A 72,089-nucleotide genomic window follows, 5' to 3' on the forward strand; every position below is an offset into this window, starting at 1 on the left:
TCACTTTTGGTTTCATTTGACCATAGAACCCGATCCCATTTGAAGTTCCAGTAGTGTCTGGCAAACTGAAGACGCTCGAGTTTGTTTTTGGATGAGAGTAGAGGTTTATTTTTGAAACCCTTTCAAACAACTTGTGGTAATGTAGGTGACTTCGGATTGTATTTCTGGACACTTTCTGACCGCAAGACACAACTAACTTTTGCAATTCTCCAGCTGTGATCCTTGGAGATGTTTTGGCCACACAATCATCCTCTTCACAGTGCGTTGAGACAACAGAGACACATCCAATTCCAGGTTGATTCATAACATTTCCAGTTTACTGTAACTTCTTAATTATTGCCCTGATGGTGGAAATGGACAATTTCAATGCTTGTGCTATTTTCTTTTAGCCACTTCTGATTTTGTGAAACTCAACAACCTTTTGCCGCACATCACAGCTATATTCTTTGGTCTTTGGTCTTACCCATTGTTATGAATGACTAAAGGAATTTGGCCTATGTGTTACTTCATATTTATGCCCGTGTGAAACAGGAAGTCATGGTTGAACAAGTTCCTGTTCCTAGTCACCCAAATGTACTAAAAATAATAAAATATCAATTGGAATATATTTCAAATATATTTTTCTCATATAAAATCATAGGGGTGCCAATAATTCTTGCACACCTATACTTAACAAAGATTTTTTTAGATACCTGTGTTGTGTTTGCAATTGTTTATATACATGAGAACAGAGTATTTTTGTGAATTATTAAAAAAAACAATCAAAAGGTTAAACAATAAAGACAATTTTTAACAGCCTTCTGGGATTTATAGTGACATTGACTTTGTTTACTTTTGACACATGTGTTTTGTTATGGTTTATGTCCTGTCTTTGCCCCTGTCTTGTCAGGTTATTTCCGTTATGTGCCATCATTGTTCTCAGCTGTTTTCTGTTTCACCCCGATTACGTTTGGTATTTAAGCCTCTGGTGTATCTATATACTTCGTGAAATATTACATCTGCTTTCTGCATACCAAGCCTTTGTTCCTTGTTTCATGAGTCATAGTTTTGATCTTGTTCTTGCCCTCTTTATTCAATTCTTGTTTAGCCTAGTTAGTCTAGCCTAGTTTAGTCATTTGCTGATCAGCTGACCTTTTGCCTGTTCCTGAGTTATTGATTCACGTTTTGGATTGGTCTGCCTGCCTCTCTTCAATAAATTTATTATCTGCACTTGCATCCATCTCAGCCTCCATTACGTGACAGTATAGTTTGCTGCACCATGGATGCAGCAGGATGACATAGGAGATGTCACATTAGGGAAACCAAGGAAACTGTACCAGCTTTAGATTCGATCCAGTTTCCTCAACTGATTGCCATGGAGCTCCAAGATCCTTATGATGGAATTTTTGGCTATCCTGAATATTTTCTTGTGGACTGCCAGTTATAGTTTGCGGGCCTAGCAGACCCTAAGCCCGATGAGAAGCAATGGCTCAAGTTCATGTGGTCTTGGTTCTTCGGCCCAGCCCACCAGTGGGCGCAGCTCCTAGTAACCAAGAGATCCAGGGACTTGAGAACATAACTCGGTTTGTGGGACTATTTGTGATGGCGTTTTTGGAGTCTAGGATCCAAGGCCGACCTGGAACATCTTTTCGGGGGGATCAGTCTGGCAGAAAAACCGGCCCTGCCGTTCACCACCTATTATGAGCAGGCAAACAGGGCGCCCACCACACCAGAGCTCCAGTCTGAGATCCACGAGGTGGTCTCGCCTGCAGAGCTCCATCCGGAGCTCAACATGGTGACCTTGGCTCCACAGCTCCAGCCTGAGACCCACGAGGTGGTCTCCCCTGGAGAGCTCCAGCTGGAGATCAACGTGGTGGCCTCCTCTCCAGCGCTCCAGCATGAGGTCAACGAGGCGTTCTCCCACATCAAGTTTCAGTCGAAGGCCAAAGAGGCAGCCTCCCAAGTTATGTTCCTGTCCAAGGACGACAAGGTGGCCTCACAAGCCATGTTCCTGTCCGAGGTCGACGAGACCACCTCACAAGCCATATTCCTGTCTGAGGTTGAAGTTCTGAGTAGACCGAGTCTACAGACATGGGCAACCAAGTTCTGCTCATTACTGAGTCTGCTGACACAACCAACCAAGTTATGCTCATGCTTGAGACTGACAACATGACCGACCAAGCTCTGCTTTCACTTGAGTCTGCTGACACAGCCAACCAAGTTTGGCCTGCAGAGTCGATGGAGAACAACACTCAGTCTTCCTGCTGGACTGAGGACACTGCTCAGCATCCCTATCCAGTTGAATATGCCATTCAGCCTCCCTGTTCAGCTGAGGACATTTCTTTGCCTCCTGTTGTGGCCAAGAGCTCTGCTTTGCTTCCCTACTTGACCTCGGCCATCACTACACCAGGCTTCTCTACAGACGTCGCTCCACATTCCCACACTGCTGAAGACATTGCTCTGCCATCTTGTCCCGCTGAGGACGTCACTCTGCCTTCCTGTTCTGACGAAGCTGACGATCAGGCTTCCCACGCCTGGGTGCTGCTTAGGGACCCCGGAGAACCTGCCCCAGCCTCATGCCTGCTCCTTGGCGCCTTGAGGACAATGCCTGACTTGGGACCTGAGTGGCTGTGAAGACATTTTGCCTGCCAGGGGAGTGTTTTCTGGTACTCTAGGAGTAGCGCCGTTTTTTTTTTTTTTTTTGGGGGGGGGGGGGGGGGGGGGGGGTGTATATAATAAAAAATAAAAACTGGTAGTTTTGCAATGCCAATATATAGAGGTAATCACTCAAAACACATGTAGGAGAGAAACCTGCATTGGACCACTTGAGATGGAATGTCCCCATAGTTTCTTCCTCCATCCTTCCAAAACAGACCTGGTAAGTACAGAGATTTTCTCCATGGAGCTAATATGGCTACATGGCCTCAAAAGTATATTTGCAAAATTTTAATTCAGTGACTCTAGAAATAGCACCTACCAATATACAGAAACCTGTATTTTCTGGTATTATTTTGGTCAACCATCTGCTGTATGTCTCTGTATACAGTAAAGTTGCAGAAGTCAAAATGTCTTTAATGGTTTGCTTTGGGCTCATCTCAGAATGTAAATCTCAGAATGTACATCTCATCTCAGAAACATCTATATTATTGCTTGTTTGCTCTTTCATATCTAATTTATTCTGAGGCAAATATGTGATCTGATTAAGTCTTCAAAAATCAATAGATGGCCTAAGGCCTCCTCTCTTCTTGTCAATAAAAAGGATGCCAGCAGATGCTGGAGACATGGAGGATCTGTTATAGTACTTGTGAGATGTACTCCAGCATGGGCTCCTGGGAGGAGTGTGGTTCCTGGCAGGAGATCAGTGGCACAAGGATGGTGAGGAGTTAGAACACTGGCTTTTACTTTGCTGAATATTTATTGAAACTCTGTATTCCAGAGGGATTGGAACTGGGTGAGATGACTCTGCAGTTTCCATGAAAGTAGATGTGGTCAAGACTGCAGGGGCTTGAAGATATGACTTGAGAAAGTAAGATAAGATATGGGACTTGAGCTTCTGCATCCAGGGGAAACCAAAGTTGATGAAAACATCATAGGAGGAAATGCTTCCACACTGCAGTTGCCCAGGTCAGTCTCTTAAGAGGTTAATGGGCCACTTTATGTTGTTTGGAAATTCAATTTATTCAAAGAAATATAGAGAGCTCTGAAGTAGAAAGCCTTTACACTGAATAATTGTTCAGATGAGTGATGAGCAGGGGAGTTGGGTGAGAGGGGTGGTTGTCACCATAGTTGGGATAGGTGCATAGTGGACAGTTGTGTGATTTTCACGTTGAGCATAGCTGTCTGATGTTGTTGTTGTTGCCCCACTAGTTGGGCTTGCGCTGCTATCGGCTGTTGCCAAACATTCCCATTGCCTCCATGTTGACGGCAAAGTCAGGCAGTAAAGACGGAAACAGTTGCAGAGAATACTTTTTATTAAAAGAACTGGCAACAACAAACAAATCCAAATCGCAAAGCAGAGGTCAAGGTCAAAAGGCAGGCAAGAGATCAGGCGATGTGCAAATAGATTATCCAAGAGCAAGGTAAGAATCACAAAACAATTAAACAATCAAGGGTCAAATCTAGAATCAGCAAACATGAACAGAAGGTTTGGTACATCAGGTGTAAACACAGAAATGAATGAACACTTTGTTGTGTTAATGGCGTGAATGAGCATGCTTAAATATAGTGGTGATTAAGTCCAGGTGTATGCAGTCAGTAATCAGGTGACTATGATCGTGACATTGAATGTGGCGTGTGGGTGCTGTAGTCCAAGGTGTCCATGTTTGTAATCAGATGTGCATTATGGGAATCAGAGTTTGTCATCAATTCTGTGATTTGACGTGACAAATCTTATATTTGCTTTATTGTAATCTTATAATAGGACATACTACCTAAATTTTACTATGTTCAAGGTATTTCCATTTGCTAAGATGTCATTTTTTGCAGCTTAATCGATCTTGAGAACAGTGTGTTATTGGTGTGTTTTTTTGTGATGTTCCCACAAATGTCCTGTTCACTGGCACAAAACTATGCATTTTAGTTTTGGAATAGACCAGCCCAAAACATCTTACATGGGTTTGTGAAGTTAGGATTAGTTTTTTGTGTGTTTTACCCTAAGTATCTGTCAGCTCTGCATGAACAGGTGAAAATTGGTTCTGGTGAACTCCTGGTGAATGTTGTCAATGAGTGTGTCTGAGTTGGCAGTTCTCTCAGCAGAAACACATGATGGCTGAGAGAAAGAGCTGTGCTCAGGTGTATATGTGAAGGTGAATGAGCTTCTGTAGATCATCCCATCCAATCGTATCAGAGACAAAGGGACCGTGATGGGCTGCCGGTACCACCGCCACTCTTCACCGAACACTGAAATATCAGGTACGACACACAGCAAAGACCTTGGACTCCTGGCAGGAAGAGAGAAGAGTGGTGATGGTATGTTATTTTATATACAGTACTGTGCAAAACTCTTAGGCACCCTTTTTTGTTTTAGAACAATATTTCTTCTCTGAAATGCTTTTGTGATGTAATGTTACCCACATCAGGGACAGTGATATTTATTTATTTATTTATTAAAACAAATCCAAACATTGGTCATGTTTTTAAGCTCCAAAATAAGCTCTAAATAAAAGTATTTTAGATCACATTGTGTTTCACTTGACTTATTTTTACATATGCGACCTTGAAATAATCCAAAAATAACCATTAAATTACTTTCATATTGTGATACTTGGATTACGTGACATTTTTCTATGAAGTAATTCATAATTGTAATGGAATACATTTTTAAAGTAACCCTCCCAACCCTGTTTATATCATGCATTATCCTATTGTGCAGTGACACCTGCACAAATATGCCTTTCATGGAAGAGTCATCAGAAGAAAACCTTTCCTATATCCTCACCACAAAATTCACTGTCAGAAGTTTGCAAATGAACATCTGAATAAGCCTGATGGATTTTGGAAACAAGATCTGTGGATTGATGAAGTGAAAAGATTGGCCACAATGACCAAAGGTGTGTTTAGAGAAAATAAAGGGTGCAGAATTTCATGAAAAGAACACCTCTCCAACTTTTAAGCATGGGGGGCGATAGATCGTTCTTTGGGCTTGTGTTACAGCCAGTGGTGTAGGGAATATTTCAGTGGTAGAGGGAAGAATGAATAGAATACCAGCAAAGAATGAAAAGAATACCAGCAAATTCTGGAAGCAAAGATCACACCATCTGTACAAAAGCTGAAGATAAAAAGAGGATGACTTTTACAACAGTATAATGATCCTAAACACACCTCAAAATCCACAATGGACTACCTCAAGAGGCACAAGATGAAGGTTTTAGCATGGCCCTCACAGTTCCCTGACCTTAAACATTATCTAAAATCTGTGGATAGACATTAAAAGAGCAGTGCATGCAAGATGGCCCGAGAATCTCACAGAACTAGCACCCTTTTGGAAGCCTTTTTCTCCATGGAGCTCTAACATGGCCACATGGCCTCAAAAGTATATCTGCAAAATTTTAATTCAGTGACTCTAGAACTAGCACCTACCAATATACAGAGACCTGTGAAAAAACTACTCAAAAATTTTATGGTATTATTTTGGCCAACCATCTGCTATATATCTCTGAATGTAGCACAAGTCAAAGTTTCACAAGTCAAAATGCCTTTAATGGTTTGCTGTGAGTCCTTACCTGAACATAGTTTCAGACTCCATGTTTCCAAACCAGACCTTTAGGTAAGGACTGAAGTTTTCTCCATGGAGCTCTAACATGGCCACATGGCCTCCTCCGTTTAGCTACAACACAGAATTAGTCAAACATGAATCCAAGAAAATGGAGGAGGAACAATATAAGGTGGTATAAAAAGTAGAATGTTATGTAATAATGAAATGTAATAAAATAATAAAATTATGTGCAGTTTGTATTTTGATATGAAATACTTGTGTGCATCACAACTGCCCTACCTTGCTCAAAGTATTTAATGCGATTACTTTGTCAAAAGTATTTAAAGCTATTTAACATTTTCTTTTTGCTTTTCCTCATGTCTTGGCAGTGTCTAAACAAATAGCCATTTGCAGTACATGAGAAAAGATTATATAGTAATAGCAGATCTGTTTTAAAAAGCACTTGACATTGGCTGCAATTACAATATAGTTAAACTTTCACAGAAATTTCCTTCAAAATAGAACAGTGGCTCTAAAATCGTAGCTATTGTATTCATTCTTACATTAAGTATATCAAGTTCTTATATTTATTACCCTATTTGATTGGCCACTTAAATGGGTTTAATCCAAACCCCAGTAAAACCAAGTAGGCCAAAGATCAACTTCGACATTATGTGTCCGGTGAAAAGTTCAGGAATATAAACACTCAGCAGCACTAATAAATAGGCAGAACATTGTGTGTTTAAGCAGTGGTGGAAAGAGTGCAAAACACACTGACTTGAGTAAAGGTACTGCTACTGTAGTAATAAAATTACTGAATAAAGTAATCTGGTGAACTACTTGAGTAATTACTTTACAAATGACTTTTTATATGTTCACAATAAAACCAGTTTTTCATAACATCAATTCATTGGATTTAGTCAGTTTGTCTGCTTCCTTGCTTCCACTTGTTGATGTAGTTGAAATGGATTTAGTGAAAAAGTTAGTGGCTAATTATAGCTAACTGGTTAATGTCTAGAGTAAGAAGTGTTGGGCTAACATTAAGTTCTTGCTGATTACTATTAGCTATCACAAGCAGCCTGCTGATTTAAAAAATATTCACCCCTCAGGTGATCAAAATGTCAATCCTCTACAGTTCTTTTCAGAACTATAGCAACTCAGATGATCATAACCAATGAAGAAATTCTTTTCCTGATCTCAAACCTTTCACCTTGCTAAGGAACATAATTGTCATCATCAGGAAAATGAAAGACATGCAAAACAGATCGGCAAACAGATTTAACTAAGGCAAAACGAGAATCAAAAGTATACAAAAATGGATGTAGTTCATACAGAATAGCAATCAGGGAATAAAAGCACTAAATCACTTCTAGTGTTTTGTTAGGAGTGAATACTGATCGCATAAAAAGTCCGGCATTTAATGGGAGCATGTGATTACAAACAGGTATGCTGAGTTAGTAATTGGGTGAATATGATCTGTGAAGTGGGTCATGTGGGAAGTAGATATTTGGTAATTGCATAGAATTCTAGGAGTTTGAGTTCATAGGGAAAGTGGGTGACATGACAATCATTTTATAAGGATCAATAAGGAAATACCTATTTTGGGGCTTTGTCAACATTAGAACTTTACTATATATAGCTAGTTAATTAGTTAACTAGTGTTACAGTGCATTGACATTTATTACTGTATTTATTTGGTATTATTGTCTTAAGTTATTTATATGTGCAATTGTTGTTACGCCACGGCCAGCAGAGGGCACTGCGGTACGGCCGCTGACTGGTCACGTGACTCTTTTGTTTTCGTTCACTTCCCGCTTGGACATTGAGTTAAGTTTGTCTCTGATTTGCCACAGGTGCACATGTTTTGAGTTAATTAGGTTTGTTAGTTAACCCCCACCCCCGTGATTGCGCACATCGCGCAGTATTATAGTTGGTTTAGTTCGCCAAGTGAAGGAAGTATACCAGTATGTGCTAATGTGTAGCATGCTAGCGGTCGTAGCTAGGGGACCAGAGTGTGTAGAGTCAGTAGAGACTGCGCTCCCTGTGTTTGTTTATTTGTTTCTGGTTTAAGTAATAAAGACTGTGACCTGCACCTGCATCCGCCTCCAGTCTGTTTCGTAACAGTTGTTTAATAATGTGTTTATAATAGTTATTTTTCTTAACTCAATTTTTTATACATATTTTATTTCAAATTAATGAATTAATTGCACTAAACTTTTGTCTTTTGGTGATATAGTAACCCCAAACAATTGAACAAAATAAATGGACAAATATTTAAAAAGGCCATTTAATAGTTCTGTAATTATTACAAGGGTATGAGAACATTTATTATTATTGATTATATCTTACCTCCAGTCCATTAATGACAGGGATGGGGCTGATGACAGTTGGGCTACTGGTCAGACTCTCACTGAAGGTATACTCAACAACCTCTGTACCAGTGATGGTCCAACATGAACCATCATTCAACACCTCTCGACTGCTCTCCTTTGGACATGGAGAAGCCTGAAGAAGAATGCCCATAAAAGAATCACTGCATCACTTACCATATATACAGTATACAAAAAAGCTTATATATGTACAGTATATACAAGAGGAGCAGGCAAATTTTCGGTGCAATACTACAATTGAAATGTCTTAGTAGAAGTTAGTTAAAATATGTATTTTCTGTGAACAACAATATTTATAGCAAATAGCTAATGATATTCTGTTTTCACACATACTTCTTACGGGGATGCTCTCCATTTTAGAAATTTGCTGTAATTTTATGGGTTAGGTACTATAAGATTAACAAACACCAAAAGCAGCAGATGTTAACTTGTGCTATAGTAACACATTAAGAAATATGTCAGAGTTGTAAATTTTTTTTAATCTAATGCTAAAGTTTAATTAAAATTTACCAGAGCAGTCCAGTACATTTAGTTTAGTAGTTCTATTTCACCCTTGTTAACATATGAATCCTGAGATCTGTAATATCATGAATTGACACATGATCGAACTTTCCCTTTCTTCATCTGGCTTCATGGATATTTGGAACAAAATCTATACCATTCTGCCTCTGTGATGTAATTTTATTCATTCCTAGCTCCCTTTTTTCATAGATCATCTTCAACATCTAGCTGACTAGAAAATCTATGGATTTGTGCTGCTAGCAGGGTTGAGTGTTCATGCTAGCATCTATGTGCTCATGGCCTGGGAATTAAACATCTACAAAAGACAGTGGCTGACTCTGGCATCTTGCTGAACTGTAGTCACACAGCAATGTTGATGCCAAGAGGGAGGGTTTTGCTGCCAGACCCTGATTCACAGTCCAATCTGATAAAACCTGCAGCCTAAATGCTCACTGTTTGAAAGTGCCCATGTCCAGTATCAACTGATATGCATAAGAATGAGCCCTGAGAGCAGTCTGACTGGATTTCTAGGGGAATTGATAACTTGGTGGCAGATGTGATTCAGCTGAAATAATAGATTCAGGAGCTGAGGCTCATTCAACCATTCAACAGATCTCTCCCAGTGCCTAGTCATCCTCCTCTTGGGAGAGAAAAGGAAGCTATATCTATAGCCATGCCTCAGTAATCCAAGCTGATAATGACCTACCAAGCGAACTGTGGCAGCAACCCAATTTGGATTAGATGGTGCTAGGTAACAGACAACACTTGGTCCACTCCCATAATGTTGGTTGTGACAGCCTCACTGCAAGGATTTTATTACACCTTTTAATGGGGTAAGAACTTGCATGCCCTGGCGATATGTCATCTGTCGTACTGTTAGCATTGGAGGAGTCCTGTCATGGATTCCTCTGTGAGGGAGCAAACACCTCACTCCCAGCATTGGACTGGTGACATGATACTTTACAGCTAAAAAGATCACCCAGCTGTCACCTACTACATCAGTGGGTCCTGATGACAAGGTCACAGTAGTACAAATTGCAGTTTTACCACAGGTCCTCAACCTTTTTGGGGGTCAGTACCTTGTTGATCTCAGACCCAAAATCATTGCTCAGATTCAAGAAATTAGATTTTTTTCTAGATAGAAGCGCAAAAAGATAGGCCCAGTAATTCACAACTATGGTTCAAAACCAAGTACACAATGTACTTCCTTGTTCAAAACGGCAGATATTTTCACCCAAACCTAGATTTGAGATGGTTAAACTGCTTAGACAATTTGTTTTTGTATGTTAATGTTGTCAGATGTAGGTAAAGCTGTGTAACCACAGGACTGTTTAACAGTGGATTTATTTTATTTATTTTCATCTCCCCATCCCCGCAGAACACCATAGCTTTCCAAAGGCAGGCAATCCTTTTCAAAGTACTACTTTTTACCCTCTCTGTAGCTACACAGGTAGTTTTGAGCTTCACACAAGCCATCTTGTCTCCCCTCATGGCGAATGGCATCATACTGATATAGTACAGTATGTCTGACTCCTATATGCCCCCACCAAGGAGCAGGCAATTCAGGTCATATCCACTCTCCTTTGCATGAACTCAGATAAATGTCCCTATCACTGAAGCAGGCCACACAAGCAGACTAGATTCACTAAGAATACTAGCCATTCTGTCATCTTAAAGTGTGGCAGACATTACAAGGTTTGCCAGTCAGATTCAGGCAGGCTGCCATGTGCAGTACTGGCTTCTGTTGAGAATGCTAGTACTGATAATGGTGGTCACAGTGATTATTCTCCTACGCTTGCTGGTACAATCTTTCCAGACCCCGGTTGCCACAAATTCCTGAATTCAGCAATGTATGGCCCCAAGACCAGTTCCGTTCTGCTTTTGCTGGTGGTTGAAACACCCTGGCAGCTTGCTCCATGAGCAGATCTGTGCTCTCAAATTGAAGGAGAGATTTAACACCCTCTGCCAGGTCACCTGGCAGAGGGTGTTTTTGGAGGGTTTCGACCCCCCAGAATGAATCACCAACTGAGCAAACACTACTGAAGGCAGGACCCAACAGTACACTGATCTTGTATGGCTTTTGGAGAAAGCTGTTCTGAAATGGTGTGCAAATGTTAAATATATACATGTAAATTGATTATACATTGATATATTTTATTTATCTGTTAAAGGTCTATGTAGGTATCTAGGTGATTCTCATCATACCTTACAGTTATTTGTGGTTCATCACAGTTACATATTTAACTAGTGATTCTAATTCATTAAAATAAGATAATTACATGTGCATTTTTTAAATTAGATGTGCCTTTACTCTTGTGCATTCTGAGTGTATTTTCACCTGGTACTGGAAGATTTCTTCATTGCAGAGGCAGAGGTACATGTGCTTGCTGTTTCTGAGCTGAAATGCACATTTATGAAGCTGGGACACTGGCTCATCTATATCCAGGCATGCATGCTGCTTATTCACTTTACGAATCACCTTATAAAGAGGAAAAATAGTACACTTTATTCACAATTTTCATTACCTCATACTTATGGATTAAGTACATCACCTCATAATTATGGAGTTTGATTCACTATATGGCTAAAGGTTTGTGGATATCTGACCATAACACTTATATGTGGGACTTCCCCAAACTGTTGCCACAAAGTTAGAAGCAAACAATTGTATAGGATGTCTTAATATGCTGTAGCATTACACTTTCTTGTCACCGGAACTAAGTGCCTTACCCTAAACATGTTCCAGCATGACAATGCCCCTGTGTACAAAGCAAGGTCCATGAAGACATATGTAGTTTGCCAAGGTTGGAGTGGAGAAACTTGAATGGCATGCAGAAATCCCTGACCACAACCCCACTGAAGACCTACTTCAACTGTGCCCTAGGCCTCCTTGCCTGACATCAGTGCTGACCTCATTAATGCTCTTGTGGCTGAATGGGCAAACCCCCACAGCCACATTTTTAAAAATCTAGTGGAAAGCCTTCCCCAAAGAGAGGTGGTTATTATAATGGCAAAGGGGGGACAAACTCTGGAATGGGATTTTCAAAAAGCACATATGGGTGTGATGGGCCAGTGTCCACATACTTTTGCCCATGTTGTGTATATAGCTTTGAGAAAGCTGAATTTGAAGTCCCAGACCACCGATGGTAAGTCATTTCACAAGGTTTGATCATTAATGGTCCCTGTTCAAAGTGATAGGATGTAACTTGGTGGCTGTGGCTCAGGTGGTAGAGCAGGTTATCCATTACTATATCATAGGGTTGGTGGTTCGATTCCTGGCCCACATGACTCCACATGCTGAAATGTCCTTGGGGAAGACATTGAACCCCAAGTTGCTCCCGAAGGCAAGCTAGCACCTTGCATGGGAGCTCTGCTACCATTGGTGTGTGTGAATGGGTGAATGAGACACAGTGTAAAGCACATTGGAACCACTAAGGTTAACAAAGCAGACCATTTACCATTTACCAGACCAAGAAATTTGGGGTTGAGATCAAAAGATAAAGGAGTTTGCTATTAAAAAAAAATATATGTTCTTGCATGCCACTTGAAGAATTCACTGATTCTGTTTCATCCCTCATGACTGTGCTGTTTAACACCTGGATACCCTCTTGAGCTACGATTGCCTCACATCTACTACACTCAGAGAATAAGCACCCAATGCAGGTATATTGATGACATTCGTATGAGGTCTTACAACATTGCCTTACACAAGGCATGCACAGGGAATACGCTAGCGATTTTTTCTGCATGAACCTTCTGAACGCTCTGTGATGGAACTGATCACAACTGCACTTTTGGCAGTTTGACACTTAAGCCAAGATGCAGGGCAGCTCTGTGCTAATATACTTCTCAGCAGTGGTTACCACAATCCAAGCCATGTCCTCACACCTCTAGCAGGCATCTTACCCTGGGGGTCAGCAATACAGGAAATGCCCACTAACTGCTAAAGAGCCCTGTGCAGCCCATCCATGAGGGATGGCATCTTACTGGTGGTTCAAAAATTGTCACAGCCTTTCTGAAAGGATCAGGGCACCTTTCCTCACCATGCATCACCAAAAGCACAGCTTGTGATCTCATTTTTATGTTGGGGTAGCTTAAGAATTTTACTTATGATCCATACAGGATGCCAAACAGAAATGGGTCTCTACAAAGTCTTTTTGCTAACGATCATGATAGCATGCCTTAGCTGTATGTCCTCCTGCAAGCATCATTGAACAGATGACTTTGGTGTGACCTTGTAGCTTATCCCCAGGGTTTGAGCCTAAATTCATTTAACCTACACTATATTCAATGTATAACATTCCAAGTAGTGGTGGTAATTTTGATTCATCCCGCTGACTCAAATCTTTTGATTCCATTCACCACAAAGATTTATTCAGATTCGCTCACCAATTCGTTCAGTGACCTTTTCTGTAAGTTACATCATGAATGATGATACGAATGTAATTTGAAAAAATGTACATTTTTACATACGTGTTTGAAGTAGTTTTCAATGAAACAATAATTTTAAAAAATAGCCATCCGTCATTTTTACACGTTCACATTTGTGTATAGCGGATTATGCTAAGAACACATTTGTGTATAGCGGATTATGCTAAGAACACATTTGTGTATAGCGGATTATGCTAAGAACACATTTGTGTATAGTGGATTATGCTAAGAACACATTTGTGTATAGCGGATTATGCTATGAACACCACAACAAAAACACATAAGGCTTGTCTTAGTGCTACACACTGTTCAAATGCGCTCTTCTGCCCTCTTTGTCATTTTTTTTGAAAGGGTGGTAAACTGAATGAACGACATGTATATATCAGCCGAGCCGACATCAGTAAGTCAGCAGATCCTCGTTCGTTCACCTAGTTCATTCATTTCTTTCATGAATGACAATTACCAGTTCATTCATTTCATTCATGACTGACAAGTCCCAGTTCAAACATATCATTCACAAACTAGTTCCTTCAGTTCGTATTGAACCAAAAGCATTTCACTGCAAAAATGACATTTTAGCAAGTGGAAATACCTAGTCAAATTGATCTAGTATTTCTTATTATAAGCCAAAATTATTTTTAATTATTATTAAAAAATAATATTATTTATAATAAATATAATAATTATAATAATAAAATTATTATAATTATTTTCTTAAAATAAACCAAATACAAGATTATTAAACCTATTTCAAGCCATTTGTGCTCATTTCATGCTTGAAATAGTCTTGTTCTGTTGGCAGATAATTTTGCTAATTTTAAAAATGTATCTGCTAATGGAATAAGAAAACTATAAGCTTCAAATGAGAAATAATGTCCAGAAATAGGTTTAATGATCTTATATTTGGTTTATGGTAATCTTATAATAAGAAATACTGGATAAATTTGATAATTCAATATACATTCAGAGACAACAAGTAAGTTCAGTAAGAGATGTGTTCTTTCAATAGGTCTGTGACACTCTCCCTCAGTTCCGGCAAATAATGAGGAAGCTGGAGGCAGGCTTGGAACAACTGAAAAGGCACTTTATTCTTTATCTATTACTTTCGCTTTTCAGTGGTTTTATTTTATATATACACACACACACAGTGCTATGCTGGTTGGCATGATGACACCACAAATCTCAATAGCAAAGGGATCACCAGATGCTAGATATGAGACGGGTATAAATCAGACAGGTTCCACCTGCACTCCCTAAGCAGGTTCTAATCACTGGCACCCAAGCTTGAACATCTGATTCTAATTTTATAGATTTGGAGGCGTGATAGATGTAGGAGTGCACTTTCTTTGTCCATGTGACTGATCTTTTTTTTTTTTTTTTTTTTTTTTTTTAAATTGTGAACATTACAACAAAATTTCAATTCTGTCATTTGACAGAGTGTATCAGCTTTAATAATAGGCACTATTTCAAAGAGGATCAAATGTTTGCTTGTCCAAATATGTACCAAAAAAAAAAAAAGCCAACAATTTTCATGGCGTGTACTTATTTTTTCACATGACTATATTGTTTTTTTTACTCCCATAGTGTACCCCATTTGGTAGTGTACATACAATGTACCCTAGCAGCCACAAAATATCAGTAATGTGCTATGTTGTTTGGTTTGATGCATGTGCAGCTTCACTGAGGATTGCAGCAATGGCCCTTAAGATGTCTTAGAAATATAATGAGTGATTAGTTGTTTTTAAGAAACCATTTTTGTGGTCACATGTGTTCAGTTTATAGGCAGTTACTCTATTGTCTTAGGTGTTATTCAGGTCTAATTACAAACAATGAAGCAAACTAAAGTGCATACCATGGGTGGCAGTGCAACTCCTGAAATGGTGCATACCAGCTGAACCACACAGCCATAACAGATATAACTCTCACACATAGAGTAATCACTGCAGTCTGTCTGCTGATCCTCCACTTTAGAGAAAGAGACAAAGAAAGAAAAATGGATGATCAGTGTTGGCTTGCAGACCACTGCAATATTTTGCAAAATTCATCACTTTTTCTACGTACTAGCAACATATGTACATGCTCACAATAAATAAATAAATAAATAAATAAATAAATAAATAAATATAATATAATATAATATAATATAATATATAAAATAAACAACTCAGATGAATTTCTATTTTCCTAAACAGATTTTTTTTTTCTGCAAGATGAGCTTCTTTCATGCTGTTTTTCCAAACATCTTGCTATTTTGGAGGTTGAGTCTAATAGATGATTTTGAAACTCATCCACACTAGAAATGAGATATTTTCGTTGCACTTTAGGTTTTAGAAGTCCACTATGGTCATGTGTCCTGGAAATATTTGCAGACTTTTGAAGCTTTTAAAAAGAGAAAATCTTTCAGACCTCGAATGACAGTAAAAGCAGTCCATTGTCTGGCACTAGCCACAAAAGCTTCACCCTCCACTGCAAGGTAACGTGTACTGACTGTCTGAGACCTCAGGCGATTAAACAATGACACTCTTGAACCAGATGAGATACACACTGAAAACACATATAAAGACAAAAGCAAAGTTAAACATACTGACACACAGACACATGCCAACAGCAATGACTGACATAGAATAGCCAAAACCAGCCTGCTGTTTTATTGGTCACACAATCATCTCATTGTGTCTCTTTCTCTCCAGAGGGTGAGGAATTCAACATCACTTTGCCATCACTGAGCCATTTACAGCACTTCTTTGTTTTTCGTGAGACCTTCTTGGAGGACCTTGCCCTTAACCGTATGTTTTAGGATCAAATGGACAAAGGTCAAACGCTTCACTTCTTTGGGTGCTGAATAGGGTTCTACAGTGGCTCTTTATTGAACATGGTCCTAGGACTAGGAGTTGCAGTAATATTCACATAGTATATAGACAAGTAAGCATTATGTAGATAGGAATAAATAAGATAAGACAAGCGTTCATGGGCGGTAATAATTAAACAGTGTGTGGGCAAAACACCAATCACTCACTCACTCACTTTCATAACCACTTTATCCTTATCAGGGTTGTGGTGGATCTGGAGCCTTGGATAAGATGCCAGTTCATCGCGGGGAAAAACACCAATTATTACATAAATATTTAAGTTCCAAAAAAGTTATACTTTATGGAGCTGCCAGGCTCAATCAGTTGTAAGAGTATTTGAAATAGTAAAATGTTTTGCTTAGGTTATGAAATTAATGAACTAATGATAAAATCTGCTGGTCATTTTAACTTAAGTTATTTACTGTTAATTATCAGAAAGATATATCCTTCTCCAGTAACAGTGAGGTTGAAATTATTGCTTTTTGGAAATGTAAACAATGTAAACAAATGTGAGAAAATACGATATTAATAGGCAGGCCAGGCCTGCTATGATGGTAGTCCTGAAATCCCAGTTAAAGTGTTCATTCAACCAGTTGTTATCAATGGCAGAGAAGAAAATCTCTAAACTGAAAAATCTAAACGAATATAATTTGGTAGATTCAATTAAGAGCATGCCGATGAATAAAACAATTAATCCATTAAAATGTCATTTTCTATCTTCCTGCAAAAAACCTTTCCAATAAGTAGTAGCAATTTCCCATTAATTATGTGAATCGTTGTATTTGAAACTTTCTTAGATTCCAACTGTTCTCAATTCCACACCATTGTAGATGTTGTCTGAGTCTAATCTCAGTCACCATTTGAAACAATCTAGCACACACTCACAAACTGACTCACAATCTGCGTTCTTCATGGATTGTCTTTTCTGTGATGGTTTGGAGATTACTTTAATAAGTCCACTTTGGAAAGAGCCGATCTCCTGCCCTCCACTGTGAAACAGATGAAGTAGCAAACGGAAGTGTTTCCGCTTATCTGTATCCGAGATATACAGGGTTTTGGCACAGGCAAACATCTAAAAATATAATTTAAGAAAAAAAAAAAAGAGAAAATTTTATTGAGGAAAACATCAGCTAAGCAATATACATTTCCTTCAAGTAAATTAATTAGTTCATTCATTCATTAAAATATAACAGGCCTATGCAGGGTAGTCCTGGAATAGTGAACTGAATATTTACTAAAATAGAAAGGATATATTTTTCACTAGCATTATGAATCAAGGCACCATACAATCAGAATAATGCCATAACCCTAAATAATAAGGCATATTGAGAATGGAGACACAGTTAGACAGGAACAAGCACAGAACAAAAATGGAGTCTCTATTTGAATCGCAATCCCAATTTGTTTCAGGAAACACAAGTTAAATATTAGTCGAACCTTTCCTGATTTCCTAGATGGTTTGGCACTGTACACTCAGTAAATGGTAAATATTTTACTCTTCTGAGGGATATGGTATTTGAAAAAGGTCAAATATGGTAAAATATGATGAAGAATAGGTTGGTACACAAAAACTAGATGCCTAAAATTATGAGACAGAAAGTGAATCTTCATTGAAGCAAAGTATAATTAACACATTGGCAGAGTGCATCATCAGTCAATAAAAGTAAATGGGTTGCCTTTAGGAGCTGTTTGGTTAAATATTGGATAAACATTTCAATTAACAGCTATGAAGGAACATCAGTGAAATGCAAACACAATAAAAAGTTAAAGAAATGGATTTAAAGAGGTGAACTAGTTCGAACTAGTTCCTTCAATATAGCTGTTCCTTTATTGCAGGTACAACGGATATAAAAAGTCTACACATCCCTGTTAAAATGGCAGGTTTTTGTGATGTAAAAAATGAAACCGAGACAAATCATATCAGAACTTTTTCTACCCTCACTGTGAAATTAAAATGTATAAAAATTAAGTGAAAAACAATCAGAAACATTTTTAGGGGAAAAGTGGAATAGTATATTTTAAAAAAAAGTTACAATAACCTGGTTGCATAAGTCTACACGCCCTTTTATAATTGGGGATTTGGCTGTGTTCAGAATGAATCAATTAATTAAATCTCATGTTCAAAAGTAATTATCATACATGTCATCAATTAAATTATTCTGAATAACCACAAATGAAGACCAGCTGTTTCTGTAGGATACTCCTTAGTTTCATCTGACTCCTGAAACCATGGTCCACAAAGAGATTACAAAGCATGTACGGGATCTCTCTGTAAAAAGGTATCAATCAGAAAAGGGGTATAAAATAATTTCCAAAACATTTCCATATTTTCCGTATACCATGGAACACTGTGAAGGCCATCATCAACATGTGGAGAAAAAGGGGTACTGTACCACGATGACATCAACAAGAACAGGAGGTCCCTCCAAAACATACAAAAGGACAAGACAAAAAAAAATGACCAGGGAGGCTGCCAAAAGACCTACCGCTACATGTAAGGAGATGCAGAAATATACTACTGAAAGTATTGAATACTCTCTGCATATTATAACAATCTTTCATATTCTTCACATTTCAGGGCTGTGGGGTAGGGTGGCTAGACAGAAGCCCTTTTTCACAAAAAACATCCAAGCTCAATTAAATCACCCCAAAGCATCTGGCAAAATGTGTTGTGTTTAAAAAAAAAAAAAAAAAAAAAAGCACACCACCAAGAGAAAACCATACCCAAGGTGAAGTATGGAGGTGGCATCATGCACCATGCTTTAGGGCTGCTTTTCTTCAACCAGAACTGGGGCTTTTATCAAGCTGGAGGGAATCATGAATAGATACAAATATCAGTCAGTTTTAGTGCAAAACCTTCAGGCGTATGATTAGCATGACAGTGACCCAAAGCATACATCCATGTCAACAAAGGAATGGCCTAACCAAAAGAAGCTCAATGATTTTGAGTGACCTAGCCAGAGCCCAAACCTGAATCCAACTAAAACCTGGGGTAACCTGAAGTGGGATGGAGGTGCTCTTACAATTTGATGGATCTAGAACGTTTTTTCAAGAAAGAATGGGAAAATATTGCCAAGACATGATGTGCTGCCCTGATAGACTCTTACACCAAAAGTATGAATGGTGTAATAAAATCAAAAGGTGCTTCAACAAAGTATTAGTTTATGGTCTGCACACTTATGCAACTAATTTATTGCAAGTTTTCTACTTATTTATTTAGTTATTTATTTATTACTTTTTTCCCTGAAAAGTTTCTGATTGTTTTCAATTCATTTGTATACTTTGCAATTTCACATTAAATGTGGGAAAAGATCTGACATGATTTATCTTATTCTTTTACTTCACAAAAGAATTTCATTATTTTACTTCACAAAAAGCTGCCATTTTAACAGGGGTGTGTAGACTTTTATATCCACTGTATTTTCCTAGCTGGAGTTCCAGTTCAATGTATGTCAATTTATATCTTTCGACTTGGGTCTGAAGTATTGTTGTACCCTTCTTTCTGTTTGTTCTTCAAAGCTCAGCTTGAAGTTGTCTGCTTGTGTCCCAGGGGAGCCATCCAGACCCATATACCCCCACACACGACAACTAGACTCACCAAGACCTGATGTTTGTGAGAAAGGTCAGAGTTATGTAATCATGTACAATCATTCTAGGGCTTATAATACAGTTTTTCTCAAGGTATTTCAGTCACGATCTAAGTATTAATAAAGTAATGATGATTAAACCAAAGAAATGACTGACTCACAAACCTTCAAAATGTTCTTGTCTGAGATTCCATCCAGCTCCACAGAGGTACACACAAGGAGGAGGACAGAAAAATCTGTTTGCCCAGACACAAAATTGCTAAACACCAAAATTATATACTTTCTTGGACTTAAAAATATGCATACATTGCAATAAAAATGACATCTTAGCAAGTGCAAATATCAGATTTATCTAGTATTTCCTTCTATTTTATTATTTTACTCTTTTCAAGCTTGGAATGGTCTTGTTTTATTGCCAGATAATTGTGCTTCTTTCTAGAAATAAATGCTTACAATTAGCTAAATTATCTGCCAATAGAATGAAACGATTTCAAGCTTGAAATGAGTAAAATGTCTAGAAATAGATTTTAGTAATCTTATATTTGGTTTGTTGTAATCTTGTAATAGGAAATACTAGATAAAAATGTGACAGTGTTTTCTTCAGATTCCGGGTTTCTTCACAAGTGTTACACTCTGTATTTGTAATAAGTAAGCTGGAGGCATGCTTGGAACAACTCAAAAGGGAGCTTTATTCTCTCTTTCACGTTCAGCTTATTGTACACACACACACACCCACACACACACACACACACACACACACACACACACACACACACACACACACACACACACACACACACACACACACACACACACACACACACACACACAGTAAAACCATATAAATTAATTTAACTCAAAAAAATGTGAGGAAACTAATTACCTCAAAATTTTAAAGTTGATCAATCAATGTCTTTAAGCCAAATACAAAATAACAAAAATTTATTTACAAAGTTTGAGTTACATTTTGTTATATTTACGTGTATTTGGCTTAAAGAAACTAAATTAGTTTCATGAAATTTTTTAGTTAAATGAACTTATCCAGTTTTACAGTGCACACACACACACACACACACACACGCGCACACATATGGCTTGCTGCTGGATGCTCTCTCTCTCTCTCTCTCTCTCTCTCTCTCTCTCTCTCTCTCTCTCTCTCTCTGTCTTTGTGCTTGTCTCTCTCCTTTTTATGCACACATCTCCTCACCGCAACACTGAGCAAGGTGTACATTCCTTACCACTCTCCGGCTCCGCCCTCCATTCTCAAACCATCGTTCGAGAATGCCCCCACTTCCACAGGGACTATATTCAAGATGTTTTCATTTGCTAAGATATCATCTTTTGCAGTGTACCTTACATGAATGTTTATCTTTTTTTGCTTTCCTTTACTTTGGTTACTACTCACTAAAACCTAATCCTATACAATGTTACATGCCATCTAGTAAATGAGGTGTTTAAGAATGAATCCTGACTTGTAATATTTAACTGAGAGTTCACACTAAATGTAAATATTACTCTGAGGATATCACATATAAAACTCCACTGAAAAATAAAGTAGCATCATAAAATCTAAGCTAGACAGCCAATTTAGGTCTCTAGGTCCATAATGAAATTTTACACAGTTAAAATTGGGAGAACTGAATGAAGCATGTCTTATTCTTCATTGTCTTATATAAGACATTCTTACCGTTTCTCATTTCCATAGGACTTCTGAGCAACTCTGGCATGGAGAATGAGCACTGATTGATCAGGTCTGTATCGAAGGTACTGTGTCACCGAGTCTCTGCTTATTCTTGGCATTAAAGCAAAACTCTGATCCACCCTATGGATGTAGACAATTTTCGTAAATTGTAGTAAACTGTTCTGGTCTAAGCATATTTATAATACTATCTATAAAATATGGAATGTGCTGCAGTAAATATTTAACAAAAGAGCTAAACTAAGCATGTTTTTTGAGTTCACGTGTTTTTTAAATCGCATTATACTTTTATCGTATAGTCAAATATTGACATTATATTATCTCACTGACATCATATATAACAATGACATTATAAACTCACTGAAGAGTTGGTCCAATAAGGCTGCAAGACTTGCACCTGAGTGTCCATATAGTACCAACATTAATAATATGGACAGCAAATTGAAGTGGTTAAAAGTGGAAGATACCATGCATCATGGCCATTGGAACGTCATTTCCGTATTCCAAGAGCAATATTAACTACCTAGAAATACCATCTGCAGGGCATTGATTGCACCCAGTGATCTTTGAGTGCACACACACACACACACACACACACACACAAACACACACACTCACACTCACACACACACACACACACACACAATTAGCCAGTAAGTTACTGACTGTTGGTTAGCTTTTATTTGCGGTCATAAAAGGGGAGCACTTTTCTGTCACTAATCATATGATCTAGAGATACACATGGATCACATCTAAGGATAGTAGCTTATTACAGTGTTAGTGAGCTACCCTTAATTATAATAATTTCTATTTGCTAGCTCACAGTTTTGGGCCAATTTTGTTTAAAGATTTTGTGTACTATTTGTGATTTCAATAATTTATTTTAGTTTTAGAAATAAAATAACACATAGAACTCTGCTGCCAACAAGTATAGTCCTTCTGGTAACAAAAGCCCTATTCAGACTGGATTAGTTTTCAGGACATATGGCTGTAAATTAATTGTTACTACAGATGTCTGTGATATTTATCATCAATTCGTATGGGAAAATCGATTTCTGTAAAAATTGCAGAGATGGGCTTGTTTTGGTCATTTACATGCTGACAATCCATCACAGCAGCCCCGCACGTTATCCCTAACATGGTGCTGCACCTCAGTGTTCACTAATATGATATGGCACCAACAAAGCAAAAGAAATGCTGCAACTGGACAAGAGCTAAAATTTTATTTTTAGTTTCAGTTTAGGGAGAATGACATTATCAAACTGTGTTTGAAGAAATGGTACATAATCATTCCATTTGTGGTATTGGGAAGATTCCAATGGGAAGATTTTTCGGGAAGTTCGCAGTGTTTGATGACTGGACTCAAGAACGAATCAACTACCTAAAAAATACAGAGTGCACTCACACAGGATTAGTTTAACATGGGGGTAATTAATGACTGTCAGAAGTCTGGAACCCATGGACATCACCAAATGCTGAATCTTTACCAACCACAGCAGCACTGCCAAAGCTAAAATCAGCAATAAGAAGCTTTCTCCACATATTAATCTAACCACCTGCAAATTACAGAATATACACAACGAAAAAATGACATCTTAGCAAATGAAAATATCTTGAATATAGTTAGAATTATCTAGTATTTCCTATAATAAGCTTTCAGTTAAACAAATATAACATTATTAATCCTATTTATAGACTATTTTTATTCATTTCAAACTTTGCATTTTCTTGGTCTATTGGCAGATTATTTAGCTTTTTTCTAGAAATAAATGCTTAAAATTAGCAAAAATGATCTGCCAATAGAACAAGATTATTTCAAGCCTGGAATTAGTACAACTGTTTAAAAATACATTTTAGGATTCTTACATTTGGTTTGTTGTAATCTTGTAATAGGAAATACTAGATACACTTGACAGTTTAAGATATTTTGCTACAATATCATTTTTTTTTTTTTTTTGCAACATACTGTGCTGTATACCACAGGCTAGCCATCTTCTCAAATCTCAGCAAGACTGACAAAAAGAGAACATAGTTCTGGTAATTGTGGTGGCCTGGGAAAACTGTGAAATTTTTAACATCTGAAAAAATAAATGTTTCCAAAGTTACAGCATTTGTAAAAATAGGGTTAATCCCAAATGTGAAAAAAAGGGGGGGGGGGGGGGGGGTGTCGTTAAAATTTAATTCAAGCTCCGGTGAACCACCATAGTTAATTTCATTTGAGAAATTTGAGATTTTGAGAATGCTACATTTATTTATTTATTTATTTATTTTATTGATTATTTATTTATTTATTTTTTATATATTTGTACATTTGTTCACCTTATTTGAATTCAGCTACAGCAACATCCAAAGGGTTTCCAATAATCTTCAATAATAGTTTTCAATAATCTTCAAGTTTGCACATTTTCTGAATTTGTTGTCGAAGAGTTTTTGAAATCTTCAGCAACAAATTCAGAAAATGTCCAAAATCAGAACAGCTCAAAAACCTTTACAACCGCAAACACAGAGACACTGTGGACCAAATATATGCATGTCCATGACCAATAAACAAAAATTGAAAAATCAATTTCAAAATCTGTGAAACTATAATGTGAGAAATATTGAAAGTCATTAAATAAAACAAAGAAATAATGTGTTTCAGTACAAAATGCCAATATATGAAATTCCTGAATCCAAACAACAACAAACATTAACCAGTGAAATATATTAGAACAAATATCAGTAAATAACAACCTAACTGAGATGGACACACTGATAATACCTGCCATATAGAAACTAAAGACCAAATAAAAATACAAATCTGTGCTAGAAGGTTAGTAGTCTGTAATATAATTATGTGGAGAATTTAATCAAAAATACACACAAAATACAAAACACAAAGAAATAAATCAAACTCAAATTTCCTTCTTACAGAACCACAGAACAACAGAACATCTGTTCACTCTTCAAACCATATTAAAAACAGACTCATAAAAAACACTGAGAGAAAATCAATAATTGATTTTTGAACATTAAAAGGCATTGACTTTAAGGCACAGTGTAATCGCACTTTGAATCACCAAAAGATGAATCACCAAAATGAATCACCAAAAGATTCTATTAATACAAGAAACTTGCTGTAATGATTGGAACTTTAAAATAAATGTGAACAAAGCAATATAGATTTTTTTTTTTTTGAATAAACACAGACTATAGGCAATGCCCTAATAACCACAACACCAGTTACATACAATATATTTATCTTAAAAGATAATCTCAGCCAAAACGTTTAAATTTTTAAATCATCATTGGCTAGTGAGATTTGGATCAACAGCTCCCTGAAAAAGAAGTAGAGACTTCAATGTCACGAATTTTGGAGAGCGTTCTGGATGCGGTTCTCTGTATAGTTATATTGTTTGCACTTTGTAGTGGAAATTACTTACTTGTTTAGTTAGTATATTAGTTCATAATGAATATTTGAGGTTTGGGTAGTCTCATATGACTATTTTTCTCTAAGATGAGATCTCAGGAATGGCACACAGTGGCAGCGGTGTCATCAATGTCCTCCTCCTCCTCCTCAGCTGGACACTTGAGCTGCCATTCCAAATCTCACTAGCCAATGAGAGTAAATCGCTGTTAAGCCCGCCCAAATGTGAGATTGGTGCCAGAATGGTGAACATAAAATTGCACAGCATGAACAAAAAGTTTGTAAGAATAAATGAAAACTCTGGCAGTGCATTCATAAACCATGATTAGCACAAATGAAGATAAAGAAAACTGTTAACAAAGAATTCTGTTTACTGAAAGACCATTTAAAAATTTTGCCACCGAGATGGGTGCAAGATGGGTACTGTTCTGACCTGAAATTTAGTTTTCTTCTTGCAGTTTAAAAACATAGAAAGTATTAATGCTTTTTCTCATCAGTCTGGGTCTTTTTCCCCCACTTTGTGTTGTTTTTTTTTTTTATTGAAAATTGCTCATTGATATTAAACCTGGTCAGTCATGTGTTGTTTGTATAATAGTACATTTTGGTGTTGCTGAGCATGCCAGTGCATTTCTTCTTTTCAGGAATGTACCAAATTGTTCATTTGGCCACACCTAAAGTTTCTGCTACTTTTGGGCAGTGGTAGCTCAGTGGACATTGGATGTGTGATTGGAAGGTTGTGAGTTCAAATCCCCTCACCACCAAGCTGTCACTGCTGGGTCCATTAGCCCTAACCCTCATCTGCTCAGTTGTATAAAACAAAATAGATAAATGTAAGTTGCTCTGAATAAGGGTGTCTGCGAAATGCCGTATTTTTTTTTTTAATGCTATTAAATTAACACAGACCTTTATATAATTTAAAATACCAGATTCAAGTGCATTTCCAGTTTACTTATATATATATATATATATATATATATATATATATATATATATATATATATATATATATATATATATATATATATATATATATTTGCATTTTATTATATTTTACATTTATTAGTAGACATCCTTATGATGACTCTGTGGCTCTCTCTCTCTCTCAACACACACACACACACACACACACACACACACACACACACACACACACACACAGTCCTAACGCTTTAAATATTTGCATATTATTTCTGAAAGACTGGTATTGATTTTTGGTAGCTTGCTAATGTTTTAATTCCATTTTAATAAACAACATAAACATTAATAAAGAAATGAAAGCTATTGCTATTAAATAACATTAATAATCCTTAGTATTCTTAGTAGCTGGTGAATGTTAGTTTAACAGTGTGGATTAATTAAGACCTTTTCAGATTGCCCTTATATTTCTTTCTGTCTGTTTGTTAGTTTGTGTATTCAATTTCTTCTTATGACGTTTTCAACTAAAACTAAGATAAACAATCTGTATTGCTTTGTTCAGACTGTTGGTTTATAGACACTGCCCCCTTTAGCTGATGATAAAATTGCCGGTATGTTTTACGTTTAAGTTTCAGAGGGGGTGGGTCCACATAACCTGCTCCACACATTTAATCCCAAATCAATGTCTTGCAAATTCATTCTGTGTCTTTGTTACAGATCATAACTGCACTCTAAATACTAGTATAGCTTAATGAGAAGTCTCTTAATTGTTTCCAGTCATTGTTCGGTTCATTTTGGAGAAGAGGGAAAACTATCCGGTCGCCTTAGGACCCTGAGAGAGAGAGAGAGAGAGAGAGAGAGAGAGAGAGAGAGAGAGAGAGAGAGAGAGAGAGGTTAGTCTACCTGTCCCTTCTGGCCGGCTCATCTCTTCCCAGTACTTCGCCAAGGTGAGTAAGGGCTGATGCTTCAGCTCTGTACACGTGAGAGGAGACCACAGAATGCTCATTCTGCAGGCCTGAAAATGAACATTTTTATTTTATTTTTGTATAAGGTATTAATGTATAATGTATTATGTACATTATAATAAACAAGTGAATGTTGGGAGGGGATTTTTGTAAATCAACAAGTTTTGTAAATCGGTTAATCTTTTGGCTCGTTTGTAATCGTCGCTAATATTTAAAACCAAATTAAACCCAAATTGTAAACATTTTATAATGTTGTATGAATCATGTAGAACGGCCGCGAATTCTGCTCTTCCCTCGCGCCCACAGCACGCTAGCATTGGATTAAATCAGTTAACAGCATATGAGACATTCCACCGAATGGGAGACATTTGCCTGTATTAACGCTTTAAAATTTAATTAAATTTATGTATTTTTTTTATATATATATTTAATTTATATTTTTTCAACACCGAACCTAATAACACATATTTCACTGTTCAAAATGTATATTGGTCAATCTCATGTAAATTTCTTTCTTTATTATTTTTTTTTATTTTATTTTATTTTATTTTATTTATTTTTTTTACACAAGGTTTCAAAGCGGGAGATGGATGCATTTTTACTCAGTTCTGTTACCAAAAATCTCGTGTCCTTTTACATGACATGGTCGCTGCTCTTGGAACGCGTTTTATGAAATATTTCAGAATATTTTTTTTTATTTAAATGTTATATTTTATCGTACTTAAAATACTACCATAGTCGAAGACTGACACTTATACTGACTGAGAAGCTGAAAGGAATTGTCTAAGTGAAACATTATGTACCTGAGGTTACATGTAAAAAGGTTGTTTTGTTCAAACGTAGTGAAAGTCACACACGGAAAAACAGGGACTGTTTCTTCTGAGAGTCTGCTTAAGCTAATATATGTCAGTAACAGTAGCAGAGTCCCACATCTGCTTCCAATTACCCTCTAACAAGAAGTTGCTGTTCCTTAACCCAGGGATATTATGAAGCTGTCAGTCAACCCTAAGTAATAGAAGCACTGCTCTCTAATTCTCTGTTGAGACCCTCTTCGGTGGTGAGATCCCCTTTTCTTTTGACAGTGCCCCAAGTTGAGCTGAGCAGAATGTGTGTGTTTCTCTTTTAGAGATTCCTCATGGCTTGATGTACACATGGTCATACATATAGAAAGAGTACTTTCACTTAGTTCTGTGAATTAATATTCATTCATTTTAATCTCCTTCACTTCATACAATTGTTTATTAACAGTGAAAAGCCCCTTCAACTTGGTCTTGTATGAAAAGTTCTGAACAGTTTAGAGTTAAGAGCAGGGTTATGTGTTCATAACTTTCCTTAGAACTTCACTAGTATGAAATTCAACAAAAGTAATTTTGTTTATTAGAAGTCCTGAAAGTTATGTTGGTGTATGTTGAGAATATCAGTAAACAGGAAGTTAAATCCAGGTTCTCTGGACAAGTATTAGTGGTTATTTTGGGCTTTTTTTGTTAGAAAAAGGAGTAGGTGTATAAACTGTAAAATACTGGCTAAAGTTTACAAACATAATAGTATTAATATTGATAAAATAATAATAATAATTAAAAATGTTTTACACCCTAATCTCATAAGAAATATGTTGGAATTGTAGCAAGTAAAAGCAATAAGTTGTATTTCTTAGTAAGTCATAAGAAAACTTGAGACTGCTTACTTTGTCCCCCACCTTAACCATAACCATTTATAATTTATAATCTGAGTTTGATCATGCATTTTAATATGAATTTAACACCAAAACAAAACATTTTCAAAATTATACTTTTTTTCTATATTAAAATGGCTTTGACCCTTTTGGGAAATTCATGCCTATATAAAGAGTGAATTTTCTGTGAAAGATAGCAGCGCAGCCGTGGAATGCTGTCACTCACCAACTTCTCTCTGAGCTTCATTTTGTTCCTGCATGTCTTTCAGTCCTTCCTGTATCTTCTAGTGTTCTTTTGCCCTGCGTTATACTCCACTGTTCACAATTCTGCACTTAATTGCACCCATTTTTCTGATCTATCTGCAGTGCGTAGATGGTAAACTTATCAGACCTCTACTATAAGTGTCTTCATTGCCTGCTGTTGTGGCATTGGTGTTGAACTCCCAGTGGTGTGTGTCAACCCCTGTGTACATTTGTTTTGTGAGATAACAACCTGCACTCAGATGTGTAGTTCTCATGCCCCCAATTTGCTTTGCAAATAGTAGCTGAAACAAGTAAATACATAGACTGAGATCCATAGAGTATAATCATGGATATCATCTGAATAAAGAATTATTTTGCTTTGAGTTTATTTATATATTAAGCTATAAATTTGGGTTTTATTAGTAAGACATAACTTTCCAAGTAGAGGGAAAGGAAAAATGAAGTAGCAGACTTATCACAAATAAGTATTTTCATATTCATAATAATTGTAACAAACACCTTTCTTAGAGAAGGTGTACAAATGAACTCTAATTTAACTCTGCATGAAATATAACATTGAAGTAGAAGTTATGTAATCACTTTTATTCCCAAAGGAGTAGAATGGGTTGACTTGGGCCATTACTTTTCCTTTTCCTTTTGTTGTGAGTTTCTTAACCTGCATCTTCTAAGATGCGCAGATGGAAATTTTGTTTCTATACGAGCACCTGTGTTGTTTTTATATGGCTGTTTTAACTATACACTCTGTTAGAACAATGTTGATTTATAGGATATAAGTACATTCAGGGATGTGTTGTTATTAATTTTATTCAGCCTGACCAGGGCAGGAGTTAATAAAACTCCATTCAGGGACGTGTTGTTATTAATTTTATTCAGCCTGACCAGGGCAGGAGTTAATAAAACTACACATCTCTCAAGACTTCTATGGATAATTCAAAGTTTTTTTTTTTATTAGCTTCCTAAAGAGGTCTACATGAAACAATAAGGGTTACCCCAGCAGGACCAACATATTTTAGATCTTGTGACTGCAAAATGCAAATCTGATTGAAATGTAATTACACTTCCACTTCCAATATTCTAACACTATCTAACTAACTAACTATAAACTGTGCAAGAAATTTATGTAAATGTATGCAATTAGGACTGAAACATGTATGTCTTGTGACACTGCATAGAAAATTCTAGCAAGATTTTCCAGAGAAACGATGAACCAGGAAGTGGTTATACTGAAACTGATTCGTGTTAGGGAAGGTAAAGCTGCAAATTATGGCTGCTCATAAAAAGCACTGTAGTGTGGTATTACTCTCTTTGTAATATCCTAATGAAAAAGAGGGGAAAAAACAGACAGCAAAATCTGTCAAGATCCATCGGCACTTTCAATTTAGATCATCTATTTAGTATCATAAGATAAAACTGAAAGAAATTTTGACATTAATATATAAAAAAAATTCCTGCATGGTTACATGATATTCCAACAGTAATCCAACTGCACCTTAGTAATCTTTCAATATTTAATAATAATAACTACAACTTCATTATAATATGTGGTATTATGAGTAGAATGTCTGAGAGTGCCTCAGTAACTCTTTAAAAGAATAGTTCACCCAAAAATTAAAATTCTGTCATAAATTTCTCACTCTCATGTTGTTCCAAACCCATAAGACTTTCCTTAATTTTTGGAGCATAAATGAAGACATTTTTAATGAAACCTGGGAGATTTCTGTCTCTCCATTTACAGTCCAAGTATCCAAAACTTTCAAGCTCCAAAAAGTTCATAAAGGCATTGTAAAAGTAATCCATGTGACTCAAGTGGTTTAATCCCAATTTTATGAAGCGATACGAATGCTTTGTGTGCAGAAAAAAAACTAAAATTAATTGTGTATTCACAAAATATGTTCACTTTTGCATATATCTCCGACACGCATTCATGAGAGAACATTGTGTTGCACGTTGTGTTGACGTGACAGTGGACAAAAAAATGTCTGGAGGAAGATGGATTTCTTTTCCGATGTCTTTATGAACTTTTTGGAGCTTGAAAGTTTTGGTTACCTGGACTGTAGAAGGAGAGACATAAATCTCCCAGGTTTCATTAAAAATGTCTTAATTTATGCTCTGAAGTTGAATGAAAGTCTTATGGGTTTGGAATGACATGAGGATGAGTAATTGATAACAGAATTTTCATTTTTGAGAGAACTATTGTTTTAACTACTCATGGATGATATCTAGACATGAAGTGCACACACATGCACTCACACACACGCATGCACACACACGCTCGCACACACGCACACGCGCACACACACACACACACACACACACAGAGGCTCTTTGTATCAGTCAGACATAATGGAAAAAGGTCTGGTGATGCTGAAAAAAAACCCCACTGTGGTTCAGTCGAGTCCTAAAGGGAGCGCAAATCAAACAGTTACACAACATTTTACCTCAGAACTCTGTTTATATAAAGTAGGAGAAAGAGCACGGCAGAAGGTCCCAAGGACTGTAAATGACTGATGTAGAGTGCTTGACAAGTTTAAATGTACATTTCACACTTACTTTCTACTTCTAGTTTGAGTCATCTGCTGATGAGGAGTATATTCACAGCTTTGCTTTAGCCTTTAATGTTTCCCATTAATAGCCTCCTATATGATAATTGTACAAAGAATGCCATGCTTCACAGTGATGTCCCTTCCCAGACCCTCCAAAAAGAACCATGTTTGTAGTCTCATATTACATGCAGCATGCCTTTTACAAGCTCAGCTGTGCAGATATTGTAATTTTCCTGTAATTACCTTGCACCGTATTTGAACCAACACCCTGTAAACATGCAAGTTTGAATGAGTTGAATAATTTCTGTGTTACCAACATCTGGTTGGAACTTCTACATGTTGCTGCAGGCAATCTGTTTGTCCAGGTTGGAATGAGCAGCTGTTCCTAAAATATATGCCTTGTGCTCTGACCTAGAACTCTCACTTTCTTTCTCTTGACCCCTTACAGACATCAGGGCAGATTGAATACACAGCAAGCCTGAGCATCAAGTGTCTAGAATGAAACATTTGTTTGTTTGTGTTGGTACACTGCTGGCTTTAGTGAACATCATGGAAGCGAGGCCAAAAGCAGGTAATTCTAAATAAAATACATCAAAACTCTAAGATCTAATTTATTTAAAATGCATAAAGTTTTATACAATATAGTTTGTGACACTGGTAAGCACTTTAACAGAAATCTGGATAAAGCTTGACTGGGGCTGTTGGGCTATCTACACATACTGCTAATAGGTTCTTTATTGCTGGAAGTAATTAGATAATATTTATTTTCCATGTTAAAACTCCTATATTGTTTCTAGTTTCGTCTAGTGGACATTACTTAAAGGTTATACATGACAGTTAATTTGTTTATGTTTAGCCAGGTCAACATTGTTTGCAACTTCCACTGTCTACTGTTTATTTCTGCCTCATGTTTGTCTAAATATGCTGTGCATGTCTCTTTTTGTTTCTTTGTATACCTCCCTGATCATACTTTTCTGGTTATACAGCAGAAAAAGAAAAGTGTAAGTCTGGCCCGGTTGACCTTGTCTTCATAATTGATGGCTCACGCAGTGTTCGGCCACACGAATTTGAGATGATGCGCAAGTTTATGATCGACATTATCAATGAGATGGACATCAGCCCCAATGTCACCCGTGTGGGTGTTGTTCAGTACTCTAGTCAAGTGCAGAATGTCTTTTCCCTGAAACAGTTAATTACTCATGAGGAAAAGATCAAAGCCATCAAAGAGATCATTCCATTGGCACAGGGTACCATGACTGGCCTGGCTATCCGTTATGCCATGAATGTGGCATTCTCTGCTGAGGAGGGGGCTCGGCCCAATGTGCCTCATGTAGCGCTGATTGTCACTGATGGGCGGCCTCAGGACCGTGTTGCTGAGGTAGCTGCGGCTGCTCGAGAGTCTGGGATCGAGATCTATGCTGTGGGAGTAGCCAGAGCTGACCTGACATCCCTGAGAGCAATGGCATCACCACCTTTTGAAGACCATATTTTCCTAGTGGAGACCTTCGATCTCATTCACCAGTTTGGGCTCCAGTTCCAAGACAAGCTTTGCAGTAAATTAATTTTTCTCATACTTCTGCTACAGTAAACACATACTGAATCTCCTCTAGCGCAGGGGTGTCACTCACAAATTCTGCCAGGACCACCTTGGCATTTTTGTGAGCACTTGAAGGGCCATAAACTATGCTATTCATTTTGTAACATTCTATCAATTAATACCAATAACTTATGCTCTGAAATTAGAATACAACACAGTACGTTTCTAGGGAAAAGAAGGGCTAAGACAAACTGTACTAGTGTATGTACTATGAGGGCTATGTGATACCATTAATTAATCTGATTAAAGGTATTTAAATTAGGGATGCACTGAAATGAAAATTCTTGGCCGAAGCCGAAACTAAATATAATGAAAAGCTTGGCCGAAAGATGAAAGGCCAAAACCGAACACCTTTTTTTGGTGGGGGGTTTCCATTTATTTTGCCATTTTTTTCACCATTGCATAAATTAAATAGTCAAAATGTGCTTTTTACTATTTTGTCTTGCTTTTCAAAGAAAAAAATCAATTACAAAAACTACAATTTCAAAATATTTATTTAAAACTGAACATTTTTTTTTCATTCCAGCAGGCATAGGCTTCCAACATAACTTTAAATAAATAAATGAATAAAATAAAAATATTTTGATGTGGTTAGCTTTGAGCCCCCCTTGAATAGCCGATGTTAGGTCTATAACTGACTGCTGAAAGAATGGAACACACTGTAGCCTACAACAAAAAGTGCATTAAAATGTGCACTGACGAGTGCAAAAAATGGTTCTGTTCGGTTCTATACGTCTGATTATATTGGGGATATATACCGCTCGCATCCCTGTACACTTTGCGGAGTATTATAGTAGATATAGGATAGTTAGATACGTTGTTAATGTCATGTTCCCTTAAATAAATACGTCTTTACCTGCTTCCGTACTCTACTCCCTTACGTCTCGCAACTTGACAGAATACTCCGGAACAGAAACAAAACAAACGCACGTGTCCACAGTAGACAATGTCACGGTTGTCAACATCTGTAGAGCATGCGCGTGCCTGCTCATCGTTCCAAGCGCATTGCGGAAGTGGAGGTCGTGAAATTCACGCGTCTCACTTGTCATTGTTTGGTCAGAATTATTCTTTTCACTTATTTGATCGAACACCGAAAGTGCTTTTTTTGCTATTTTCGGCCGAATAATTTCGGTTGCCAAACATTCAGCGCATCCCTAATTTAAATATATATCATTTTTTCCAAATATCACATATATAACATTAAAGTAGACATATAAAAAGAACTGCTTATCTGTGCTAAGCACATACTTACATGTCCTTACTATCCCATATTTCTTGTCTTCACATTTCATAAAAAAATTCCCAACATTTTTTCTAGGTCTCTACACTTTGTGATTAATTTTGGGATTTGGCGTCAATCACTGAATCACACTAAAGACCTGCATTTCTGAATCTTTTCTTGCACCAAACACTGCAGATGTGTTGATTATAACCAGTACAGAACTATTGTATGGGACTGGTGTGAATCCTAGATAGTGTGAAAATGTTGAGTAGTAGTGTACAAGCCTTGTTTCACAAGGCGAGGCAGATTATTTGACCCATAGGTCTTGTGTTTGACACTTGGGCTCTAGCAGGTTTCACTGGAAAATAGTGTTTAAGTCTGCTGAATAAGAAATTCAGCTTTTTCTTTGCCTTATACGTCAGACTTAGGCAATTAGAGTCTTAACTCATTTATTGTCACGTCGCAGCGAATCAGCAACTACAATTCACAGAACGCAACATAAACTACAAACATGGCCTACGAGGGCTACACTTCCCATATACACACACGCTCACCTTCTCCTGGGTTCTGATCACGGACACCTGAACCCAATCACACACACACACACACACACACACACACACACGCACACACAGCGTATTTAAGTGATGGTTAAAGCATTACTAGCTTGCGAAGTATACACTCAGCAGCCTCGTCTCTGTCGTGAACCATGCCTTAGTTTCCGTATTCGTTAACCTGATTTTGCAGGTAGGAAGGCAGGCAGAGGTCAGACGATCAGGCAAACAGGCAGTACTAGACTTAGGCAGATAATAATCGTAGTCAACAAACAATGCAAATATCAAAACCAGGTTAGCGAATATTGAAACTAAGGCTTGGTTCACGACAGAGACGAGGCTGCTGAGCGTATACTGCATAAGCTAGTAATGCTTTAACCGTCACTTAAATACTGTGTGTGTGTATGATTGGGTGCAGGTGTCCGTGATCAGAACTTGGGAGAAGGTGCGCGTGTGTGTGTATGGGAAGTGTAGTCCTCGTCGGCCATGTTTGTAGTTCACGTTGCATTCTGGGAATTGTAGTTGCTGGTTCGCTGTGACGTGACATTTATTTAATTGATTAAATTGACATTAGCAGCTGAGCTATTACACAAAGGCAGTAAATGTTACGGTTGATTTGAAAGTAAAATTTAAATATTGAAATTATAATGTTCAAGTACAGTATTTTATGTATGCATATTTTCTTTTTACTTTTTAAAAAAAAATAATTAAACATTAAGTTTACTTTTTTTTGCCCATAGGTTAATCTGAGGTGAAATGATAACTAAATGATCTCTAATTTAATTTAAATGATTCTGTCTGAGTATTTAAGTGTGATTTATATTTTTCAGAAATTGATCTTTGCGTTGAGTCTGATCATGGGTGTGATCATATCTGTGAGAGTTCTTCTGACTCCTATCAGTGTCTCTGCTTGCCAGGTTACACACTCCAAGATGATGGCAAGACCTGTAAAGGTGTGTACTACAGAACACAGCTGCTGGGGGTTGTGCCTATGCAAAACTGAAAAATTATTTGTAGTAAATTTAAACAGAATGTTTAATGTCATGAGAGTCTTTATCTATGTGCTTTTATATGCTTACCTTTGATTTTAGGTATTGATTTGTGTGTGGAGGAGAAGCATGACTGTGAGCAAATCTGTATCAGTTCTCCTGGGTCTTTCAACTGTGACTGCAATACAGGCTATGCACTCAATGAAGATAAGAGGACCTGCACAAGTTAGTGACAATGTACATAGATTTACAGAGATGTAAATGTATATTCAGTTCAATAGAAGTGGTGTAAGCAGTAGAAACAGATGTGCCTAAATACTTGAACATTGCCTACTCCTAAATCAGTTATATATGTGACAACTAATTAGACAACCAGCTCTCTGAAGAATTCTTTTTATGCACTTCCAGTTCATGGATAACTGCAAAAGGCCAATTAATTCAGTGTCCATTAAACTCAGTAGGTCCATATTTTGTGAATTTTACTGTAGAACTAATCAAAGGGTCCGATGTGGCTGCAGGTTTTCATTCTAGCCCAATAGGAGGCACACCTGGTAGTTGATTGGACCAAGATGAACTGATTAAACAAATGGAATCAAGTGTGACTCCGGGCATGGTTGAAATGAAAGCCTGCAGCCACTCCGGCCCTTTGTGGATAAGATTAAAGACTCCCTTAAAGTATTAATTTTCCATTCATTTTATTTAAGAGTTTCATTAAAGATTGATGCATTTCAATGTTTAGAAATTTTGGTGGGATTATTTCTGGTACAATTATTTTATACTAATATTTTACCTATCATAATATGTTTATTGAAGAAGACACGTAAGGATAGATATTATTTTTTTTTAAATGTTTAAAAAAAAAAAAAAATACAATATAGTATATCAAGAAGAAACGCCAGAAACCAAAATGCTTAAACAAAACCCTGTCAAAATGAATAGAAAAATAACACTCTTTTTAATGTTTTGTTAAAAAAATAGATTTTTTTTAAAAGGCCAAGAAAACAAACAAACCCAGATGTGTGCTTATAATGTATTTAGTCATAACTATAGCATAATAAGCATAATTAAGCATAATGGAGGTTAGGATGGCTCCGCACACTACTCAAAGCCCGTGACGCTGCCTTCAGGTCTGGTAATAGAGCTCTGTACAGAGCCGCTCGTGCCAACCTGAAAGGTGGTATTAAGGAAGCTCAGGCGGTCTATAAGAGGAGCATAGAGCCCCACCTATCCAGCAAAAATAAACGGGAGATGTGGCAGGGCATACAGAACATCACGAACTACAGAGGCCGCGATGCGACAACAGGAGACCTGAGTGCGATGCTGGCAGAAGAGCTAAATTGCTTCTTTGCTCACTTTGAAACATCACAACAACAGCACTCATCTGCTCCAGCCTCACCTCCACCCTCATCTGGCCCCCGTACCAGTCCAACCCTGCCTCCATCCCCTCCTGGTTCCTGCACCACTCTACTTACTGTGAGAGAACACGATGTTAGACGGATGTTTCTGGCAGTGAACCCCAGGAAAGCTGCTGGCCCAGACGGTGTACCTGGTAAGGTGCTCAGATCATGTGCCCACCAGCTTGCCCACATCTTTACCAGAATCTTCAACCTCTCCCTGGCCCAAGCAGTCATCCCGCCCTGCCTAAAATCAGCCATAATCATCCCAGTGCCAAAGAAGTCGCCCACCACTAGCCTGAATGATTATCGTCCTGTGGCCCTCACTCCAGTTATCATGAAGTGCTTTGAAAGCTTGGTTCTTCAGCACATCAAGGACTACCTCCCCCCAGACTTCGATCCTTATCAGTTTGCTTATCACGCAAGCAGATCCACAGAGGATGCTATCGCCATAGCTGTCCACTACGTGTTGAGACATCTAAGAGCAGCAACAGAGCTACGTCCGGATGCTTTTTGTGGATTACAGTTCGGCTTTTAATACAATAATTCCGGACATTCTCATCACCAAATCGGTCACCCTTGGCCTCCCCCGCCTCACATGTGCCTGGATAAAGGACTTTCTCACCAACTGGTCTCAGACAGTGAGACTCGGACCCCACCTCTCCTCCACTCGCACGTTGAGCACAGGTTCTCCACAGGGCTGTGTGTTGAGCCCCCTCCTGTACTGTCTCTACACATATGACTGTAGTCCAGTCCACAACAATAATCTTATCATCAAGTTTGCTGACGACACAACAGTGGTCGGACTCATCTCAAAAGGAGATGAGGTAGCCTACAGAGAGGAGGTCCTAAACTTGGCAGCCTGGTGTTCAAAGAACAATCTGGCTCTAAACACCAAGAAAACCAAGGAACTCACTGTAGACTTCAGGAAGCACAACACTGAGCTGGCCCCCCTTTTCATTAATGGTGAGTGTGTGGAGAGGGCCCACACCTTCCGGTTTCTTGGCGTCCTTATCTCTGCAGACATCTCCTGGACGGACAACATCACAGCGGTTATCAAGAAAGCTCAAACGCGGCTACACTTCCTGAGGGTTCTCAGGAAGTACAATCTGGACTCCAATCTGCTGCTGATCTTCTACCGCTTGTCCGTCGAGAGCCTGCTGACATACTGTATACATGTACTGAGTTCACAGCATATGTATATAGTGTCTCAAAACTGTGCATTTCATAGTACCTCCCCCATCCGCCCCAATATCTTGTTTATCTTGTTTATTTATCTTGTTTATTTATCTGTTTATTTATCTTATTTATCTGTTTATTCTTCTTGTTTATTCTATGTACATGTTGGCACGGAACAAAAAAAAGGAGTGGCTCTTAATTTCATTGTACATGTGTATAGTGACAATAAAAAGGCATTCGGCATTCATGCGATCAGCAAACGGGCATAAACGAGGCAAAACAGGAATCAAGAATGAGGGCGAGAACAAGATCAAAACAATAACACATGAACCAAGAAACAAACGCTTGGTATGTGGAAAACTCACGTAATACTTCACGAAGTGCAAAGAGCCACAAGGAGTTTAAATGACAAACATAATCAAGGGTGAACACAAAACAGCTGAGACTAATGATGACACATACGGGAAACAACCAATGACAATACAGGGGCGGAGAGAGGACATAAATCATAACATAAACCATAACAAACCATAACAAATGCATGTGTGGAAAGTAAACAAAAGCTCCCTTTTCGGTTTCCAGACATGCTGCATGCTAAAGCACTAGCTCTTGGGGAAATCGTGACAGAAACCCGCCCCACCTCCCCCAAAGACAGAACACACTCCCCTCCTCTGGTGGTCCTGGCTCTCTGGGCAAAATGTCTTCAGCTGAACAGGGAGGCTGAGCAGTGTCCTCAGCTGAGAAGGAAGGCAGAGCGACATCCTCAGTGGCGTAGACCACCTCGCCACAGCACACACATCCTATAAGGGTACCGCTTTGGACAAAGCCTTCGAGAAGGTGACCCCTGTAGTGGAATGAACCCTTATGCCCAGAGGCATAGCGAGACTGCACATCTCATAAGCGAAAGAGATTGCTTACACTATCCAATTAGAGATGCGCTGCTACAACACAGCATCACCTCTACTGTGACCAGCAGCTTCTTCGACTTACACCACTAGCCAAAGTGGTGGATGTAATTACAGAGAGCCCTTACTGGACACAGTAGGTGCAATTTCTCTTGTTCCAGTGTGTTGAACAGAGGAGGGCAGAAAACCTGCAACACTACCAGCTGGGCAGCAGACATAGGCATTTTAGGTAAATAATCTAGAATATAGAAAGGCCGTGGCTAATCCAGGGGTAAAGTCAAGGCAGTAAGGGGCAAGAGAGAGAGCTTACAGATCTCCTACTTGCTTAAGTGATGTCAGGGCCCGCAAAAGAGCTACCTTTAGAGTCAGAAGCTTCTCTGTAGCTGACTCTAAGGGCTCAAATGGGTCACCTGACACACCTTCCAGGACCACAGAAAGGTCCCAGGAAGGTATGCGTGCCCTGCAGATGGGTGTCAGCTGCCTGACACCATACACAAACCTCAATGTTAGATTTGGGATGGGATGTTGCCCAACAGAGGCTCCATCAATAGGGGTGGGGCTGGGCAAAATGGTGGCCATGATGACCCTGATTGTAGAAGGAGCCAACCCTACTTGGGGGGGGGGGTAACTCTGACCTGGATCTGGTAACCATTTTCTACGGTAGACAGAACCCATGGAGACACATTTGGCAGTAGTTTCCATGCTGCCAGATAGTCTTTTAGTGACATTAACTCTTCCACATTCTGTTGGAGGGAAGGCATCATCTTTTCCTTGCCTGTGACAGCTCACTGACCCGAGAAGACTGAAAACTTGGGACAGCCTTGGCTAGGGGAGGCCCTACAGTAGTACTGAGGGCTAACTACCCTAACAACCACACGTCCCCTGACACGTCCTTCTGTGGTTATTCAGTTCTGCTCCTTCTTTGTCTACTTGACCTTCATAATCATTTTCAGATCAGGACTATTAGCAGGCTGTGACTGTGGCCGCAGACGAGACCTGCTGCTGCATAGGCCTTGCACACAAAAGCCAAGATCACCTTACATGGCTTGTATGGCAAAGCCGGCCCCCTGAATTACCTGCCATCGATGGAGAGAGGTAACTCGCAAGTGCCTCCTCCGCCTTCGGCATGGCTAAATAGCAGTGCTGTTTATTCCCCACGTTGACCGAATCATCCGACGTTACGGGGTTATAAATACGGCTAGTGTATGGTTTTCCCTAGAAGCATGATATTTCATCATGCACTTCTGAAAAAAAGGGGAGTTTTCTGTGGTGTGATTGAGATTTATATTCACTGCTTTAATAATCACTTCAAACAGCTCATCTCCGGCTCCTTTTACAGATCCATATGGGATCCCCAGGACCTAAACAAGATCATGGTCAAGAGCAATCACCCTTTACAACTCAATCTCGGGATCAGTTTAGGAGGGCCTTCCTCACTCTGTTTGACAATTGAGTACCTGGTAATGCCCTTGGACTGATGAATGCACCAGCAATCTTCCATCATGACATCAACAAGGTCCTAAGGGAGGCCCTTGACCCTAAATGTTTGTCTATCTAGATGACATTCTCATCTGCTGTCTGTCGATGGATGAATACATAGTTCATGTCAGAAGGGTTCTCCAGTTGCTCCTAGAGAACGATCTCTATGTAAAATTGGAGAAAACACTTTTCTGTGCTCAGTCACCTTTTGGAGGTTTGGTGGTATTCAAGGATTATCTGAGCATGGACCCAACCAAGATCAAGGCAGTCATGGACTGGCCATGTCTGACATCTCTCCACCAAATCCTTTGCTTTCTGGGCTTTACTAAAATGCTTTCTAGGCATTACTGAGCATTTTTCCTGGCTCTTCTTCCAGAATTTTAGCACCATACAACCATAACACTTTACAAACAAGTCTACCAGGCAGTTTCAGTTGAACTCAGAAGCCCAGGAGACTTTAAAGAGCTCAAGCACCACCTGACCATGCACCCATTCCTGCAGCACCCATATCCTGAGCTCCCTTTTATGGTAGAGGTGAATGCCTGTGATGTAGGCATAGGGGCAGTTCTTTCCCAACAGTCCAGCTCTGAGAGTAACCTGCACCCCTGTGCCTTCTCTGTGCATCATCTCACTGCTGTGGAGCGTAATGACAATATTGTGGCCCAGGACCTCTTGGCAGTAAAACTGCTGGAGGGAACAGAACACCTATTCCTGGTCTGGACAGACGATAAGAACTTGATCTACATTGAGCAGGCTAAGTGCCATAACCCTTGCCAGGAGAGTTGGGCACTCTTTGTTTCATGGTTTAATTTTGTGCTGTCATATTGACCAGATTCAAAGAACATCAAGTCCATTGCCCTCTCCTGCCAGTGGGAGCCCCATATTATGAGTGCCCACCAGAAACTATAGTCCTTGAAATGCAAATTGTGGCTCTGGTTCATGGTAGTTGGAAACCGGCACTTGGGGTGAGCCCAACCCAGATGGAGGGCCTCCAGGTTATGTTCCCATCTCATTCAGGGTCAAAGTGCTGTGGTGGGGACATGCCTCAACCTTTGACACTCATCCAGGCTCACCCACACACTGGAATTCCATAGGCACTTCTAGTGGCCACATATATACCAGGACATTCAGACATATACAGTTGCAATCAAAAGTATTCAACCCCCATTGCAAATCAGGTTTATTATCAAAATATATAGGCTTTCAGCTGTTTGCAATGACCAAATCAAATAAAAGCAACTGAAATAGTTAAACAACGAATGTTTCAAGTGGTTCCCTCAAATTCAACTGAAAATGCAACTTATAATGATTTCTCTAGTTTAAAAATGTATCAACCTCCTGAATAGAATCCCTCACAACAGAACAAATATGCAAAACAGGTGTTGTCTCAAGCACCCTTGATGCAACTAATCAGGGGATTCATTAGTTGCACCAGATGTGTTTGAGCTGGAACACATGAAATACCTGAACTGGCTAGGGGCAGAAAATGCATGAAAAACCTGGTTGGGGCAGAAAAAGGAAGCTATCAATGGCTGCAACCAGATTTTGAAAAGGCAGGTTGTGAAAACCCTTGAGTGACTGCAAAAGACCTGCAACAAGACTTAGTGGCAACAGGCACTGAGGTTTCAGTGAGCACAGTCTGTTACGTACTAAATGCAGAAGGTTTCCATGCCAGAACACCACTACTGACCCAAAAGCACAAGAAAAGTTGGCTCAAAATCATATAAATAAGCCACATAAGCTTTGGGATTCTGTTCTGTGAAGTGATGAAACAAAACTGGAACTTTTCGCCACAATGGATCAGCGGTATGTCTGGAGAAAGAAGAATGAAGAAAGAACACTCTGTCCACAGTCAAGCAAGATGGTGGCTCAGTGATGCTCTGGGGCTGCTTTTCATCCTCTGGCACTGGAAACCTGCAGTGTTTGGAAGGTAAGGTGGATTCATTGAGGTATCAGGAAATCCTAGGAGAAAACATCTTGCCATCTGTGAGGAAGTTGAAGCTTGGGTGTTGTTTGACCTTCCAACAGGACAATGATCTCAAACATATCTCAAATTTCACCAAGGCTTGGTTGCAGAAGAAGTCCTGGAAGATTCTTCAGAGCCATCACTGTCACCTGACTTAAACCCCATAGAAAATCTCTGGTGGGATATGAAGAAGGCGGTTGCAACACACAAACCCAAGAATATTACTGAACTGGAGGCCATTGCTCATGAGGAATGGGCTAAGATTCCTCAGGAACCAGAAGGTGGTGTCTGGCTAGGCATCTCATTTGCAGCAGGTCATAACAGCAAACAGGTGCTCTACTAAGTACTAAAGATGCTTGTCAGGAAGGGGTTGAATAATTTTGAAACTGGAAAAATAATTGAAAGTTGCATTTTCAGTTGAATTTGGGGAAACCACTTGATGCATTCATTCTGTTGAACTAGTATAATTGCTTTGGTTTGATTTGTTCATTACAAACAGCTGAAAGTCTGTCAATTTTGATGATAAACCTGATTTGCAATGGGGGTTGAATTATTTTGATTATTAAGAAATGTAAATAAAATGCACTGGAGCCCAAAAAATTACATCAGCGCATAATTACTTGCTACTCCTTGTAATTTCTCTTAACACATTAGCTTGTCCAACTTTTAGGTGTATATCACCACCAACTATATGGATGTCTGTGGTACAACAGTAACTTTTACACCCAGCAACTCATGCACATTTTTATCTAGGGGGGTCAGCCAATCAGTGAGCAAATATGGCTGTTCTACACTGCACCTTTCCTGGTGGATGAAATAGTACTCTTTGTTTGTATCTTTTATAACTACAATTCCTTGTAAAAAAAAAAAAAAAAAAAATACAAATGTGTCTTTTAAAATGATTTAAGGTACATAATTTCATTGTAATTACCTTTAGACACAAAAGGTGTACACTACCACCCTACTGACAAGGAATTCTACAATTTAATTTGACCCCTTTTGATACATTCATATAAATTTAGTCACCAACTATAAATTTCCATAAAACTTCATGAAGCCTGTTATGTCTTTGCTTTTCCAGTGATTGACTATTGTTCCTTTGGGAATCAAAGCTGTGATCATGAATGTGTGAGCATATTAAAGGGATACCATTGCCGCTGTAACGAGGGATACACACTTCAAGCGGATAGAAAGACCTGCCAGGGTATGTATGGACCAATTAAAGTACATACTTTTGAAGTGTCTATTTGTTGGAGTAGAATTAAAGTTCTTAAACTGAATATTCCAACATATTTTGGAAATTCCTATAACAGATTCTTATGTTAAAACCATATATCAAAACTTGATTTTCAATCTTTTACTTTGAGGAAAGTTTTGCTGTAATTGTATACATTTTCAGAATCACAGATATAAAGTCATCCATCTTTGAACTTTAAAGGTTTCCTAGTGTTTGTTCCTGCATCCTGGAATGACTCTAAAAAACATATACAATATATCATTTTGCCAAAGCCCTTAGACTATAATATGGCTTTTCCAGACTTCCTTTTGCCACTAATAACAGCAAATCTGAAATAATGTAGTAAGTTGTCCAAAGTTAGTGAGCAACAGGGGCAGTAACTTTTTTTCTCTTTTGACATTTAAAGTAATGATTTACTGTTTTAAAAAATGCTTATTATGACTATTGTGACATTTTCTCAAGATTTCAAGATTGTCTTTCTGGCAAAACTTTGTTTTATGGCGCTCGGAAGAATTTTGGATATTTTAATGAATGAATATCAATCGATTAAAAATTTAAATCGAGTTAATCACAGTCATGGGTTGTGATTAATCATGATTAATCGCAAATTTAGAAATACTAGGATTTAAACGTTCAGTTGAAATAAATAAATGCATGGAAAATAAGGAAACAGATTCTTCAGTTTTATTATTGCAACCGTTAACCACAACATCTCTTAAATTGTTGAGGCATCCATTTGAACTGCAGACATATTGAGCAGAAACCAACAACTGTTACAAAGTAATGTCTGCTACAAAGTCACAAATAGCTTACCTGTAAATGTTTTGCATAGTAACATCAACTCAAATGAATGCAACAATAAGTAGGCTTATTTTAGAAATGGAATGCCATAATGTCTGTGAAGAGACAGTGTGAGCAATCTCTACATTCTTGGTTGAAGATAATCACTTCAAACAGTGTGCATCTGTGCAACATGCCTCCTGTCAACCAATCATACAGTTTACTCTTCTTTTAACCAATTGCTCAGGCAGACTAGCTTGTTCACATTTTCAGATGATAGAGCTGACCTCTTCTGCAGAATGTGGCTTGCCAAAGAGAACAGTATCTCACATGGCACTGTTGAGGCAGGTGTAGCCAAGTACATTTTTGCAATATGGGCCAGCTTACCATATGTACCTGCTTGTGATGACCACCACTGTAGTGGACATGTTTCTATGCTGACACAGGGCTCTGCCTTGTACCTCTCTAGAGATTTATCTGTGGACAGTACCTCTTCATCAGACTCCGACTCTGATCCCATGAGTAGGAGGGCCATCTTCTTTAGTGGCTCTGGCTCCACTTTTTTCCAGAAGTCTCTGGTGCAGGTTCTCTATCCTTCAAAATCTCACTCAGCTTTTGCCACACCTCTCCCCTCTCTGCTCTGGGCAAGCACCTAAGGTCTTTGAACCTAGGATCTAGAGCGGTCGCCACCTTTAACTACCACAGGTTTGAGTTCTCCTTTCGCCCGTTGAGGTCCTTTGTGAATGCAGCCTTGAAGTGCACTATGTAGGCAGGGTCAACATCAGAGACCTCCATCGTACTCAGGTGATGACGATGCGGGTAGGACCATGGAGCAGGATACATACTTTTCACCACCTAGGAGCTCAGTGATGTAGCTACAGTGCAAACAGAGCACCACAAAATTGACTTAATGACTACAAATTATGTCTAGATGACTTACAAATGACTTATTTTTATCAGTAAATTTGGAGAAGACAGAGAAATCACATTACCTGCAGGGCTCCAGCACCGTTTCCAACTTTGCCAACCTGTATTATTCAGCTGAGGTTAGCATGGCGAAGTTGTGATTCTGCTGTGCCAGCGTTGCTTTCAGTGGATCTTTGTTGTGTTGAATCCGCCTTACCATTTCAAGAGTTGAATTCTAGCGTGTCGGTATATCCTGGACAAGGGGTTCCTCTATTAGTCCATGAGAGGCTTGCTGAGCTTTCAGCTCCACGGTGTTTGCGGGACTGTGTCTGAAGTGTCCTACTATTTTACGGCACTTGGCTAAAATGCTGTCAAATCCGCTGTCCCGTAAAACCACGGTGATCACCCTTTGTATCATATGCGCCACACACGGCACATGCTCGAATGGTAGACTCAATCTTATCACGAGCGCTGTCTGTTCCTATAGTTGTGACCTTGCCAGTTATTTCCCACTCATTTGCAACTTTGATAAACTGGCTAGCGCATGCTTCCGCAAAATCACTGTAATAAGTCCACACAACTTTGGTTTTATCAAAACTTCCATCTCGAAGCTTTTTATACGGAAACTTGTCGTTCAACAGAGCGGACACCGTCTCCTCTGTCATTGTATTACTCGCTTGTGCTGTGCCCTAATCACACAAGGCTAGGTAACCATCCGCGCTGTGATAACGGGAAGAAGTTGGGGGCAAACTTGATTGTCAAATGATTAATTTGCATAAAAAAATAATGCGTTAAAATATTTAGATTAATCGCATGCGTTACAGCCCATATATATATATATATATATATATATATATATATATATATATATATATATATTCACACACACACATATGAATGTATGTTTGTATGTATATATACATACGTATATATGTGTGCATGCATGCATGTAAACTCCACACACACAAGGCAGAGGCGGGAACCAAGCCCACATCTCTGGAGGTGCGTGGCAAAAGTCACAATGCCTCAAAATATGTGATTTCAGTTTTTGATTTTTAAGTAATTTTCAAAAATCTCTAAGAACATGTTTTCACAACATCATTGGCAAGCAAGAATAGATTGATGATTGATTCAAAATCAAATCTAAAGCACATTAGTGTGCAAGTAGTAAAGGGATCTGAATACTGCAAATATATACTGTGTGTTTGTATGTATGTATGTATGTATGTGTGTGTGTGTGTGTGTATATATATATATATATATATATATATATATATATATATATATATTAATGCCCTCCACTAATATTGGCAAAGGCTGTGAATAATTCTTTATTGTTGAACCTATTGATATTTTGTTAAAACAATTCAAATATACTCTTCTCTCATGGAAATCAAACAATTGAAATCAAAACAGGTTTATAAAAAAATACCTTTGTTAAATATTAAATATAGGTGTGCAACAATTATTGGCACCATTTTAGTCAATACTTTGTGCTACCTCCCTTTGCCAATATAATAGCTCTGAGTCTTCTCCTATGATGCCTGATGAGGTTGGAGAATACATGGCAAGGGATCTGAGACCATTCCTCCATACAGAATCTCTCCAGATCCTTCAAATTTCGAGGTCCACGCTGGACTCTCCTCTTCAGTTAACCCCACAGGTTTTCTATGGGTTTCAAGTCAAGGGACTGGAATGGCCATGGCAGGAACTTGATTTGGTGGTCAGTAAACCATTTTTTTGTTGATTTTGATGTATGTTTTTGATCAGTGTCCTGCTGGAAGATCCAACCATGGCATTTTCTGGCTTTCTGGCAAAGGCAGTCAGGTTTTCATTTAATATCCATTGATATTTGATGAGTACATGATGCCATGTATCCTAACAAAATGCCCAGGTCCTCTGGCAGAAAAACAGCCTCAAAACATTAAAGAGCCACCACCATATGTTACCATGGGCATGGGGTACTTTTCCATATGGCTACCTCTCTGTGCGTTCCAGAACCCACCTCTGGTGTTTATAAACCCCAAAAAGCTCTATTTTGGTTTCATCTGACCATAGAACCTGATCCTATTTGAAGTTAAAGTAGTGTCTGGCAAACTGAAGATGCTTGAGTTTGTTTTTGGATGAGAGTAGAGGTTTTTTCTTGAAATCCTTATAAACAACTTGTGGTGACGTAGGTGACTTCAGATTGTAGTTTTGGAGACTTTCTGACTCCAGAGTATTTACGTGAATTTTTTTAACAAAAGATCAAAAGGTTAAACAAAAAAGACATTCAGTAACCCAATTAAGACAATACTGTGATTAAGAAACTACCATGTAAACAGAGATTATTGATTACCTTAATCCGACTAAAGTCATGTTTGAAGTAAACACAAATCGAATTAAGACATGTGGAGTATTCCTATTTTAATCACATTACAAAGATGGCCATGATAGATTAAACCAATAATTTTTTTTTTTTTTTTTTTTTTTTTTTTTTTTTTAAATAACTGGTGGTTTTGCAATGCCAGTACATTGAGGCAAAATTAAAAATGGTTGGGCAATCATTGCATGTAGTGGTATATTCCAAACAATTTTCATATCAATAATTCTTTAAATCACTTGTCTGTTTCTTGTTGTTGTTTTTTTCTAGCGGACAACCTGTGTAATGTAGTACAGCATGGCTGTCAGCACCAGTGTGTGAGTACACCAGGATCATATCGCTGTATCTGCCCTGAGGGTCATCTCCTCCAAGACAATGGAAAGAGCTGTGGAAGTATGAACTGTGTACAACAAATCAATATTCAAGCTAAATATTTTACTCTCCCTGTTTACTCCTGGTTTAATTTAAATAAAGCAACCTATGGATGTTCCTTCAGAACAATATACAGCCGTATTCCAAAATGGATTAAATTCATTTTTTCCCCTCAAAATTCTACAAACAATACCCCATAATGACAACGTGAAAGAACTTTGTTTGAAATCTTTGCAAATTTGCTGTGAATATTTTCCAGATACACTGTACATTATTGATCAAGAGAAGTTTAAGATGTGGTGTTTTTGTTTGTTTGTTTTGTTTTTTGTTTTAAAAAAATCTTTTTTGTCTTATCATTAATATACCTTCCCTCAATTTTAGGCTGCAGATCAGCCAACATTGACCTGGTTCTCTTGATTGATGGCTCTAAGAGTGTGCGACCAGAAAACTTTGAGCTTGTCAAGCAGTTTGTCAACCAGGTTGTGGACCAACTAGATATATCTGCTCATGGGACACGTGTGGGTCTTGTACAGTACTCCAGCCAGGTGAGGACTGAGTTCCCACTAAGTATGTACAAGAGCAAGGAAGAGATCAAGGCAGCTGTGATGAAAGTAGCCTACATGGAGAAAGGAACCATGACAGGGCTAGCACTAAAGCACCTGGTGCAGGATAGCTTCTCTGAGGCTGAGGGTGCCCGTGCTGCCTTAAGAAACATACCCCGGGTTGGGCTGGTGTTTACTGATGGACGTTCTCAGGATGACATAACAGAGTGGGCCAAGAAGGCCAAGGAGGCAGGTGAGCTGCAGCCCAAAATTGCAAAATACAGACATGTTAATCAGTGTTAATCACAATACACAGATTAACTATTGTATGGTTAATGTCTTTGTACTTTCAACACTGATGAAGTATGCTATAAAATAAGTGTCCTGTGCGACTTCAAATGCACAAATAGTACACGTAATGTGTCCAAACACTTCATAACAACAGATAACTCCCATCTTAGCTTCTAAAGTAGGATCACACAAACCATCATATCTCTGTATGCACCACCTCTGTCTTATTAGCATTTTTACACAATGACATGAGGAAATTTCAGTACATGTCACTGTGTCAATGCAAAAACATCTCTCACCTTTAATGACAGTTGGGATCAGAAGGCTACCATGAGTATGTGAGGGCCAGGGTAAGCTCAGGCCACCCTGAGCTTGCATAGCTTGCTCACAGTTATCTAGGTAAAATGACAGATTCAAACTCACACGTGGTATATGTTTTGGTACAGTTGGCCACCATTGCTCAAATGCCACTTTAGGCAGTTGCCATTGTGGATGTGTCAGCCCTGTTTGAAAGGCTAATGAAGTACCAATTGCAAGACATCAAGATAAATGAGTCCAGACACCTTGACTTACAACTACTACTCATATCTTCATAAAACTGCAGTGTTCCACATTTATTTTTCACTGTTTGTGATATGAATCTTAAAGAGCTACATGTATTATGTTTCACAGGAATTACAATGTATGCTGTTGGTGTGGGCAAAGCTGTAGAGGACGAGCTGAGAGAGATTGCCTCTGAGCCACTGGAGAAACATTTCTTCTACACCTCTGACTTCACCGCTGACTTCAACCAGATTGCAGAGAACCTTAAACTCAATGTCTGTCCAGGTATGTGGAAAAGAGAAATTTTGGTCCCTGTAACAGAGAAAGTGGTAGACACATGAATACACATTTGAAACCAAGCAGAGTATATATATTAGATGAATGAGGCAGTGTTTTGTCACCACTGAAAAATTATTCTCTTGAACCATCTGGAGGACATTGTGTTTGTTGGCATGAGTACTAAAACATATGGCAACAAGCACATATTTACTGGATACAAGTTTAATAATCAAATTTCAAATATTCCAATACAAAAGCTACTCAAATACAGAATGTATTCTTCCCTCCTTCCTTCCTTCCCTCCTTCCTTAATTCCTTCCTTCCTTCATGTGTTTGCAGAAGAGAGTCAGGGTAAAATAGAGGTCAAGGACCCTTGTGCCTGTGATACTCTTGTGGAGTTCCAGCAGGCTACTATGGTCACTCTGAACCAGCTCAACAAGAAATATATCCTTTTTAGTTCTGTACCTTATCAACTAAAATTTTTATAATAGAAGTGTGTGTGTGTGTGTGTGTGTGTGTGTGTGTGTGTGTGTGTGTGTGTGTGTGTGTGTGTGTGTGTGTGTGTGCGTGCATGCATTCCTACAAAAAGGAATATGAGAGAGATTTTCCTATTTGGTTACTCAGATTAAGGTTAGAGTTAAATTTAGGTGCAGGCATAGCATTAATTTAATTGGCTGCATTAATAATTGGAAGTGGAAGACACCTTTTTATGTTTACTTTTTTTTTTTCTTTTTACAACATCCAACTCAGTTAAGCCAAAAACCCTCCTATAAAGAAGTCTGTAATATGACTGTCTGATTCCGTAATAGTGTTTCACTACCAGACATTACAGTTTGGCATGTTGGTATAGTTACAAATTAGTATAGTATTACTAATATAATACTATACCCTGGTTACTAATATAATAATATACCCTGGTCAAATACATGTGTCCATTTTCCATTGCATAGTGTAAGTAGGTAGGTATTAGCTTGGGTTAATCTTATCTCAATATCTTTTTTGTGCCATCATTTAACTTTGACTGCTGGAGCCCTACTTATAGCAAATGGAAATATCTGGTTCTGCTTCTCTGACCAAATGAAACTTCTTCTTCAGTTGCCCATTGTACACAGTGAGAATGTTGTCAGATAGTACTACTGAAGATGGCAGTACGATAATGTGTGGTATAAAAAGTGATGGTAGCTAGCTAGATTTGTGATGGTTCTGTGGTGATTACATTTGATCACTCAATGGTCTGCATTATTTGTAGCCCACATATCCTTGTATAGGATAGTGGGATCATGGATTTGTTTATCATACTATGAGCTACTGCACTGTTCTGTGAAACAATGTGATCAAAAATGAGCTTCTGTAGTGCAGTTCCCATACCAAGCATATAGCAGTGACAAGTGTTTTTGTTTCCAAAAAAGGCATTGTTTTGAGAATTGAATTAACTATCTGTCCATGACAGACAAATTATTTATCATGTTATCATTTCAAGGGACAGATGGAATATTTTCATAAATACTGGTCAAACCACTTATACAGCGATGACCAGTGATGGTCCTGGAGACTGGCTTGACCTTTCAACAAAGTAACGTATGATGCAGTATTTGCGATAATTTCCAGTATCATACAGCCATCGTACAAGGTCTTCTTACCTTGTACACATATTGGATCATGTATATGCCATAATGAGCTACCACTTTGACAGTTGGTGACTACAGTCAGAGCTACAGGTATCCTGTCCTCCAAGCTGGGCATAACCTGTTCTCATCTCATCTCTGCTACCTCTCTGAGTGTAGTTTTTTACATATTACTTGCCCATTTTTTGTAGAATGCCTGCTAAATTCAAGGCAGCCTTTCCTATGTTAGCATTGCTAGCTTCACTTTGTTCGCCATATTATGTCTATACATGCACTGTATAAAAAGCTATATAGCAAGATACACACTCATGTAGACAGTGTCTGCTTACATTGCAAAGCTATGTGCTCACTGCCTCGAAACTGGCAAATCTAAAAGTCCCTTAAGGCCTTTCCTTACAAGGAACCTGGGATTCCTGCCAAGTCTTTGTGAATTATTTTTAATTTTGCGCCCAATTTTGTGAATCAGACAATTGACCTTGCAGCATTATTATTTATTTATTTATTTTCCTAAAGCCAACTTTCAGAGCATACCTTTCTATTCGTTTACTGCAATTCTACATCATTATCTGACTTTGTTGAAAGGTCCCTGCATATGCGAGCATGCACACAAGAAGGTATCCAAGTTTATTTGTGGTTCATAGAACCACAGTTACATAAGTAACCGGCATTTTTCCACTATACTGGGTCCTTAATTGTATCACTGTCAGCAATGACTACACGATTGGAGTATCTGGAGAAGCAGCTGCTCAAAAGGAAATGAGATTATTACATCATCTGCAAGACTAGAACTTTCATGGCTGAGCTCCAGTGATGGCCCAGATTGGCTCTAAAATAAGTTTTACATAACCAAAGTCTGCTGGTATAGAACATATTTACTGCATTTACATTAACAATGACTGTGCAGGATCATGCATGCACTGGACTCCATGCATGCAGTTTTCCTTGTACCCTGTTTATGCCTGTCCTTTTTTATAAAATTATTTAAAAAAATATTTATGATCAATTTTGTATTGTATTAGCACTGGTCTATGGTGTACAGTTTACACATTCAACACAATTTCAAGTTTTAATAATGTTTTTTTTTGTATTTTGGTTCTACTAAAATGACATTTTAAACAGAAAGTACTTAGATATAAAGTCAGATAAAAAGGAAAAACCAACAGAAAGTGTCATAATAACTGTACCTTTTTAATTTGTCACATCTGTATACAGATAATAAACTGGTTACTGAATTGCATTAACTCTGTAGTCACCTATTCTCAAGTGCAGAATAATTTGAATACTTCTGCTTTGAAATGACCTGGTTCAGCTACAGTTTACAAAAAAGTTGCGCATACCTACATGATCAGTGACCAGTTTCACTAAGAGCTCCTTGTGATCTTTTTTTCTACTTTCTGTCCTCTATGATAATTAGTTTATAGTGGCCAGCATATGGATTGAAGATGGTTAGGGAAATAATCAAGACTGAAATGGCTTTTTTATGTAGTTCAAATTCTGCACTAAATAGGATTTTTAGGATTTTCGTTTATTACTTGAACTTCTATGTGTAAAACAGCTTTAATGCAAAATATACCATTATATTTTATAAACCCTGACTTTGATGCTTAAATTTTGAGCCTTTTGTGCTTTTGTACACTTTTTAATAACCAAATGTGTAATGAGAATGTCTTACTGACAAAGTGAAATAAAGATGAAACTTTATAATTTGCTGTTTGTTGATGCTGAAAATATTAAGAATGGTTCAAATTAATTCAGAAAGTTGCTCTTTAGATCGCTACTGAATTAATATGTTAAAAATTTTGTACATTTATGAAAAAGCGAAACATGGCCTTGAATTGTATTTATAATAAGTCATTCTGGCTTCATGTGAATGGCACATCATGAATGTATTCTGTAATGGAGTTTATGGGAAATATCCTTTTCGTAACAAGTTATTTTAAACATTTTTTAAATCCTTATTATCTGTTCACCCACTGACCAAGGCCACTGCATTTGAATTTATTGTGACACGAGTGTAACATTTATCATGGTATCTTCAGTCTGATTATATTTCATTTACATTATATGGCCAAAAGTTTGTGTGCCTTCCCCAAATTCTTGACAAAAAATTGGAATCATCCTGTCTTTGTATGCTGTAGCATTACAAATAAATTCACTGGAACTAAGGGGCCCAAACATGTTCCAGCATGACAATGCCCCTGTGCACAAAATGAGGTCCATGAGGAGGAGTGGAAAAATATGAGTGGCCTGCACAGAGCCCTGATCTCAGTTCTACTGAACACCTTTGGCAAAAGTGGCCCAAATCTTATTTACTGATGAAATCAGAGTTCCCTTTCAAAGGGATCTCGACGTTGCATTTAGCATAACACTATGGGAGCGCCCTTGCGCTCGGACCAGCATCTGAAGCTTGTGTAAAATCATGCCTTTATTTATAGGCCTGCCATGATCAGGTGATGTGGCAATTAAGCGCGTCGCTTGATACACATATACATGGCACCTGTGAACCGTGCCGTCAGCCTTATTATCTTCAGCGAGACTGTATGTCCGTTGTTTGTGTAACAAAAAGACGCTTCATTTCTCTTGTATATTTTCTTAAAATCTTAAAATCAAAACTTTTCTATCCCTTTTTAAAAGAAAAGACAAGAGAAAGAAAGAATGAGCGAGAGAAAATTCAGAAAGTGTGTTACGCCTTGCTCCCGTTTCATCACTGGAGGAGACGGACACGCTTTCTGTGTGAAGTGTTTAGGGATGGAGCATGCCATAGCAGCCCTCAACGGGTCTGACTGTCAGCATTGTGAACGTTTTACGATTAGGCAGCTCGGCTCGCAACTCGCTCTCTTCTCGTCCTAAGGGAGTCGGGTTTCAGAGCCTCGTAGCAGGCTGGATGAGCGCTTCCTCTCCAGTTAAAATAAATATAAATCTCCCTCACACCACAGAAATCTCCCTTTTTTTCCAGAACTGTATGATGAGATATCATGCTTCTGGGGAAAACCATACACTAGCAGTGTTTATAACCCGGCAACGTCATTACTCATTGCTCAGCTGTCATGGGGAGTGAGCAGCACGGCTATTTAGCAATGAAGAAGGTGGAGGAGGCACTTGCGAGCCACCTCTCTCCATCAATGGCAGGTAATTTAGGGGGGCCAACTTTACCTTCCAAGCCATGTAAGGCCACCTCTGTGTTGGTGGGCAAAGCTTATGCGGCAGCAGGTCTTGTTTGTGGGTTACTGCATACAATGGCAGTGTTGCAGGCCTACCAAGCAGACCTGCTGAGTGAGCTCGATACTGGGGAGGGAATTGGGCCCGAGGCAGTGGCAGAGCTGCGCCTCGCCACACCACAGATTTGTTTCTCTGTTCGACCAAGCAAACGGCCCGTGATATCGGCCGTTCAATGGGTAGCTTGGTTGTGGCGGCGAGGCACCTATGGCTTAACCTCTCAGGGATTGGGGACAAAGATAAGGTCTCCTTGCTGGACGCCCCCGTTAAACCTTATGCCCTGTTTGGTGGCGCGGTTAATGCGAGGCAAAACAGCAAACGGCAGCGTTCAGGCAGTTCCTTCCCCGTTGTGTCGAGTTTGCCCGGCATCCATGAGTGGATTTCGTGCTAGTGCAAGGGAGGCACAGAAGGCCAGTGTGGCGGCTCGCCTCCCCCCGTGGAGAGCCAGGGGGACTGGGCAGCCACAGCCTGCTAACAGGCCTGATCTAAGAATGATCATAAAAGCAAAGCAGACAAAGAAGGAACGGTCCGGATGGGCCACGGAGGGACGTATCAAGGGACATGAATTTGCTAGAGCAGATATCCCCCAGTGCTACTGTAGGGCCTGCCCTAGTCAAGGCCATCCCACGTTTTCAGTCTTCTCTGGTCAGCGAGCTGTCACAGGGCAATGAAAATCTGATGCTTTTCCTCCAACAAAATGTGAAAAAGCTAAAAGATCACTAAAAGACCATCTGGCAGCATGGAAACTAGTGCCAAATGGGTGTCCATGGGTTCTGTCTACCACAGAAAATAATTACCGGGTCCAGTTCAGAGCTTGACCCCCCCAGTTCAGAGGTGTGCTCACCACAGCAGTCAGCACAGAACAGAGCCCAACGTTAGTGCAAGAAGTAAGATCCCTTTTGGACAAAGGGTCCACAGAACATGCACCTCGTTCCCTAAGGGCCCTCCCTTAGGTTTTTACAGCCGTTATTTCCTGGTCCGCAAAAAAGATGGGAGTATGAGGCCAATTTTAGATCTGTGTCATCTGAACCATACTCTTCAGACATACAGGTTCAAGATGCTGACGATCAAACTTATTGTGACACAGATTCAGCTCGAGGATTGGTTTGTGACGATAGATCTGAAAGATGCATATTTCCACATAGGAATATTCCCCAGTCACAGGAAGTTCCTGAGGTTTGCATTTGGAGACAGTGCATACCGATATCAGGTTCTTCCCTTCAGGCTAGCTTTATCCCCTCGCATCTTCACAAAGTGCATGGATGCTGCTCTGGCTCTCTTGTGACTCCAGGGCACCTGTGTACTAAACTACCTGGACGACTGGTTAATTCTAGCATGACCCAGGGAACTGGCACTTCCAAATCAAGTTATTGTTCTCGCCCACATGAGGAGCTTGGGGCTCAGGTTGAACCTCAAGAAAAGTATGCTTTCTACAGTGGAGATGACAACTTTTCTAGGGGTTATATGGGCTCACGTGGCATCTTTTTGTCTTGTGGTGTGAGGAATGTCAGCTAGACCCAGTGAACTGCGCAATACCTACAGTCCTGGAGTTCTTACAAGGATGTTTCTCAGTGGGGTTGGCTCCTTCTGCAATCAGGTTTACGTGGCTGCCATTTCGGACAGCCATGCCCCTGTTGATGTTGATTATATGAGGAAGCAACCTGGAAAGGAACCAGACTCAAAAGGGAATCTATCCTCATCTGGATGACAATGAATAGTGCAATTATAAATAAATCCCTTCTATAACTGTACTATATGGTCAAAGTGCGTAGACTACCCTGCAGAAGCAGCACACATCCTGTAAGGATACCCCTTTGGACAAAGCCTTCGAGGAGGCAACGTGCAGCACCAACACGTAGAGTTTCACCTTATCGTAATTGTTCAGATCAGTCCTTGATAAAATATCTCATATTGCATCATCCAAGTTGTTTTCGACAGTCTTTCTTAAGCTTTCCTTCTCTGCGGTGATGTTTCTGAGTTTATCGAGCTGATGTTGAGGGACTGAATACATTTTCTCCGCCGTCTCCATGTTAATTGTTGTGGGATGCAATTAAGCTGCTTATAAAAGGAATGGCTACACTGAGCAAAGGCAGAACAAATCCTCTGGATTGATTAATAACTTTCCTATTTAATTCTACGGACAGTCTTTTATCTACAAACTGTTCGATCCATTTTTTTTGTTTTTTTAAAACCCGATACTATTTTGTCATCAGCGGTATGTTTCCCCTGAGTATGTTTAAAGCTAGTTCACATATGCTCAGGATGAGATCTGTGGGCGTATCATGTAATATATCTCCTACGGGGTGGAGACCGGTGTAATGAATTCAGCAGTGGAAGGGTTTTTTTCAATCGATCAGACATTTGTTGTCGATACTTTAAAGTTTTTTTTCTTCTTCGGAACTTACACAACCGGTTTCTCTCCCAGAAACAACCCTGACTGGAGACGAAGTTCTTCTGCTGTTTGTGCTTTCAGGTCAACAAATAAATACCCGTAAGGTCTATAGACGGCATCGAGAAAGCATTCTAAAAAATACTTGCTGTTACCCGGATAGAGTTGATGAGCCAGTATGCTGATCTGTAATTTGTCTCTAGGGTTTTTAAAAAGAACCATGTGGTTGGTGTTCAGGTTGATTGTTCTGCTAATCTTGCCTTGAAAAAAAAGTTTTGAACAAAGGTAGGTGAAGCCTTTTCTACTTCATCATTTTTACTGGCAGATTCCATCAAGTCATAGATTACCAGCAAGTTTTTTTTATTGGGAAGAAATAGTTCGTCATCACACAAAGAATCAGGGATTCCTTGAAGAAATTTTATATTTATTCTGGTCATCATTTCATCATACAGAGGTTTCCAACACGTATAACACCAGACAATGTTTTCGGGAACTACCGACATTGCCTCTTTACAGTTTTCCAACAACATTTTGATAAAATAAGATTTTCCGCTATTACTCGGTCCACATACGATACATGAAAAGGGAAGTTGCATCCTAGCGTCAAAAGCAGTCATGTTCATATTTTCATTACAAAATGCATCAACAGAAACTATATACACATATATACACGAATAGTCTTAATAACCGTAAGGGAGAGTTGTAAAATCAGGTAATAAAACACGCTTATCGTACACAAGACTGAACCTTTTCAACTGTGATTTGTGTCTCAAATGAAACCCCTTTTTATCTCTCATGATTTGGTTATGCGTGGTTATGAGTTTGATCCGGATTTTTCACTCGCTCGTCCACCAGTTCTGTCAGTGATTTCCAATTGACAATTTCAGCATTGATACAATTTAAATTAATGCCTTTAGCTTTCATGGTTGTTTTTCCTTTTACAGTTTTGTAACCACAGGTTTTAGGACCTGCGCTTATGAATTCTACGATTTGATCACCATCATCTAGTTCGCTGGTAAGAGCACACAAGTAATCGCTTAAGGGCGGCATCCAGTCACCTTCCTTACTTTTAAAAATGACGTTGTCGGTGTCTGTGTACAAACAACGCCGATCCAATCAATCCATCAAATTGTACAGCTCAAGTCTATCGTATGCTGTAGTGAAAATGCCGATGAATACATTAGCGTTCAGCGGTTTAATCAGTCTCTCGTCTGTGTAACGCCACTGCACCATCGTCACCATCTCATTCAAAAAAAGAGAACTGTCTCACATTATAAATATCGGAGAACATGAACTGTAAAAACTCAGCAGGATCGCGAATTAAGGTCGTGTTTGACCTGTCTGGTCTTTGACACATCTTACCCCACAACGAATTTAGTGCGAGTTTAGCCACGGATCTTTTGGCAGGATTAACGGTGATACATTTCTGATCCAACGTGCTCCCTTTGTTCTACTTATATTTGCAAATGTACTCATGTTTAGAGGATTCATCAATGACCCAGGACAGATAACCTGAACTTTCCTGTTTGGTCTTGAGGAACATTTTAATATATCTCGTAAAAAGCTTATCAGACCTTTTAGGAAAGTGCCACACTTCAAACACTTATAGAATTTTGTAACCTTTTTCAACAGCTTTCTCAATTTCGACATAAGCCCATGTTCTCTATCTCTCCTCATCCGTATGATCGCACTGTTTTAGCTGATGCTCAGCGCACGTTCTACATAGATGAAAGAGGAGTTTGCATTTTACACGAAACGGGAGAACAGGTGCCCACAGACTCCTAGGCAGTAATACTTTTGCTCTGACGATACCGAAGTAATATTTCAGAGGTTTAAAGTCACGATAAATGATGATAGGGTGATCGATCGGGTATGTCTTTGTCTTATTTACAAATGGGTAAAGAGAGGTAAAATTTAAATAATCGATTCTCTCACCAGGTTGAGCTACATAATGCAAATGTAACGCATTTGTTCGAGCACCGTAAAGAGCATCGTGCGGGTTTAAACGCTCAGGAAAGTCTTTTAGAAAGTTTAGCACGCGGTTGTCATTTTTCTTCATTTCATTCCTCTCGTGTTCCCACTTCAGAGTGACTTGCAAATTGAGAGTGTCTTGCAAATTCTTAATTCTCTCCATCGATTTTTGATGGTCATTGAGGGAAAACACTTTTCACAGCCATGATAAAAACATCCAAGAAACTCAAAAACCTTACGGTTTTCCCCATCCTCAAAGTAACCAACGTAATAGGTACCAAACCTGACTTCACCTTCGTTCAACGCGTGACGAATGGGTAGGTTTTGCGTTTTAGAAACGTATTCGAGCCATTATATAGAAGGTGTTGAGAAAGATTTCTGAATGGTGATGTAATTATCAAGTGGCGGAATAGCTAAAGTGTCTTTACGCAGGAATTGCTTTCTAAAGATTTTCATCCACACAGATGCAGTCATGCATTTAAAAGGATAGATCTTTGTACTTTTCAGAATTTCTTCTCTGCAAGCTAAACCGCCCTTTCTCAAAATTTCTACGTCGTACACACGGTATTCGGCCATCTCTTTCTTGAAATCAAAGACTTTGTCAGAAACCGTTCTGTACCACTTAAAGAATTCTTCTCTATCCTTAGGCATCATGCCATCTACACTGTAAAACTTAGGGTCAGGATATGGTCCTACGTAATCCTGATGTTCTAGGGTGTTCCAGAAATGGGGGAAATAGCCTTTCTTGCTTTCTGAAAAACCCATGGCTTTCGGGATGCTGCTCAACTTCATGGGTAAGAACGATAGGCTATCAATGTAGGACTGGTGAAACACAAAATTTTACTGCCTTGCACTATGATTTCGGGCATGAGTCCTTCTTTTACTAAATGGTTTAACAAAACCCTCAAAGTCTCCCTCAAAATCAATACAGCATATGAAATTAGCTACATGAGTTCCTCATTGAGTTTTTGGCCCCAGAGTATGCATTTCGAATGTGTACACACGTGTTTCTCAGGATTAGAAGGTTTATCCCGTATCACACGTTTACATTTACCGTAGTAGAATCCCATTTCACACATAGAATATTTTCCTTTGCGCGACTGAATCTTTGCTTTATGCCTCTCAAAACAATATTGTGATCCACATAGTCTCTGACACTCTGGACATTTAGTTACTTTCTTAGGGTGTCTGTAACAATCGGGATTGTGACAAACGTTGCAGATATAATCGCATTTATGTTTCCATAAAACGTCAAACCCCGAGTGGCAGAAATCACAAACATGACTCGTTCCTAAAAGTCCGGTGATACTTTTAACCCCATAATAGTGGTTGTCATGCAAAAACAAGTAAATATTTTTTTCGTGGGGAGTCTTGCTAGTTTGAAAGAAAGAGTGCTGACAGAACAATGTAAGATTACGATTTTACCCCGAGGTGGTCGGACGATTTGGATGACTATTTCAAGGGTATTATCGGTAAAAATTTCGTGTTTACTCTGAATTGCATTTTCAAGCATGGTCAGAAAAGAATGTAAATCCATGACACCGTTGTCTAATTGAACGCGTGATGAAACAATCGTATCACCTCTGATTTCAACGGTGACGACATCCTCAGCGGAAATTAAGTTGTCAGCGATTTCAATCACACTGTTTAAAATCTCTAAATTATAAAAATCTGCAAAGCTGTCGACATTAACGATCGAAGAAAAATTCACTCTTCTCCTAATCTCAGTGTTGTTGAATCTTTCACGATTAATTATTAATTAATTATCTAACATATCCCCATCTTGCGAAATTTGGATATTAGAATGTAGCCCCCCCATCATCTTGCTCAACTCAGATTGCATGTTTTCCATTTGAGAATCTTGGATATTAGGTGATTGCGTGATTTCCAAATGAGAATCTTGGATATCAGGCGATTGCATGTTTTCCATCTGAGAATCTTGGATATTGGGGGACTGCATGTTTTCCATTTGAGAATCTTGGATATCAGGCGAGTGCATGTTTTCCATTTGAGAATCTTGGATATTGGGCAAGTGCATGTTTTCCATTGGACGGTTGTACTCATTATCGTTTTCCAAATTTTGTGGAATATTGGCAGGGTTTTCGATTAAGTTAACCAGACTGTCATTTATCCTCATAAGACTTTGATTAAGTTCGTACGTCATATCATGACAAGATAATGGTCTACGTTCCTGAGCGTTTTCTGGAGTTGAGACGATATTCTGATCGGGACATAATGCCATATTTTCATTGAGTTGATTCACCGCATCTATTAAACAAGGATTTATCTGCATAGATTGTCTTTGTTTGATTAGGTTATTTTGTAACTCTAACAGACATTGATTTAATTAGAAAAATATGTCGTGCATCGTCACTGGCGTACTTGATACAGTTTGACTGGAATTTTGGCTGGGGTTTTAATTTTGAGTATCGCTCTGGTTTGACGATCTTAAATTTTCATTCAACTGATTGACTGCTTCGATTAGATCAGGCTTTAATTGTACTGAATGACAATGTTCATTTAGGTTATTTTGTAACTCTAGCAGACATTGATTTAATTCAGAAAATATATCGTACGGCGTCACCGGTGTGTTTGATATGTCGTAATTTGGACTCTGATTAGGTCTCTCACTAACAACCTGTTGTGACAGAATTAAACTTTCATTCAGCCGGTTGATCGCTTCAGTTAAACATGGGTTCAGGGTTGTGTATGGATCATGATGTAACGGACCATTTGAAGAATTTGGTTTCCATCATAATAGAAATCATTGGGTAATGGAGAATTTTCAGTTCTCATTTTTTTAGTCTCTGTATTCGAATTGCATTTCGGGCGTTTCTGCATTATATCTATCATGCAATTTTCTAATCAACTTTATGTTCACTGTGAGCCATCTATTCACATTTTCAAGTGTGTTGTACAGTAAAGTGACAAAATCCATAGCTTGACCAGATTCAATTGTATTATCAATCTGTCCAAACTTTTCCAATAAAGCAGTCTTTGCTTGGAAGAATTCATGCCATGCTATGTAGATCTCCTGTAAATCGAGGTCGTGTTGAATGTCGACTTCCGAGTTGAATTCCTCTTGGTCTTCTATTGCATCACTCATATCTATAAGTCACAGAACATGTGAACATGTGGAAGAGGTTTGATTTTTATTTTTTGGTTTGTTTTTTATTTTTGTGCTGGGTAAATAGAAGGTAAAATATACGTCAACTCACCTGAAATATCTCCATTGTAAGCACTGATCGTCACGATACCCTCAACTTCTGACACAAACAAAGTTATACTTTACAGCATGAAACATTCATGATTTTATGTTATGACTTATGTATGGAGCTCAGATTCAAAATGTCTTGAGCCTTTGTTTCGGGAATCTCGTCATCAGAAATATTCACAAAGCTGTTGTCTAAAAACAGTAAAGCAAATAAAATATACTATTTGTAACTTATGAGTCCCCCTTTTAGCTTGCTACACAGATCTAAGAGACAAATTTTAATTAACTACTAGAAACGGATTCGCTTGATACAAACAAATATATATATATATATATATATATATATATATATATATATATATATATATATATATATATATATATATATATATATATATTATACGTATGAAAGACTTTACAGCATGAAACATTCATAATTTAATGTTGACTTATGAGTAGAGCTCAGATTCAAAAGGCCTTGATCAGATGTCTTGGAAAATTCATTATCAGAAATAATTACGTTGTTGTCTAAAAACAGTAAAGCAAATAAAACATACTTTTAATAACTTAACATTTCCCTTTTAGCTCACTACAGAGATCTAAGAGATAAATTTTAATTACCTATACACTAGAATCAGATGAGCTTAGCTCGGTTTTGTACTGTAATATAAGTGTAATGAATATTAAAATTTTAGATAAAGTATCGTACCAGATTAAATAATGACCAGATAAGCATGATGATTGTTGTACTCAGAAAGATTAGTTTTAGGTTTATATCAATATCATTGTCAAATGGATAATTACATAAACATTGTATTTCAATTTATAATTAACTATTTTAATTATTTAAAATACATCTTCTTACCTGCTGAGAAATCCATGGTGTCTGGAAGTTTTGAATGATAGATTCTGGAAATTCTGTCGAACCTTTGCTGATTTTCAAACTATTGAAGTGCTTGACTTTTATTGACAGGGTCGTATGCGTGCATGTTTTTCTGCGTCTCTGTGTGTGTCGAATACAATGGAACGGGGTTTTACGGGGTTGACCTTTGACTTAGGCCTGACTCTCGACTTTTGTAGACTGGAACCTATGCATGTGTGCAATGTGTGTGGGTGTCTGGAATACACATGACCATACTATGTATGAGAACGTGTGTCTGTGTGTGTCTGGAATGCATGGAAAACGATTTAACATAACAATTTTTTATGATGCCAACATAAATATGCCAACATAAATATATTTTATGATTACATGCAAACATAAATATATTTTATGACCTAGACCTACCTCGGAGGGTTTCACATTCTATTTGAAAGGAAAGAACATGTATGTGTGTCTCGAATGCATGGGAACTGGATTTAACATAACAATTTTTTATGATGCCAACATAAATATGCCAACATAAATATATTTTATAATCATGACCCCTTTGAACTGTCAGGGTCATTAAATTTTATGATCTTGACCTTTGACCTAGACCTGTCAAAAATAAGGTTACAATATATACAAACTATTCCTCTCTCATATATTTTTGTATAGTTTCCTCCATTTTCCCCATTTCCCCTATATTGTCTATTTCTTTTAATAAGAAATAAGAACACTGTCAATAAAACACCTTTGCACAAAAGTACTATTGTGGCATTGCCATCAGTTTTCTTGTTCGGGAGAGTTCTTTCATCACGCCCCAACACAAATGGTGTCAGGAGTGGGATGGCCAGCCACAAGACAGTGAGCATGGGGAGGCATACTAGGAAGGGTCTGCGATCTCAGTGCAAGTTTGCCAAGGAGGATGCAGACTAGGATGACTCTGAGGAGGAGGAAGATATGGAAATGGAAATAGTGGAGGTGAAAGGGCGAAAGGGAATTAGTCGCGATGGCAGCCAGTCTCAAAATCATTCGAGAGTGAGATGGTGAGCCTGGCATATATATATATATATATATATATATATATATATATATATATATATATATATATATATATATATATATATATATATAATGTATGTATGTATATGTATATGTGTGTGTGTCTTGTTCGTCCTGTTTCTTGTTTCGTCCCGTTTCTCTTTCAGCACGTTTGTCTGGCAGTTTTGTCTTTGTAGTGGGGGTGTGTGTGCTCAGGTTAGCAGAGATGGCTACTAAATTTAACTTGGATCAGTTTACCATTTTTCTCACGTTACAGCAGTTTGAGCAATGCCGTAAGGATGATCTGTTGCTGCTTGCGGACTTTTACAGCATATCGGTTGCACGGAGCGCCACTAAGCGAGACATCAAAAGGCTGCTGTACGAGGAGCTGGTGAAACAGCGAGTCATGCTTGAGCCTACCGAGGCGGGTGTTGCATCTCCGGTCAGTGGTTCCGAGGATCTGGCTGCAGCGGAGGCGGGAGTCAAGCCCGAGGAACCGACACGCATAGATCCCGTGGTAGTAGACTCTCCATTAGAGGAACCCAGGCTCGCGCTGCAGCTAAAGAGACTTGACCTTGAATTGAGTCGTCAGCAGTATCAAGCTCAGCTACAGCAGTTCCAAACACTGGAGCTGGAAACTAAGAAGGAGATAAAGCTGAAGGAGCTGGAGTTAGAGTTCGCGCTGTGAAACAGGCCAGCTCCCGGTTCACTTGCATCTCCTGCACCTGTTCATCAGTCATCGCCTGTGCTAGAGCGTGGCACCTCGTCTGTATGTCCTGCTGGTTTTGATGTTAGTAAACACATTGCGTTAGTTCCTATGTTTAGGGATAGTGAGGTGGACACCTATTTCCCTGTGTTTGAGCGCATTGCTGCCACTCTGCAGTGGCCTAGAAATATCTGGTCTTTATTGCTACAGTGCAAGTTTGTGGGAAAAGCCCAAGAGGTATGTTCTGCTCTAACGTTGGAACAAAGTTTGGATTATAAAAAATTAAATCAGCTGTGTTACGAGCATATGAACTTGTCCCCGAAGCTTATCGGCAGAAATTTCGAAAACATGCCAAAACTGCCAGCCAAACATATGTTGAGTTCGCGCGTGAAAAGTCTGCGTTATTTGATAAGTGGTGCGCTGCAAATAAAGTCGTTAGTTTAGATCAGTTAAAAGAATTGATCCTGCTTGAAGAATTTAAGACTTGTATTTTGGATAAAATTGCCGTTTATTTGAATTAGCAAAAAGTCTCTTCGCTCGCCAATGCTGCCGTTTTGGCTGATGAGTTTGTTCTCATGCATAAAACTGTGTTTTCCCCTCCGCAGCATGATATTTCTGATCGCAGCTTCAGATCCAAAACTCCTGTGAGTGCACCTAAAAGCGCTAGTGAGTCACGTGAATTATTTTACTGTCGCGAATCTGGTCACCTCATTGCTGCTTTCCCGTTTTAATGCACAAAAATCGACGGAAAGCACAAAACCGTCCTAAGAGTGTGGGTTTAGTGCATGTACAGCGACAACACTGTGACAGTTTGAATTCACTTTCTTCAGTTGATTCTGTATTCGAACTTTTTATTCTGGATGGTGTAGTTTCACTCTCTGATACCGATTCGGACCGTAAACCACTGTGTATTCTGAGAGATACCGGAGCAGCTCAGTCCTTTATGCTGGAAGGCATTCTTCCTTTGTCTGAACACTCTAGCTGTGGTGCAGATATTCTTGTTCAGGGTATTGAACTTGGTGTAGTGAAGGCCCCATTGCATATGGTTTATCTTCGTTCTGAGGTTGTGTCTGGCTTCATTAAGGTTGCAGTTCGACCTCAGTTGCCAGTTAAGGGAGTTTCATTTATTTTGGGTAATGATTTAGCCGGTGGAAAGGTTTTCCATTTACCTGTGGTAACAGACGCTCCTGTGTTGCAGGAGAGTGATGAGCTTTTACATGAGTTTCCCTCTGTCTTCAGTTCCTGTGTCGTGACACGTGCCCAAGCTCGTAAAATGAAAGGCGCTGTCGATATTTAAGACTCTTTTATGTGTAGTGATGACCCCTTGTTTGAAAACCAAGATTTGTGTTCTAGTCCTGAGGTTCTTCCTGAATCAAAAACTTCTTCAGTATTGGAAGACGAGTGTGGTAAATGGGGTGTTGGGCGAGAACAGCTTGTGGCTGCCCAGAAAACGGATAGTTCGCTCTCTCACTGTATTTCTGCTGCTGTAGATAAGGCACAGTTACCTTATTGTTCTACAGCATATTTCTTTGATGGGGATGTATTAATGTGTAAGTGGGTACCCCCGAACTCTGAGCATGATTGGAGGTCAGTTTTTCAGGTTGTGCTTCCAAAACCATACCGAACCCAGGTGTTGAGTATTGCCCATGATCATGATCTCGCTGGTCATCTTGGTGTGAGAAAGACATATGACCGTGTGTTAAAGAATTTTTTTGGCCTGCTATGAGGTCAGAAGTTGCCAGGTATTGCCGCTCCTGTCATGTGTGTCAGGTTGCAGGGAAACCAAATCAGGTCGTTCCCCCTGCTCCACTTCAACCTATACCTGTTATGGGAGAACCTTTTGAAAGAATTTTGATAGATTGTGTAGGTCCCCTTCCTCGAACCAAGTCTGGTAATTCGTATCTACTAACTTTGATGTGTGCTGCTACTAGGTTCCCTGAAGCTATACCCCTGCATAGCATAAAGTCACGTACTGTCATCAGAGGTCTTGTTAAGTTTTGTACCACTTTTGGTTTGCCAAAATACATCCAGTCAGACCAGGGTTCAAATTTTATGTCTGCTCTGTTCAGGAAGGTTATGACACAACTGAACGTGCATCATCAGGTCTCAAGTGCTTATCACCCAGAGTCCCAGGGTGCATTAGAACGCTTCCACCAAACGTTGAAGTCTATGCTTAGGACCTACTGTTTAGATCAGGGAAAAGATTGGGAGGAAGGGATTCCCCTGTTATTATTTGCTATCCGTGATGTTGTACAAGAGTCACTTGGTTTCAGTCCTGCTCAGTTAGTTTTTGGGAACTTTGTTCGAGGACCTTTTAAAGGTTTTACAGGAAGAGTTCCTGTCTCCAAATCTGGTGAAAACCCCAACTAGGAATGTCCTTGATTATGTTAGTTCCTTTCGTGAGCGCCTACATACTGCTTTTGAGTTAGCCAAAAGTTCTCTGACATCCTCTCAGGCCTGTATGAAGGCTCGTTTTGACAAAAAGGCTGTCGTTCATACATTCCAAGCAGGTGACAAGGTTTTGGTTTTACTGCCATTACCTGGCTCTGCTCTCCAGGCTAGGTTCTCAGGTCCTTATGTTATTGAGTCTAAGTTGAGTGATGCAGACTATGTTGTGAAAACCTCTGACGAAAGTCTTGTGTGTGCCATGTGAATATGTTAAAGCCTTATATCTCTCGTGCTACCATGGATGTTGGCTCTTCAGTTCTGGTTGTCACATCAGTAGCTGCTGCCTCTATGAGCGTGCTGCTGTCTGAGTATTTTCCTGAGGTGGATGGTCTCAGTTTAGGTAGGGCTTGTTTTACCTGTGCTCAGTTGCCAAACTCAGAATGGCTGGCAAATATCCAGTCTAAACTTGCGCACTTGTCAGAGCTAGCCCAGGGTGATTTAATAAGTCTTTTACAGCAATACCCATCACTGTATTCTGATACCCCTTCTCGTACTACTGTCCTCAGTTATGACATTGATGTTGGTGATAATGCGCCAGTTAAACAAAATGCTTGTAGGGTTAATCCCACAAAATGTGCAATTATGATAGAAGAAACAAACTACTTGCTTGAAAATGGTCTTGCTGTGGCTAGCTGTAGTCCCTGGTGCTCGCCCTGCCTGCTAGTTCCAAAGCCTGACAAAACCTATAGGTTCTGCACAGATTATAGAAAAGTCAATGCTTTAACTAAAGCAGACTCGTTTCCCCTCCCAAGAATGGAAGATTGTGTTGGCCGAATCGGAAAAGCAAAGTTTGTCACAAAACTGGACCTTCCAAAGGGTTACTGGCAAGTTCCACTCACCCCACATGCATCTGAGGTTTCTGCTTTCGCTACACCAGATAGGTTCCTCCAGTATATGGTAATGGCTTTTCGTCTGAAAAATGCTCCAGTTACATTTCAGCGGCTAATGGCACAGGTATTAGGAGATATAGAACTGTGAAGCTTACCTCGATGATGTGGTTGTTTTTACAGACACCTGGGATAGTCATATTTCGGTGTTAGCCTGTGTGTTTGCTTGTCTCCAGACAGCCTCTCTTACTCTTAATCTCACAAAATGTGAGTTTGGTCATGCTACTGTAACCTACCTCGGTAAACAAGTTGGACATGGTACAGTTCGCCCACTGGATGCTAAAGTTAAGTCCATTGCCACTTTTCCTGCACCTAAGACAAAAAGAGAACTTCATCGCTTTCTTGGGATGGCTGGGTACTATAGGAGATTTTCTAAGAATTTTTCAGATGTTGTGTTGCCTCTCACAAATCTCCTCTGTAACTCTATTCCTTTTGTGTGGTCTTCTAGCTGTGAGTCTGCTTTTGAGTCTGTTAAGATGTTGTTGTGTAGTGCACCTGTTCTTTCTGCTCCGTCTTTTGTGCAGCCCTTCAAACTTGAAGTAGATGCCAGTGGTATGGATGCCGGTGCTGTCTTGATTCAGGAAGATGCTCAGGGCATAGATCACTCAGTTAGCTTCTTTTCTCACAAGTTTAACCGTCATCGGTTGAACTACAGCACCATTGAGAAGGAGGCCCTTGCCCTTTTGCTTGCGCTCCAGCACTTTGAAGTAAATATTGGTTCTAGATCTGACCCTGTTACTGTTTTTACAGATCATAACCCTATAGTGTTTTTACACCGTATGTCAAACAGCAACCAACGGCTCATGTGGTGGTTCTTGATTGTCCAAGGTTTAAACCATAACCATTCAGCATAAGAAACGGTCTGAAAATGTTGTCGCTGACTCACTATCTCGGTGTTATCTTAATGACAGTTGTGAATCTGACGTTCATTCTCAAGGGGGGGGGGGGGGGGGGGGGGGGGGTGTTATGTTATTCAATATATTTCTGTTTGCTCTATGTGCCATTTGTGTGTCGGTGGTTGGCTGGGTTTTCTTTTGTCTCCTCCCTCTTCTTTAGACCCCTCCTACTGCATGTGTCACGTTCCGGCTTGCTACTGGACGATCACGTTTTGTTCCCGCTTCCGGAAGTGTACTTAAGCCCCGTCAGTCTTCATCCCAGGGCAGATCATTGCCATTTGTGTCGTGTGTAGAGACAAGTGCATTTTGCCTGTGTATGACCTTATGCCTGTTTTGACTTTGTTTATACTCTGTCCCATTACAATTCACGTGATACCCTTATATAAATACACACACATATATATATATATATATATATATATATATATATATATATATATATATATATATATATATATTAGTATTTTGTTATGTAACACACTAATAGTCACCTTTGTAAATAATGCACGGTTAGGAGTGGTTTGTAGGAAGTCGGCGCCATTTTTGTTGTTTCATCTTTTCTCCTGTTTTGGGTTAGCAAGGGAGTGAGGGAAGACAGTGTATTTTTGTTTCCTTGTCTTCTAGGTTAGCTAGTATTCTTTGGTCAAGTTAGAGGGAATTTTTGTTTATTATTTTGGCCTGGCTGGCTTCTGAAGATTAAGACCACTGTGTGTATAAAAGGTGCTCCGTTTGGGAGAATAAAAAACTGACACAAACACAATCTTGGTCTCGCCAACCCATTTTCTTTTATTTATTTATTTTCTTCTTTGTATGTTGCGGCCTGACCTAGACCGGGTTCGTAACAGAATTGGGGGCTCATCCTGTGCTTATCTGGCGTAACAGAATTGGGGGCTCATCCTTGGCTTATCTGTTGTAACAGAATTGGGGGCTCATCCTGTGCTTATCTGGTGTAACAGAATTGGGAGCTCATCCTGTGCTTATCTGGTGTAACAGAATTGGGGGCTCAACCTGTGCTTGTCCGGTGTGTATCTTGGCAAACCTGAATTGTGCTTTCCCTCGTTTCGTCCTGTTTCTTGTTTCGTCTCGTTTCTCTTTGTGTGACATAGACCGGGTTTGTAAAAGGTCTCCTTGTTGTCTCTGTCAAAGCATGCATAGAAGTGGTTGAGCTCATCAGGGAGGGAGGCAGAGTCAGAGGGAAACACCGTGCTGGGTGTTTTGAAGTCTGTCAGGGTCTGTATTCCTTGCCACAAACGCCGGGGATCTGAGGAGTTGAAGTGCTCTTCAATCCACAGTTTAAATGTATGTTTGGCCTGGCCCCTCCTCAGATTGGTCCTGGCAGAGCTGTAAGCCTCTTGATCTCCAGACCTGAAGGCTACATTTCTGGCATTGAGCAGGAGGCAAACCTCTCTATTCATCCAGGGCTTGTGATTGGGGTAGATTTTTATTTTTTTGTGTGTTGTACTCGGCCCACACACTCGTTGATGTACCCCAGAATAGAGTTGGTGTAAGTATCAATGTTAATCTGTGTGTTTGTGGTGGCCTGGGCAGCAAACATGTTACAGTCTATGTGTTGGAACTGGTGCTGTAGAGTGGAGTCAGCACCTTCCAGCCAGATCTTAATGGTCCTCATTGTGGGTTTCACACGTTTGATGACCGGGGTGTACTTGGGGAGCAGGAACAAAGAAAGATGGTCTGACTGCCCTAGGTGGGGGAGAAATGTGACTTTATAGGCATCAGTCACACTGGTGTATACATGGTCCAATGTTTTATGCCCTCTTTTGGAAAAGACAATGTTCTGATGAAATTTCGGGAGAACAGATTTTAAGGTGCAGTGATTAAAGTCCCCAGCGACAATGAAGGCCCCATCCGGGTGCAAGGTTTGTAGCTTGCTAATAGTAGCCCAAAGTTCTTTCATGGCCACTTTTGCATTAGTATCTGGCGGAGCATAGACTGCTACAGCAATGATGCACGTAAACTCACGTAGTTGGTAGAATGGCCTGCACTTAATAATCAGGAACTCCAGATCAACAGAGCAGTGGGTATTAACAATGAGAGAGTCCGTGCACCATGTTTTGTTTACATAAATGCATACTCCACTGCCCTTGCTTTTACATGATGTAGCTGCCACGCTGTTTGGCACATCGTTGCATAGCCATGTTTCCATGAAGAAATTACAGTCTATAAGCCATCTCTGTGTGAGGATCCAGAACTTTAATTCGTCCAGTTTGTTCGTCAGAGACTGCACATTGGCGAGGAAGATGCGAGGAAGAGCTGGGCGATGTGGGTTTAGCGTTAGCTTAGCATGCAGCACTCTACACTTCCCCCGCCTTTGTTTACAGTCTTTATGCTGCTGACGTGCACTTCCGCCCAGTGTGAATGAAATGCTAGACTGCGGTGTTCTCTGTAGGTCTGGAGGGAAATCACCAAAATCAAAAGGATATTCGAAAAGTTATGTTGGAACACTGATAGTCCATATGTCCAAAATTGTCTGTCTATTGTAAATGAAGTAGAAGAACTGAAACTAGCGAGCATGTGAGTAATAACCAGGTAAATTATCACTATTATCTGAGATCTGGTAAGATGCTGAGCCTCGCGTTGTGCACACGTCACCATCTGAGCCATTCTTATCAGTTGAAGAGGCTGTATGCTCGTTGGATAAGGCCACAACAGCGCTCCAAGGAGGAAATCGGTGAGCTGATTATCCTAGAGCAGTTGCTGCATGTGCTGCCATATGATGTGCGTACATGGGTGAAGGAGCATGAGCCTGCAGTTGGACTGACAGCGGCCTAATGAGCAATGCAGTATACTAACGCATGCTGAGGGGAATGGCCACACCATCA

At 39.1% G+C, this 72,089-nt stretch overlaps 2 protein-coding genes across 3 annotated transcripts; one reads left to right on the plus strand and one right to left on the minus strand.

Annotated features, from left to right (window-relative positions):
- Window positions 1-3,853: 3,853 nt before the first annotated feature.
- Window positions 3,854-29,022, minus strand: rbpjl (recombination signal binding protein for immunoglobulin kappa J region-like). Of its 2 annotated transcripts, none has more exons than XM_053683600.1 (12): window positions 28,814-29,022; window positions 26,854-26,965; window positions 21,618-21,752; window positions 20,096-20,166; window positions 19,838-19,947; window positions 17,229-17,415; window positions 15,901-16,038; window positions 15,347-15,459; window positions 11,402-11,542; window positions 8,522-8,677; window positions 6,201-6,304; window positions 3,854-4,919 (listed from the first exon to the last, which is right to left on the minus strand). In XM_053683600.1, the coding sequence occupies exons 1-12, from the start codon at window positions 28,845-28,847 to the stop codon at window positions 4,643-4,645; spliced, it is 1,578 nt and encodes a 525-aa protein (XP_053539575.1). In that variant the 5' UTR covers window positions 28,848-29,022; the 3' UTR covers window positions 3,854-4,642. The 2 variants fall into 2 exon arrangements, with proteins under 2 accessions (XP_053539575.1, XP_017334656.1); XM_017479167.3 differs by having other exon boundaries at window positions 3,857-4,919; window positions 17,241-17,415.
- On the plus strand, window positions 26,097-53,300 carry matn4 (matrilin 4). The gene is made up of 11 exons (XM_017479162.3): window positions 26,097-26,897; window positions 31,843-31,965; window positions 32,381-32,947; window positions 35,598-35,720; window positions 35,859-35,981; window positions 43,761-43,883; window positions 48,235-48,357; window positions 48,718-49,131; window positions 49,842-49,997; window positions 50,331-50,435; window positions 52,318-53,300. The coding sequence occupies exons 2-11, from the start codon at window positions 31,893-31,895 to the stop codon at window positions 52,374-52,376; spliced, it is 1,866 nt and encodes a 621-aa protein (XP_017334651.1). The 5' UTR covers window positions 26,097-26,897; window positions 31,843-31,892; the 3' UTR covers window positions 52,377-53,300.
- Window positions 53,301-72,089: the final 18,789 nt, after the last annotated feature.

This window comes from Ictalurus punctatus, chromosome 11 (genome assembly GCF_001660625.3).
Source record: "Ictalurus punctatus breed USDA103 chromosome 11, Coco_2.0, whole genome shotgun sequence".
NCBI lineage: Eukaryota > Metazoa > Chordata > Actinopteri > Siluriformes > Ictaluridae > Ictalurus > Ictalurus punctatus.

Excerpts from the sequence above, each read along its gene's own strand:
- matn4 (XM_017479162.3), top strand. The coding sequence starts at position 31,893 with ATGAAACATTTGTTTGTTTGTGTTGGTACACTGCTGGCTTTAGTGAAC. Across the intron at positions 35,721-35,858 it reads TGATGGCAAGACCTGTAAAG|GTATTGATTTGTGTGTGGAG; the intron begins GTGTGTACTACA and ends CTTTGATTTTAG. Across the intron at positions 50,436-52,317 it reads GAACCAGCTCAACAAGAAAT|TGTCAGCAATGACTACACGA; the intron begins ATATCCTTTTTA and ends TAATTGTATCAC.
- rbpjl (XM_053683600.1), bottom strand. The coding sequence starts at position 28,847 with ATGCAGGAACAAAATGAAGCTCAGAGAGAAGTTG. Across the intron at positions 20,167-21,617 it reads TCCTATGGAAATGAGAAACG|ATTTTTCTGTCCTCCTCCTT; the intron begins GTAAGAATGTCT and ends CTGGGCAAACAG. Across the intron at positions 4,920-6,200 it reads GAGTCTGAAACTATGTTCAG|GAGTCCAAGGTCTTTGCTGT; the intron begins GTAAGGACTCAC and ends TCTTCCTGCCAG.